A 55,464-nucleotide genomic window follows, 5' to 3' on the forward strand; every position below is an offset into this window, starting at 1 on the left:
ACACATCACAAATATTCATTAAAAGCATTATAACAGGAGAACAGATGCAGCAAACGTATAAATCTGATTTGTTTTTTTTTAACTTGTCATACGTGCTGTTTATTCCTGGAACGCCAAATGAGGTTCTAGAACAAATCCCAGCTTGCACCTGGATGAGCAAAGTGCCCCGTACGGTTAGAATAAAGGTATAAAAGGGATTATATAGAAATGTTTCAGACTTCTAAATAACACTTTGGTATTTTACCAATTTTTCAATATTCGTTCATTTGATTGAACATATCATTTTTTCAAGTTTGATGATTAACTGAAAGAAAATAAAAACAAATATAAGAAAATAAAGTGCTTTTTATATCACATATCATGTTCTTTTAGAAAAAAATTGTTTTAAATACAATGGAAAAAATGTATATTTCCTTGCAATACCTGTTTTATTATTATTTTGTTTTATTTACATTCATTTTTTTTTACTTCAGTATTTATTTAAGTTTTCCCATCATCCCTTCTTTTTTTGGATCGATGGCCCCTCACAACATTCACTGTATGTAATGTGGTCCTAAATGAAGATAAATCCCTGCCTTGGACAGTCACAGACCAAGTGGGGATGGAGGAGGATTGAAAATCTTTCTAGATGGTCCATTAAAAGAGAACTAAGTGGGGCTCCGGGCAATAGCACAGACGTCTCACCTGAACCTGGATTCCTTCTTAAAGTCTCTGCACCATGAAGCTGCAACATCTATACGAGCACATATGCACTCTGTGATAAGACACTCTGGGGTCGACCACGCAGCCCATTCCACAGGCTTAGTTGAATTCCAGCATCATTTGAGTCTCTGGGTGGAAATAACAGTTCAAAGTCATAAATATTCTTGCACAACGAAACAAGCAGCAGTTGGACAGAGATTTCTAATAAAGATTCAAGAGCACCTGGAGAGAGAACTGAGCAAAGATCATAGTTTTATGGACTGTAATTAGGTCTTAATGACATGAGGAATGATGTTCTGGCATTACTGCTTTTTAAAGTCGATACAGAGGTGCGAAGTTGTACTAGATAAGGTCAATACTCTTATAATTGTATACCACCAGTGGAGATACTCCTATAACCTATGCAAGGCATGATGAGAAGAGTTAACAGCTACTTTAAAATGCAAACACTGGTATCGAGCTCAACAGTGCTGAATGTTACATGATCTGTCCATGTGTTAACATAATTTTGCTTAATAATATCTTTTTATTTATGATATGTGGTGAGTAGAATCTCAAAACACGATGACGAAACTCTGATTTATATTTAGTTGGGGAAGACTTCTCAAAAAGAAAAATAAGATTTTTATGTGCAATAGAGGTAGGTTTGTATTTATTAAACCAGGTTTTAAAAGGTGAATAGATTTTATCATATATTTTATGCTATTGACAAGAAAAAATATATTCTCTTCTAACCCTGAAGAAAGATTCTGATCTACTTGATTTATTTTCACCGATCACATGATTAGATAAGCAGAAGAAGCTCAGCTTTAAAACCATTAAAAGTTGAGCTGAAGTTTAAAACTGTATCAACGTGACATTTGAACTGAAGCGCTTTGTTCCAGAAAAACAAACACTTGAGTCTTTGTTACATTTTTTATTTTTGAGAAATCATGAGAAATCAATGACAGATGCTGAGTTGTATTTTTTGGGGTGGAGGAGAGAAGAGATTAGTGCACTTGCATATATGTGGGTGTCCATCATTTAGAAAAGAAGGTGCCAGGAGGTAGTGATGGTCTGATGAAGCTTCATGAGGCAGTTTCATTATTTTCAGAGTCCACTAGATGGCGGTATCTGTACTGTTTTCCAACTGCTCTAATGAAACGTCACATCATTTTTAAAGTGATGGCGCCACCTACTGACATCTAAAGAACATGAAACTGTTCCATGAAGCTTCATCAGTACATCACTACCAGGAAGAAGGGATTTCGTTTGATATTCCCATTTTTGGCGCATAATTTGGGGATTTTTGCACCTTTGACTCTCAGAAAAATACATATAAATACAAAAAGAAGACAAATCTTGACCAATAGAATGTTCCAGGAAATTTATAGTGAAATTTGGACGATCTGAAATAAAGTGAGCATCCACTCTGGTTCTGAAAAGAGACTCGCTTGTTTGTATTTTCCTAAAGCGGATAATTGTCTCAAGACTAGACTCGGTCCCAGATGCACTCAACATAACATGCTGCAGGCGAAAAAAAAACGGAGAAACACATTTTCAGGTTTGTTGTTTCAGAGTTTACAAAAAGTCCCTGAGGAAAGTTTTAGAACAGACAAAACAGGCAGCAACAGGTACAGTACATGCGATGAATCCTGAAACAACACTCGGTTTATAAAACGTACTTCCTTCATTCAACTCGCATGCTTTATTTCTTTAGACGCCATCTGTCCGCAAATGTTGAAAGTCTTTCCCATGCTTTCACTCGAGAGGGGGAATGATTGACGGCTGAATCTAAAGTCCTCAAAACGTGTGAATTGACTTCTCTTGAACAGAACAGTGGAGTAACAGTCCGGCTGAAGTGTTTTGTTCCGAAACAATAGTCGGAGTTTGTGAGTGTGACTCTATGTGCCCACTGAGTTAAGAGTCATAAGTCAAATACTGGATTTTCACCATTTTTAAAAGTAATAATGTAAAAGATTAGCCCTCCACGGAGTCATCTCTTTGATAGGATGAGTTTAATTTTCTTCAAAAAGATCCATATCTTTGCACTTAATAATTCATCTCCTCACATGTACATTTATTAGGACAGTTCTTGGCTAGAAAATATTATTTTTTGAGGAATGATATTGAGAAAAAAATGCAGAAATATTTCCAATGTGTGACCCTAATGCTTTAAGACTAATACATGTTATTTTTGTTATTTTTATTTATTAATCTTGTTGAGACTGAGGGTGATGACCTGGATAGTTTAGTCACCTGATGGAATGAAGAATTATTTAAAGATAAGAATATAGATAACTGTCCAATCACGAGGTCTCACAAACTCCAGTCGCTGGGCTATATTGTTAACTCTATGATTATTAAATTACACTAGAAATAAATGCTTTAAAAGTAAACTTTCTCAACATATATGCAAAAAAAACAAAAATTATCATGTGAATTAGCTACACATCCTGGTCCAGGAGCAATAATCATATTGCTGATCATTGTTGCTCCTGAAAAGATGTGTAAGTACCACAGAATATATTTGATTAATAATACAAAATTGTTATAAACAAATCTATTGGAGGCTGGATGCAGAAAGACCTGAAGTCTCAGCTCGGCAGGCTGACGACATTTTCAAGATTGCCGCTACGTTTCAACGATCACGAACCATCTTTCGTTCTTAGTTGAACTTTATAACCAAAAGAGGATTCTGTCTCAATCCCTCCAGCAATTACACAAAAATATGTATTCTAGTAGACCCACTAAATTTATGCCAACATAAAAGATAAATCACAGAACGTAATTTACCTTTTTTTCGGACTACACAGCATACTTTAAATCCATGAATTCTCTTCAAAAAATAGAAAGTCTGACTTATTAACCTTCTGTTGAAATTCTGGTTGAACTTACTGGGCTCGAATCTCTTATTATTTTTTTGTGATACAATGCCGCCATAAATATGTCAAAATGTTGTCATAGCAATGGGAATATACTGCACCGCGAGTTACCATGGTATTACTCCTTACTGTGTAGGCTTGTGCAGACACACAACAGTTTTTAATTATGTTATTATCACTCATGGATGAACCTGTTCTTGTCCTTTCATTGTATAAGTATAATTTATAAAAGCGACTGAATCATCTGGATGGATGGATGGATAGATAGACTGTTTATCTAAACAACTACTACGACATAACAACTGTGCCACGATTAAGTCTTCGTATGGAATAAAGCTACTGAAGCGTGTGAACGGAGAGAAGCAGCTTCATCTCTGGAAATTGCCCTGATCTTCGTGTGACCTGTAACATTCACTTTTGTAATGTTTGCCTGCTGTTGCCGTAGCAACGCTCTTGTTAACCTCGTGAGGTGAAGACAAACATCATTGTGTCTGATATTGAATAGTTTGTTGATGAATCATATTCATGCTCACCAGTCATATTCATACCTGTATTAAAAACATTTCAACAAGGTTCCCAGATTTTGGAATTCACAACAGATTACTACAAACATTCTTCTCTTCCACAATCCAAATTGATATTGTTGTGAATGTCCCAGCGGTGCTTGGAATTGTTGCCGAGAGACAACAGAGGGAATGTTGTGGTGTGTGTGTGTTAGCGAGCTGCACCGGCTGACTCCAGCTCAGCTTTAACTGGCAACGTTAGGAAACAACGGGAGGTATATAAACAGATAAACTGATCCAGATTGTTTTCAGAAGTCATAAAGAACACGTGAGAACATTCTCCCACCGAAGTTAAAAAGAATATTTCGCAACTGAAATGGACGTGGATTCTCTTTTGACTTTTGCAGTAGATGTTCAGATCAATGCACGAGAGGCCAAATCTGGATTTAACTGCATTCTTTACGCTTCCTAACTCTTTTTCACAGGAAATAAAGCAAAATCAATTAAATAAAAAAGGATATAAGAGTTTGAAATGACAATTTTCTGGGTGGAAAAAACAGGAAAGCTCGTTATATTATCATTTTAAATGTTTTATATTTAAAATATGAGAAGAAATCTTCAAATAAAGAGTCAGTTATTTTATAATGACAAAACTCTTGCATATTTAAAACACGATTAAAAGGTGGAAGAAATAATTTTTAAAAAGCTATTTATATATATATATATATATATATAATGTAAGGTAAGGTAAAACTTGATCCTTGGTATTGATCCCTCAGGAGGTCTCCTTCGGGAAATTGTTTTTATATATATATATATATATATATATATATATATAGTTATTATATGAATTAAAGTATTAATAACAAATCTCATCTTTGTTATAAATAGTTTAAAAGTAGGTTGAGATATTTTCCTCATAAACGGACAGACAATGGCAAATAAAAACATAAACTCTTTGTCAGAAGTAATAAAGTTTATAACAGAAACTTGAGACAATACAGCTCCTGAGCTCTTAATACAGCCAAAAGGACTGAGGGAGAATTTAAAGTAAACTCTTGGAGGAGATCATCTATTAAGGTGAAGTCAGTGGAACATAAATTGGCTCCGTGTTGACGGCGCTCGTCCCTCCACTTCACTCAAAAACGGCCATTATCTCCGGAACATGCTGCTGCTTCATTTTCACGACGGTGCCGCGTGTCTGCCGTTTCCCTGACCTCCACCTCCAAGATTAATTTTTCATCACCACTAAATCTGTGGTGCAGATTGACTGCAGGACTGAAGAAGGTGCCCCTGCGCTGGTCTTTAATTATGAAGTTGTAATTTAAACCTTCATTAGCCCCAGGTGGTTGTTTGACCAGGCAGCAGGTTCTGACTCTTTTTCTTTCAGGAGGAGTAATATGGGGAGAAAATGACCTGAAATGTACGGCTCCAAGATCATTTTGATGACACATAATTAGTAACGTGTGAATTAAAGTCTCCGTCATATTGCCCTTGCACCACCTTGTCTTGTTGATGTGATCTTTCAGGGGGAGAAAAAAAAAAAGAGCGATTACGCTGAAATAACCAGTCGTCCGCTGAAGTGTCGGGTCAATTAAAGTGAAATAACATGAGCTGGATTAGATGTTGAGAGGATTTGAACGCGTCATTATATTGGCGGTGTGTAAGGAAGACACAGTAGTCTGTGTTTGGTGTCTGATGTATTAGTAATGACTGGTTTGTTCACCACATTGAGCAAAGGGGGGAGATGAAATTGAAGCTGCTGAGAAAGCACATTGGACAATGCACTCCCACTCAAGAGCCAGCTACTGTAAAAGGCAGGAGCGGCAAATTAATATCCTCAGGGGCCACATTATACTGTATATTGGAACTGAGGGGATGAAATGAATAAGCCCTAATGTATGGAAGAAAAAACAAGTAAATGATTAAATATCAAAGGTTGGGTCGCAGGGGTAGAGGCCGGAACAAAGAGGCCAAGACTTTTATTGCCCCAGAATCCCCTTCAGCTCCTGCATAACTCCTGAGGGAGGCAGCCTTAAACAAGTGCCTGTGTGGAGGAGCAACAGTTCTATTGTACTCCAAGTCTCTCCTGAACGACTCAGCTCTTTGTTTCTCTAAGTTAGAGTTCAGAATCAGCTGAGATCCTTAATTCTGTTCTTCGGGAAATGGCACGACGGTCGTGACCATTGCACTATTTTCCTGTGTTTTGAACAACTGTTCTAATGAAACATCAAATCATTTTTAAAACTGATGGCGCCACCTACTCACCGCTAAACAACATGGCACCGTTTCATGAAGCTTCATCAGCACATCACTACTGGTATCGTCGATAGCTCTGAAGATCCGTTTTTTACTCCAGCTTACCCTCCATGGTTTAATTCAGAAAAGGATCTGCAGAGACCTGATTCCTCAGCAGGCCCCTCAGACATCTTTAGTCATAACTCTCTTGTAATTAATCTGCCGAGTTTTACAGTAGGTGTTAGTTCATCATTTTAATGCCTTCATGTCGTAAAATATCCAATATCTATTGGCTTGTAAATAAATATTAACTATTTGCGGTGACTTTTTTTCACTATCATCTCACTATTCAGTCGTTTGTCCTCATGAAACCCCGGCGTGTTTCCATAATAATAAACAAGGAGGTTGTTTTCCGTGTTAGCATTTGTCTGGAAAATTAAATGAACACATTAAATTGAAAACATAGAGGCTAAAAGGCAAATAAAGAACAGGTGATTTACTTATGACATTTTTTGTAGCTTACCATTCAGATCCTGTTCACTCCTGCAGGACCAGGTCGAACTGATCCTACATTGTTGCGTGTTCCAGAAGGTTTGTTCCTGCCCCCCCGCCACCCCTTTGAGTTCATTTAAACTTGAACGATATATTAACTATTCAATCACTAAGTACCCTCTGAGTCACCAATTACTCACACCACAGGCTTTTAAGATTGTCGACATGATATAATCAAACTATTATTAAATTCATAATTACATTCAGGATGTGAAATATACTGCGACAATATAGTACTGACCACGAGTAAGTAAGTAAGTAATATTTATTTATATAGCGCTTTTCGAGACCAGGGTCACAAAGCGCTTAAACAATCAAAACAATACTCAAAAAAGTACAAACTTTAAAGATCAAGATAATACTGAGAACAACACAGGAGTTCGAGAAATTCAAGGAAAAGCCTGAACAAATAGAAACGTCTTAAGATGTTTCTTAAAGGAGTCAGTAGACTCCATCAAGCGCAAAGAGAGAGGAAGATCGTTCCAAAGCTTAGGAGCAACACGAGGAGGTTGTCGTCAGCACGACTTTTCATACACACGTCAGATTTTACTGTCTTTTTGCCAAGTATATCTCTTGAATAAAGCCATCACACAATTTCAATTACATTTTATTCACCTTTCAAACTTTCTCATCATGGTTTGCAGGAGAGAAACATGGTTCAAATGGATGTAGAATGTGCTCTGCTGTGTAGTTTGCTGGGCCAAGTTGGAAAACAACACAAGATTCACGCTGCTCTGGCAGGAACGATCAACAATTCCTCGCGTGTTTGCTGTCGGAGGACTACAGATTACTGCACTGTTTATCTAGCAGGCGACGATATCCCTCTTTCCACTCTGGTTGAAATCACTCCATCAAAGGCGACAAAAACAAATTCCTTCTCCCCAGACAGGACAAACACAGAGATCGTAAGCACTAAAAGGAACTCGACAGCACGGGAACCATCTCAATTCATGCCGTCCTTGGTCAAGGTCGTTCATCTCAGCCTTCATGTTCAGCTCCATGTGTTTTTCATTTCAGCCCCAGATGTCCTGCAAGTAGCGTCGCTCCTCGCGCAGCCCTGCCACCTTCTTCATGGCCTCCAGTAGATCCACCTGAAGGTGCGTTCTGATCATCTCCAGCAGGGCCTCGTTCACATCCTTCGCCATGTTCTTTGCATCTCTGGAAGGTGACATCATTCAGAACTTCTGAGGTCTGCGTCACACCGATATTTAATAAAAACTACTGTGTGCTGTGAGTCAGCAAGAACTTCCTGGAAGGAAATTGCCGGAGTCTCAATCTTGCTGTCGCAGCGTTCTAAGGCTCATTCATCAAAGTGTTAGCGAGGTGGGCTTCCCCCCCCCGAAGGACATAATGAAGTTTTGATGAAACGAAACTGTCTAATCAAAGTGTGCTTAAAGAAGACCTTAATAACCTCCACCTGCAATTATGCTTTCGCTCTACAGACCTGGGACTTGTGTGCAGCAACACAAGGACCGATCCGGTTACTCACCCACAGACGTAGAGGGATCCGTTCTGCTCAAACAGGACGTCAATGATTTGTGGACTGTGGAGAAGCATGTTGTGCTGGACGTATTTGGGATGCGCCGCTGTTCCTTTCTCCGGCTCGTCGTCTCTGGAAAAACACACTTTGAGGTGGTTCAGGGTTTCGCTGGACACAAATCCCTCCAGTTCATCTCTGGGCAAAAAAAAAGAAAAGATTTGTTTACAAAACGGTCTTAATAATAATTGCTTGTAACAAATGGAAAATAAGGTCAAGACTTCAATCAAATATATCATTAGGGCTCATTTATGAGCATCACACATTTGTACACGTTTGTCACTTGTACATTCATCACAAACAATCATGCATCAGGAGAATCCATCCCTTCATTTCAAATTAATTAGGTTCAATTACAGACATGTGGAAAGAGAATAATGTCAAATAAGAAATCACAAGTTTTTTAGTTGAAATCTGTACTACTAGAGCAGGGGTGGGCAAACTCGGTCCTCGAGGGCCGCAGGGTGTCCAGGTTTTTGTTCCAACCGAAGAGGACACATTTTGACCAATCAGGTGTCTTAGGAGTGTAATCAGTTGATTGTCAGTCAGGTGTTAATTGTTTCAGCTGAAACCTCATTGGTTAAAATGTGCATGCTCGATCGGTTGGAACAAAAACCTGCACACCCTGCGGCCCTTGAGAACCGAGTTTGCCCACCCCTGTACTAGAGGTACGCATGCATTTATTTATGCATTTAATATTATTATATATGTACTTTATTGACAAGAAGATGGATAACTTGATATCATACATTCCCATGAATGCATGTTTACATGTATAAATGTATAGTTATGTCATAATAATAATAACTTTTTTTTATGATTTTCTGTCTTTTTGCACACCAAGCACACGCTAGCCTTCATATGGGCATTCTCATAGAGAGTATAAGAATGTTTTTTTTGGTTGTAGGTAAACTTCTCCACTAGAAGAGTTTGAACAGCCGAGTTAGAGTCAGTTAGTGGTTAGTTGAGCGCTGACATGGTGAGAGATGGGAGGACAGTATAGGTATATAATATATATAATATATATATATATAATAATAGGTTTCTTTCGCTCTTATGGCAAATATGGGTGAACTCAGTATGTCAGACAGGTGATAAACCAGAACCTAGTGCTAAACACGGCCCAATATACAGCAACATAGAGCTTCTTTACACAATCGAGTACGTTTAGGCTCAACTAATACAAGTTAAAGCAGTTTTCTGGCAAATGTGACCTACATTAAGACACAAACACACGTGTGTTGTAAAATAGATTATGTTCGGTTTGACCAGCCTTATGCAAAAATGAAAGAGAATTTCACAAATAAGGTCGAGTCACAGCCAAAAGCGTGTTTTTTTTAACAATCAATCTCAGCAGTCTTGTTTGTATTAAGGAGTAACCTTCCTCGACCATCAGTGCCAAGCTTGCCAAGTACTCCCTCTTCTGCTGCTGATGTTTACAGAGCTCGGGGGCTGTTGAGCAGGAAGGAAGGAGGAAGGTGGTGAGGGACTTCACTTCGCTCTCAGAAGCTCATTTCAAGTGGAGCAGACTCACATACGACCGAATGCACACCACGCCCACTCACAACAAGCTGCAGCTCTGAGATCACCAGCGAAGGTCTTCGCCTCAGGGTTGTGTGTTTTTGCTTTAACCCAACAAAATACCATCTATAATCATAATCACGCAAACAAACGCTGTGATATGAATAAGCAGTGAAACATATGATGTCTTTGTCTTTGATTTCTTTGAGGCTCTCAGATTAAACAAGCATTATTTACTCATCATTTTTAACATAATGTATTCCGTAAAACGTTTTTATTTTCAGATTACACTTAATAAATATTTTAAATCAAAGCAGCCACCAAAATTCAGTCAGAACAAAAGATCTAAAAGCAGATAAATGTTTAACAGCTTTAATACAATATCCAGCATCTATAAAGACACTTGTACGGATGACAAACCCTAATGAAATTTAAATATATAACATCGTCATTTTAAGTTAAAGGATGCTGCTTTATTTTTTTTTTCTACACCTGCAGATATACTGTTAAATAAGCATCTTTTTCAATTTAAGGCTAAAAAAAACATGACAAAAAGACACATTTCTGCTAACTATCACGTGTGCTGATGCATGGGACCTAAAGAAATACAAGCCTGATTAATATTTTTACTTGGGGGGAAAAAAAATCGTTTGAATCATGCTATTGCTGGTTTTAATCATAATTGGACAGCCGCGCCTATAAATCTCTACAACTTTATGGCTTTTAATTTAATTCTGTAAGGGACAATCGGCCCAGTGGGATCAGGCTGAAGCAGAACCCCTGACGGAGGCTTTTTGAGCGTCCAAAATGGTGCACAGCATTTTCAAATTCCAAATAGAGCCTTTAGGAAAGACTAGACTTTTAGCATCTGTTAAAGTTACGTCTTCTTTTAAAAAAGAAAATGCATTTGCTTTTGCTTTATTCTCTGTGCGTTTTACAGATATATTATGAACGTGGAAAATGTAAAACATTCCTTCGTTTTCTTCTGCTTGTTCCCTAATAATGTTGCAGTCGGCTGGAGCCTGTCCCAGCTACTGAGGGCAAGAGGCAGGAACTACTAATACAAGTCACCAGCCTCTCACAGACACATGGTCCACACACCTAAAGACAGTTTAGAGTAAAGGTGGACATTTAAATCGACAGCAACCTTGGAGAACATACAATCATTTATTTTTAAATAGTGAATATCTTGGTCCAGCAACAACATGGCAAAAATGAAGTCCTATTACAAACATTTATCCCAAAAAAAATTCAGGAAAAATAAAGCAACCCAGGATCACTTTAGAGTTGCCTGAAGCTGGAATCGAACCTATGACCTTCTTGCTGTGAGGCTGCTCACCACTACATCATCAAGTTCTGGTGAACTTTTCAAAGTTTGTCAAACCAAGCATGAGGTCACCAAAGTAGACACTGTTGATGATCTGATAAAATACATTTTTATTTTTTTTATATAAAAGATGAAGTGCAGTTCATCCACATCCTTCTCTACACTTTACTTTAACTTTTTTTCTTTCACGGCAATCATTACTCCCTTCACTCCTCAGGTCAATTCCATCATATTGATACAATATTATGAGCATAACTTTCATTCTAAAGGACTGGTAGTGGTTTATGTCATTTTTATTGAGTGGATGCATTTACTCTCTTCGCTGCTAATGTCACCATGGACAGTGAAAAACGCAAAATACTTTGCCGCCTTTATACGTCTGTAGAGCGACTGCAGGCACATAATTATAATTTCTACTCACAGAAATGCGACCTTGTGCAACAGAAGTCTGTTTTTCCCCTTGAGATTATTATCATGCTTGAGCTGAGTTTCAATAAAAGAACAGGCTAAGCTATGAATGCAAACTCTACTGAAAATTGTTCAATAAACAAGTGAAAGCCGTGGTGTGGATGTTTAAATATTTGATTATAGTGTGCTGTGGGGGAGGAATAGACACTTACCTAAACAGGAAATCTCTGTCTTTGTGCCGACAACCAAAGAACAACCAGGTCTCTCCGAATGCTAGGTCTGGATTCTGCTGCCTCTGAGACTCTCTGAAAGTTGAAAAGCAAATACGAGTCGATGAAGAGGAACAGATGCGACCAGATGGAGCAGGATGAGTGTTAAATCTACGAGAGGTCAGAGACAAACCTAGCAGAAGCCAACCGCCACCAATAAATATTTCAGCGTAATTCAATTTAAAAGTGATATCGCTTATTTCTATGAACGCGTTAAACCCAAAACTGAATCTCCGATTGTCTCGTTGGCCGTTTGACAATGATTAAACTTGAAAAGGGGGCTCTCTTGAGGTTCGGAAGTTTGGCAGAATTCCCAGAATCCTTCACTGGCAGCGGCTCAAACTGCTGCGAGGCTGCCAGTATCTGTGACGGACACCTGCTGCAGAGGTGACGGCGCTCTACGAGATAACGACAGTTGACCCCTCAACCTTTTATGGTGCTATCAGTCAGCTGAGTCTCTAAAGTAACAGATATGATCTGTCATCTGCATCTGGTAGGTTGGAAAAAGAGCGACAACAAAGACTTGTTTCAGGGACTGACCAGGATGTGAGGCCAAGATATACATGGAAATACTTGTGTGTGTGTGCCGCACTGCTGCACCCTGAGGATAAGACTTTTTCGCTTAAACCTCATTTTTTTTCACCGTTCACAACCTCTGAATCATCCTCAAAAACTGATAGCATTGCATAATGAATATAAATGAGCCCCTAATGCTCTAAATTAGCCCAGAAACAGTAATGCTGATCTATTTTAGAACTTTAAATTTGCACTATTTTGAATGCATTTTCCATCAGTATTTTTCATTCTACAATACAATAACATCAGCAGTAAACGTTGAAGCGCTGAGATGTTTCAGAAGAATGCATTACCTTTTAAAAGGCAGCAGAGAATGAAAACAATTGATGTTTCCACAGTATTTCAATATCTAAATTTCTACTGACAGAAATGCTACTCTTGGTAATTCAGAACGCATTTATCCAAGGAAAACAACTTACATACAAGATACATTATTTTGATTGATTATTACTCTAATAGCATTTCACACCTCAAAGCAGGAGTGTAGGTAGATATCGAGGCTGGGAAAAAAATCGGTTGGAATAAAGCTCGTCAGGACAGACATAATTTATTGTCCTAAATACATATTTTAACTGAAAAAACCTACTTGCTATGCACCTGCCTCACTCGTTTACAAAATAGTTTTTGTATTCCTCTTGTTCTCTGGTGGGTTTTCCTTCGCAGGGAACAAACTTTTTAGCAGAAATAAGCAAAGGAAACTGTACTTTAGCTTTATTGCTACTGTCCCACTGAATGGATCAACGTTATGTGGAATAAAGGCTGTCAACAATCATATGGCTATTATTGTTGTTCTAGTAAAAGGATTTATTTGAAAAACAAAATTAAATTTCACAAAGAAATACCTTTTTCATGTAGAAATTAACTTGAGAATCGTTCAAGCAGCAAAGTGACACAACGACAGTCGCTCCCTTCTTCACTTTAAAAGATATGATTCCTAGGTGAAGGCAAAGTTTCTTTTAATTCAAAGTTTGAGGCGTTTGTGTTTATAGTAGTTTACTATTAAATCCTGCAACTGACTGAGTCAACGGGTAAAACAATTTGGGTCACATGGGTGTCAGGCATTTTATTGAAGTCATTTACCTGGATTTCGACAGCTCGGATCGATTGAGTGAATTTAACCCACAACAGTGAAATCTTTTTTCATGCAACTGATAATCGACAGAGAAAAACTAAAAATTGCCAAATAAAAATTCACATCAACCTTTTGGCCATGAAAAGATAAAATTTAAAAAAAAGTGGCCTGATCCTTGTTTGTTAACATTGTGAAAGAGATTCTTCTGATCTGCAGCCTCAAATAAACTCATTGATGAGTGCTCTTCGCTCGCTTGTGGTTGTCTGGTTAAACAAATCAATACCAGTATTAAAAATGTTCCATCCTCCCTGAATACAGATCCCCCCCAAACTAGCTTTACTTCGAGCACTAAGAAGAGAAATTAGGCTGGATTAGATGAAGTTTAAGTAAACATAGCAAGTGTTTTTTTCTGACTGAATAAAAGAATACATCACAGTTAACCATCTGGTAATACTGTAAATCAAAATGTACGCACACAAACTTCACATCAGATGGCTGCTAATCGCCTCTTTGCAAGCATTAAACAGAACTCTTTTTATATATAAAATCCTATTACTGCTTTTAAGGAGATTAAAAAACTGTTTTTTTCTTTTACCTCATTACAGATGAAAGTGAAACGAAGCTACAGAGACTCAAATCCTTCAAAAATATTCTTTGAAGCCAAACCAAACAATCGATACGAGACACCAGGAAGAGGCTTATTAAAATCTTTAGGTACTGTCAAGTGATGTACCGGCCTTAAGAGACTTCTCTTGCTCTTGTTACAAGCGGCACAGAGTCGTACAGAGTAGTTTAAAAACATTTATTGATTGGCCGCCGCGGGGGGATAGTGGTGGAAAGATCGAAGTGTCCCCACGTTGTTTCTTCACGCCCCGAGGCAGGTTCTGTACCCTGTTGACAAACTAGCTGCTGTTATCTCTTAACGAAGAGTGCTGTCGTTCTGTAAATGTAAGATGGAATTCTGAATCATATTTCCGTACAAGCAGATGACCAAGATTTCACAGACTCTTTAGGACATTTTAAACCCAGCATAGATGAGACACAGGGAGTCAACGGTTGTCGGTGCAAACCTGACTGATCCCATATGAACAACATAATTCTATACTTTCTATAGTTAATCAGTTTTATTTCTCTTGATTGTTACATTAAGGAAAACCACTTGATATCAAGTTGATTTTAGCAGATTTGGGTCAAAGGTTCTGGTGCTTGATATGAGTATCTTACTGGATATCAACAGAGATCTGCTCCAGTTGCTCACTAGATATTCCATAAGTTGCTCTGGGGGGAAGGAAAAAAAGGCTCAAGCCTGATTCTCAAACTATTCCTACGTGAGTGAAGGGAGTAAAAGGCTGTATTTAATGTTTTTCAAACAGCTTTTTTAAGTATACTGAGCGAATTCTAATCACCAGCATTGTTGCTGTCAACATAGATCAGAAGACATATTAATTTGCTTTAATAAATCACGTTAACATATTTTCTTCAATTGATGCTTTGAATGCAATTTATAAAAACGTTGTATTTTATTTTTTAAATGGTTTTGGTTACCATATGGCTCATGCTCAAGAAAACATATTTTATCCATCTTTGTCATCTGTTATGTTATGTTTGTTAAATTATGTTTATTCTCTAATTAACTTTTGTTGATCGGTTTTTATCATTTGAGTGATTTTAACACAACTATTCTGTCTAAAATGTGGATCAAGTGCTCTACCATGAGCATGATTAACCATCTTTGTGAGGCTAATAAGTTCAAGAAACAGTATCATCTGGAATACATTTATTATGCATTTCTCATAGAGAACGGCAGTGTGAGAGTCACGTTCTGTTTGTTTGGGCAACAGTCGTGACCCAATAAAAGGGCAGCAAAACAATACTGGAATAATAGAGAGTACCCGCAAAAAATATATTGTTATGACAGCAATGTAGCAGAAGAAACCTTAAATTCATGCAAACACTAACAAACAGATGGATACTGTTGCTAAGCATGACATTCTGACGTAGACAAAAAAAGTAATTACCCAGACAGAAGATAATTACAAAGATCTTCTTGAATAAACAGCTTTAATTTAAGCAGTAACCTTAAAAAGATGAAGTTGGCAGCATTGAAAAAGTGACTACATTTACAGATAGGCAGAAAATGGTGTGAAACACTTACCTTTGCTGTAGAAAGCCAATGAAGGGTGCGACACCTGTGCCCGGGCCCACCATGATGAAAGGCACCGAGGGATCACTGGGAGCTCGGAAGGAGCAGTTGGGTCTCAAACTCAAATAGATCTGCGGCTACAGGCGAGTACATGAGGCTGAGAGCGAAAACCTTTGTTTCGTTTGTTTTTATTAAATACCTTTTCCTGGACTGGGCTGCTCGACGTCTCATTATTACTATTGGATACCACGACAGCATTGATGAGTTCAGACAGCCAGCCCGTACACAAGCCTCGCCTCCCCACAGGCCGCCAGGGGTGAGCTGGAAATTCAACCACATTGAAGACAAAATGCAGCTTCCCTTGGTGTCGTGCTGAGGAGCTGCAGAGACAGATGTCAAGAGAAGTTAGAGAAAGAGTGTGGGCAGGGCATTAGCATTGAGAAAGTAAAGCACGAGTTTATCTCGATTCAGTAAAATGTTGATCACCAGCTATAAAGATAATGGCAGAGCACAAACAATTCACCGAACTGGTGAGAAAACACTCGTATATTATACACATGAATATACAGCATTAAGATTCAGATACCATGTTTCTTTTTCCATGTTCTTTGGGCCAGTGGAGACCTCTGTAGAACACTGCATCAATAATGTAGAATTCTAATGTGTCTGCACACTCTGATAAACTCCAACTGTCTATTTGTTCCATTGCACGAATTATACCAGCCTCTCAGTGGACCATTCATTAGGTCCAGAGAAGTTTGGACCTCCTGTCGGATAATGCTGTTCCGCTTGTTCTATAAAGCGAACTTAATGGCTGCAAGCTTTATAGGAAGCTGAATTAATAAATGAATTAGATATCCAGCCAAAGAGTATGTTTAGAAACACATTGACACTTACAGACCGAAGTGGTTTATTATAGATGAGAACATTCTTCATCTTTTGGACTCCAATGAAGGAAATGTATGGTTTAATCAATTATTTTCTTGGGAAGCTGATTCACTACTTTTTAAATGGTGAGCCCCCTGTTTTGTCCAGTTAAAGGAAATAAACCCACAAAAGAAAAATCACATAAATAATATCGTATTTGTCTTAGAGTAGCAAGATGTTAGAATGAAAGGCAAAATAAATTAAAAAAAGATCGATAGGCACCCATTTCTGGTAAGTTTTAAACCAAACCAAGGCACATATTCAGGTTATTTTGTCTGACAGCAGCGTAAAGGAAATACCTGCAGCATCTTCAGAGTCCGAGTCTCACGATAAAGGTGTGGCCAACTATAACATAAAAGTAAGATTCACCATCACGGTCCAGATGGCTGTTCTGGAAAATGCTGCACAAAGGGTTTAAGGGAGTAACGCCCCCAAAATCATGGATCTATACAGCTCCAAATGCTGAAGAAGAGCTGCCACAATTACAATTACCCATTCTGCACATTCAATCTTTTGCTTTCTTCTTTCTGGGAAGAGGCTGTGAAGCATCCAAGGAAGGATAGAAGGATCAACAGACCAAAGAAATACTTGTTACGATTAACTATAAAACTGATGAATAGTAGTCCTGCTTTGTTGGCACATTATTTATTATATGGTATTGTTTATAACACATCTTCTATTGTCTAACATTACCACGTTAGTCAATAAAAGATGCGCTACTTACTCACAGATGTCGCTTTATTCCTAGTGAATGGATTTAAATCCTTGAAAACCCTCAAGTCTGAAAGTCCGTTGTAAAATAACTTTAGAAAACATTCTTGTAACATTTTTTTTGACAAAGCAAGAAAGTGAATAAACTTTGTTATTTGTGTGATCTGTCAGAGATGATGAAGAACCACCTCTAAGTGAAATACGATGCAATTTGTACGTTACCTGGCTGCTGAATAAGGCCTCGGCTGCAGCTTCGGCAAATGCTCTGGAAAATAAACACAGCTGTCAATCTTTCCACTCAACCAACTTGGGTTTTGTGACACCCGTGACAGAGACGAGACAATATATGTGAAAGTCATCTTGGTCTGAGAGCCCTCAATCTATCCAGCGTAGCATGCACATTTTGAATTTATGAAATTACAAACTCAGGGTTATGGAGTCCCTAGTGTCCAGATGTGGAGCCAGTATGAAACTGATTGCTTATGCAAACCGGATGTCAATGTCAGACATGAAGGTGCCCTCTTTAGGAGAATGCAGAGTCCGCGATGAGGCAAAATAAAACAGCTGAATGAAAACTGATGCAGATCATTTTCCTTGTTGTAGAAACATGATGTTTGTGTATCAGTGTGTCAACCAACACCAACAAAACATGTTATTAACAGTTAAGCCACTTTTGAAGACGCCAGCTGAGACCCTGCAACTACACATGTTCTCTCTTGAGGCACAGCTGGACTAAATCTGCTCTCCCGTTTTGAAAATACCACATTTAACATTTTAGTTTATTCAGTCTAAGCCCTGGAAGTTTCATTCAAATGCAGATTTCTTTTTTTTAAGTTTAGTAATGCAAGTCTTTTTGTAAACATACTTTGAGCAGATATGTTTCAACTGCAGAAAGATTTAGAGAATAAAAATAAAATTGTACTAAATTGTCTCTGATGTCTTATGCTTGTTTCAATCCTTTAATTGTAGGAGCTCCAGGCAGTCAAAACTCAATTTCAATATATAGCTACAGAGAAGTAGGTCTGATATCCGACGAACGTTGTTCAAATCAATAGGCAGAGAGGGTTTAAACATCATATACATTTTTTGTAAAGAAAATAGAATAGTTAGAATAATGTTTAAGTCCAAACACAATGCAAATTTACAGTAGGTTTGTATCTATACATCTTGTTTAAACAGGAAAATACCATGCACATAGAACACAACTTATTTTCAGCATCAGTGTTTTCCACCATAACGGAAAAACAAAGCTGTCAAGAATAGCTATTATATTTTGAACAATGAAGTCCTTAAAAAAAAAATTCTCAGAGTAAGTTTGGGCAAAAAACAATAACAAATAAATATTGTTTTAATTTTTTATAGTCAAGAAAAATGTTTGGATACAGTTATTTCTCTACAACACACAAAGTAGCGAGAAGCAAGCCATGTTAATATTTAAAAATGTTTTATAATGAATAACAGCATCATGGGTTCCATTGGAAGCGCCTCCCCGCACTGTGATTTATACACAAAAACACCAATTCAATGAGAGACGCCACATGAAGCCAGTAGGAAATTATTAGTCAGAGTTATGGAAAGTGTCTTCTGATACAGAAAGAAAGTAATGCTGCGTACGCTACACTTTCTATGTGCAGCATCAATTGTTTATCATGTCAGCAGGGAAAGCATATTTCAACTCAATATCATTCAAGCCAACACAGAGAAAATAGAATATAAATAAACAATATATAACTTCTTTGCTTATCTCTAGAGGGGGAGAATATGATTCTCAACACGTTTGATTTTGTTCACTTTAATACAGGGACCGGAGTTGGGGGTTTTGCTGGTGCAATTCCAGTTAAACCCTGCAGTGGATTGAAAATACGACAATGTGTCCAATGGCTACAGATAATTCCTGAAGGCTGCAATATTTTCATGACGCATTATATAAATGGATCATATAAGGCCAGGGTGAGTTTATACCTATAAATATTTATAATATCTATTTACTAACGCAAGCTCCACTTTCCCAAAACATCTGGTCCCAGACACATTTCAGCCTATAATTTAAAGATATTGTAGGCAACTGCACAAACTCTCATCAGCGTCCACTGCGGTCAGAGGTAATGAACTGGAGCTGATAAGCAGAGTCCTGACTCAGGTTTGACCATTAACCTGTGATCCAAGCCAAGTCCTGTCCTTGAAAACTCACTTTGAAGAGACCGAACAACATCTGTTGACCCCAAAATGTCTCCATACAGCATATTTTTCACTGAGGCACAATCGTATCAGGACCTGTCTGCCAATTTCTGCATCGGTTTCCCACTAAGAAGATATATGGCGAGCAAGGGCCAAAAATAGCCGATGGTGAGGTTAGACAGGAGCTGTGACACAGATGCTTCAGAGGAAGATTTCAAGTGTTATTAGAAGTGAGTCTGAACCTGTTCTACCAAAGATTATTCCATAGGAACAGCAACACTGTGCTTTATATATCAGTGTGATGAAAGATTTATTATTAAGAAAAGCAGATATCATTGTTACAATCAGACAGGATTACAAAGGAAAACGAACTTTTTATTAACCAGAATAGAATTTAACTAAAATAGGACTCTCGTCAGAGAAATGGACTTAAAACTAAACAACCCATGTATGCTTAAGAAAAAAGGGTCTATAGATTGTGAAACAGCGCCCCCTTCTGATCGACAACGTTGCTTGTAAAAGCGTGTCGGGGAGCTTCTTTTTTTATTTTTATTAATGATTAAAGTAAAAAAGATTCTTGATAAAAAAAAACACAGCATCAATCATTTTGCTTCAGAAAAGTAAATAAATACTCATCTATCATGAGTAAAAACTTGACAACCTTTAATTAATGCAATCCTTCACTGCACTTTCACTTAACATTATCTTTCACAGACACTATGGCGAGTTAAATGAAGTTTATAGCCAAAATGTGTCATGCCAATTCATTTAATCACCCCTTTCGAACCAATCCATTGGTTAAACTCCACAGTTCACTGATTTCCACATTTTGAATTGTTAATTTTTGGAATTGGATTTGCATTTATTTAATCTCCGCAGTCATAAAAAATGACGTTCATTCTCAACAAACAGACAAAAAATAGCTAGCGGGACTAAGTCAACGGACACCAAAAATCACTCTTTTTAACACTAGAAATACAAGTATTTTTCAATGAACCGACCTATTATGATTATTCTGTTCTATGTTAGTCTTTGTATCCTTTGTCTTTGTTATTTTTCTTTCATCTATGTTCTTTATCTTTATCTTTAGACTTAGATTGTATCATCTTGTTCTTTCTCTTTATTTCTCTTTGTTCTTATTTTATTTTAATTTTTTTTATGAAAAATTGCTGTATTTGCTGTGGCTAATTGGAAAAAAAACAATTTCCCGAAGGAGACCTCCTGAGAGATCAATAAAGTTCTACCTAACCTAACCTAACCTATTATAGAACATCTACAACAAAAACAGTCACTAATAATAATTCATGGTTTAAAAGACAACGGGAAGAAAGAGTTTCTTACCCACAATGACACTGAGAGGAGGGGAGCATGATGGGAAGGCTGTCAGAAGTTCCAAACTGCTGAGACTAGGTTCTCTGACGTACAGGTTGTAGTCGGCTGCACCTTGTCTGCTGCACAGCTCCTGTAACCTCCTCTTTTGTGCAGCATCCGTTGTGAACTCAACCAAAGCTCGTATAAAAGCCTGTGAAAATTAAAATCCATTATGAATGACAGTTAAATAGATGAACTTGATTAATCCCTCTGGAGATCTCCTTCGGGAAATTGTTTATCCATCATGACATAGTTCACATTTTTATACAATTAGAAAAGATTCAAACGGTCAGACAATTTTAAATATTTCTTTAAAGCGGCTTGTGACACTGAATGTCGGAGAGGTGTGATAAAAATAAAATGATTATTAGTGTTAATGAGGCATATTATGACTTCTCACATCACCTTGTTTTAAGATCATACATCACCAAAGCACCAGCAGCTCACCTCGTACAAATAGTGTCTGCTGGTTGACCCTGAATGACTTGACATCTATTTTCGGGTTCTTTAATGACACAAACTCTGCTCACCCATGTGATATGAAATTAAATACTCTTCAGTTTCTTTGGGGACAAATACATGGAAGATAATATCAAGCTAATGATAGCACTCAATGTTTGTTGTCCATGGGTGTGGTCCAGCTCACCTTACGTTGATACCCATGAAGGATTTTCTAGTTCATTTTCATTCCTAGAAATGTGTCATTTAACCTGTGTTTTACATTTATAAGTCGAAGACTTTTAAAAGTTGTGATTCTTTTTAAGTCAAAAGCATATTTGTCACCTAAAAAAAAAAATTTTAAACTTGGAAAATGGTACAGAAAGGTTACTTTACGCCAGATAAAACAACCTTAACATAAAAGTATTCGTTGGTATTGTATAGGGTAAGAATAGCTTTAATTGAATTATAAGTAGATAATTAAAGATGGACAAGCAATAATTATTCTTAGAAGTTCATTCATTCACCAATTGCCACTTAATCCGTAACGGGGATTGCGGGCTTGAGCCCATCCCAGTTTCATTGGGCGAGAGGCGGGGGACACCCTAAACAGGAAGTCAGTCTTTTGGACACATAAAGACATACAACCTTTCACACACATTCATACCAAAGAACAATTTCCCCCAAGTTCCCAATCAACCTCTGTATGCCTTTGGTTTTTGAGTAAACACACGCAACACGGGGAGAACATACAAACTCCACACAGAAAGGTCACATACCTAAAAGGTGGTTAAAACTAATTTAACTTGATGCAAAAAATAAGATTTTAACGCACCTTTTTGGGAACACTTCGGATTTCCAGACACCACGTGAAGAGGAACATTAAAGAAATATTCTGAGGGACGTGCCCTGGAAGTTGAGCACCTGTAATCGTGAGGAAAATATTTACATACAAACATTTGTCACGTTGATGCATGTTCTCAACAAATATGTTTTATAAATTAAAACTAGAATTTTTAATTGTTACAGTTTGGATTAAGCATCAAAAGATTAAACTTATTATTTATTTAGATCCACCTTTTTTCTTGGTGTTGTTCTGGAGGTTAACTTGAACTTCATGGTTCTTCTGATTCTCCAAACCCAATCTTTGGATTATTGCTGCAACTTCAGACAAGTTGTTGGGACAGAAAACATCAAATGAATCTCCTGGTTGATACGTCAAGTGTGGATGATCCTGTGGAATAAAATGAAAACCTTAATACATCATTCCATGACATCAAGTGTGGAAAATGTTTAACTTACAGAAATATCTAACTCAAGCAGGAGCGCAGTTTTGACGGAATCGTCCCGGGTCAACTGGACCGCTCGTGATACTGGAACTTGAAAAAGTTTCTTACTGAGTAATGGCCCCGTCACCTGGAAGATAAGAATTGAATGAGGAAACAGACACAAAAGAGAAAACCTACACACTTTTTCCCTGTAACGTTTCTACCACATTCTATTTTACTGCAAATTCTTAATTGATCTTTCTGTTTCATTCTTTTCAAAGCCAAAAAAGTACAGAAGCTGTTTTGATGCATTTGCAGACAAAAACTAAAAACATATTTACCTAAAAAAAGATCTCACCCACCTCTTTAACTGCGTCTCCTTCCTGAAGAGACACATCAAGGTACGCAGGGGGGAGTGCAGGGACATTAAGTTGTGACTCTGACAGCGGTGGCAGAGAAGATGTCAGTGAAGATGCTACAGATAACGAATCATCCTGTGTTTTTAATTCAGCTGCAGATATACTGGCAGTATCGCATGACTGTGTCCCTGAGGAAGAAACCGGCCTGAATTCAGGAATGGCCTCTGACCCAACGGTTGCATTGGCTGACGTGTTGTTTTCATGGTCCACGATGCTTAAGAGGTTAATCTGGAGATCTGGCAGTGATATCTCTGGAGGTTCTTTTGATGCATCCATTTTCAAGGCACTGTTTTCATCCAACACTATATTCAATAGAGCTTTTTTGATTGCTTCCCACAGTCCTTCAAGCCAGGGGTCAACAACGACCTCAAGCCTAGAGAAAGGATGAAAACGTGTGAAGACCTTGGATAAATGGACAGAGGAATAGTGGGAAAATGTGGAAGGCAGACATGTTAAGTGTTTTAAACTGGCAACATGTATGTAACGTTCCACCATTTCATAATGTTAAACTGCTATATATTTCTACATTTTCAAGAATTGCTGCAAATAGAACAAAAAAAAAGCTTTCTATCACTCTTTCCCATTATAAAATAAATAAAATACACAAAAGTGACTGTAAACCATATAGAAACTTTCTTCGCTTAAACGCCTAAGTCTCTTTTTCAAACACATCAGAGGTTATAACACACACTCACTTCAAGTAATCAAGTAATCCAGCACTTACAAATCATACTGAACTCTGCAATTGTATACTTACCCTACACCATCATCTGCATATCCTGTAGCATAAAACTGTTTTGCACCCAGTTTTTGTAGCAGACCTTCAATTGTCTTTCCGCAGTTGCAGAAGTTTGCGTAGTTTGTGTCTCCTAAAGCTAAAGCAGATAAACAAAAGTAATTAGTACACAACTAATGCATACAAAACTGAGTAAAGAAACGCTGTGTACCCAAAAGAGCATAGGAAAGGTCTTTAAAGTGATCCGTGGATAGAGTCTTCTTTTTTATGCTTTTTACAAATTTGAGTGCATTGTCCGGTGGTTCTCCATCTCCTGTAGTTGAGACAACAAATACCACCGGGGATTTCTCTCGGTCCAAATCGTACTGAAACAATTATTGAAATAATTAAGATCACATTTTTCTTGCACCACAAGTACAAAATATCTTAAACGAATACTTTATTAACCTTTTGTGTATCGCTCAGGCAGCTGAGATCAGCAACAAGTCCATGCGCCTCTGCCTCTTCAGCTATGCCTTCAGCGATGGACTGAGCTTGACCCTTCTGGGACCCATACAGCACCACAAACCGAGGCTTCACCTGACAGGGCATTCTTGGGAGAGAAAAAAAAGAGAAAAACGGTTTGTAGTTTGCCAGAAAAGTATTTAACATTACACTGGAATCAAGCAGTGTCAAAAAATACTCAAGAAATGTAAGGAGATTCTATAAGGAAAATGAACTTTCTTACCTATAGACGTGAACATCTGAGAGTCCAAACAACTGCCACACAACTTTGCTTAGCTTTGACAGCGCGGCAGCTTTACACACAACTGTGAAGGAACCACGTGTTTGTGTTACATATTACCAACCAAGGCAGCATTTGGAACAACGCCTCTAATGTTTATCCTTTATATACATATGTTTGAGAACTTTTTATTTGTACAATAATAATATCACACACTCCTAGAGTATTACCGAACAGCTAGCTTCTATGTTAATATGCAAGTAATGACGACAGTATTACTAGGTTTAAACGCAAATACAAATTCCACTTGTGTATAAACTGTTTAAAATGTGTTAAATTTAAAGAGTTTTATCGTTAAAATAGATATAAACACATACTTTATACCTTCATTGCTGTGGATTCTCGTCCAGCTCGTTGCCTTTACGACAGCTCACGGATCTCGCGAGATGTATGAGTCCGAGATTGGACTAAACCACTGTAAAAATAAATGTTAAAGTTTAACTTTAATTGAATATAAATGTTTTCTGAGGCTTTAGATGATTAATACTGAAGCAATTTGACGTTTCAGGGATTTTTTAAAGTATATAAATAAGTATATAAATACATGATTACATCACTTCGATACTAATTTTTCCACTTGGTACCGTCCCACCCACCCGTGGAGTCTTCCAGAAGACGCCGGCTAACACGTCCGGCTGCAGCTCCGCTACACTCCACTCTAAGATCCTCAAACTCAATCGTTTTGCTTAAGAAAACACCTGAGAAGGTGACGGTTATCTCTGGTCAGAATGTCGTCGTTGGGCACACTAGCCTTCGACGAATATGGAAGGCCTTTTATCATCATTAAGGACCAGGATAAGAAGACACGCTTGACGGGCATTGACGCTCTCAAGGTACAATGGATGAGCTAACGTCGCTTTTTTTTTAAAATATATTTAATTCTTCTTAAACGATCGCAAAGATTCGGCGATGCCGTTTAAATGCGTTCTTTTTTTATGTATACGCATGTGATTCAAAGCTAACTGTGCTAATAATGGTGGAGCGCGTTGTAATGGTTGTTACAAAATGCTACATGCTAACAAGAGGCCCATGTGCTTCTGTGCGCGCAGCCAATGGGGTTCGGCCGACAGGGTGTGTGCCCAAAAGTACATCTCAAGCCTAAATACTGTTCCGCTTTTATAACTTTAACCGTTTAAAATGTATAATATCGTGTTTATTGTTGAATGTGGCTGATGACATCATGTTTCTGTTTTTGCAGTCTCATATTATGGCAGCAAAGGCAGTTGCGTCAACCCTAAAAACCTCTCTGGGACCAAATGGTAAGAAACAAAAGAAAATCTTATATTGATGTCAAGAATAAACGCCTCAAATGTTGGTTTCTGCGTTTCTCTATGTAAGCTTTTATCATGTGTCTTTGTTTGCTACAAGGCCCCTATATAGCTGGGTTGTAATCATAAACGTATTTAATGGGTTAATATAAATCACTACATTCTATGAGGAATACAATTGTAACAACCAAATGTTTGAATTTATAATTTCCTGGATGTTTTTTTCCCTTGATACTGACTCCTTCAAGAAACATCTAAGACGTTTTTATTTGTTCAGGCTTTACCTTTATTTTCTGGAACTCCGTTTTATCTTGCCCTTTAAAGTATATATTTTATTGAATATTGTTTTGATTGTTTAAGCACTTTGTGACCCTGGTCTGGAAAAGCGCTATACAAATAAAAATTACTTACTTACTTACTTACTGATTATTTTCCTTCTACACAAAGGTCTGGATAAGATGATGGTCGACAGAGATGGAGAAGTAACTGTCACTAATGATGGAGCCACCATTCTCAGCATGATGGATGTGGACCACCAGATTGCAAAGCTAATGGTGGAACTATCCAAATCCCAGGATGATGAGATCGGTGATGGTACTACTGGAGTAGTAGGTACGAAGACGAGCGCTGTCCAGTTCTATTCTTTTGACATTTTCTAAGCAGACAATAAGTGTTAATTCCTTTTTGTTGCTTAATTTTTTACCTCAAAACAATATTAAGTAACTCTATAATGGAGAACCTGTCAACTCAATCAACCAATTTATTTTATTTGATTAAATGAATTTACTTGTGGAAAGTAGATCTTTTTTGAGTTCTAGCATATTGACCTGCTCTGTATTTTCAGTGCTTGCCGGAGCCCTGCTTGAGCAAGCAGAGCAGCTGTTGGACCGTGGAATCCACCCTATAAGAATCTCGGATGGATACGACCAAGCTGCGCGTGTTGCCATCAACCACCTTGATAATATTGCAGAAACCTTCCCCTTCAACCCAAACGATAGAGAACCACTAATTCAAACGGCCATGACAACCCTTGGATCCAAAGTGTACGTGTTACCTCATCACCCACGGATGCGATTAATATCAACTCGATGACTTGTAATTAAACCCTTTTTTTGCTTGTGTTTTAGTATCAACCGGTGCCACAGACAAATGGCAGAGATCGCTGTGAACGCCATTCTCACTGTTGCCGACATGGAAAGGAAGGACGTCGACTTTGAGCTGATCAAGATGGAGGGCAAAACTGGAGGGAAACTTGAGGACACGCAGCTCATTAAGGGCGTCATTGTAGACAAAGAGTTCAGCCACCCCCAGATGCCCAAGGTATCCGAGAATTACCCACTTTAATGCATTAAGCAGTCGTCTTTATCAAAACGTAACATTTGAAATTTGACTTCATCGTAAGAGCTTCCTTTTTTCTCGCTGAACAGGTTTTAAAAGATGTTAAGCTTGCGATCCTCACCTGCCCGTTTGAGCCCCCTAAGCCCAAGACCAAGCATAAGTTGGATGTCACCTCAGTGGAAGACTACAAAGCTCTCCAGAAATATGAGAAGGAAAAGTTTGAGGAGATGATCCATCAGGTACAATTGTTTGTCTGTTTTTTTATTTTGGGCTTTCTTAATGTAATACATTTTTCCGCACCTTAGGTGAAAAGCAATGGCGCTAACTTGGCTATTTGCCAATGGGGCTTTGACGATGAAGCCAATCATCTTCTGCTGCAAAATGAGTTGCCAGCTATCCGCTGGGTTGGTGGACCAGAGATTGAGGTGGGTAGTGCTTTTGTCATCTTGAGTTTGATCTTTGTTACAGCTTTGGTTTAAATTGGCTTAAGTAATATTTTTATTTCAGTATTTCCATTTCAAGCTTAACTGTTGTGGTTGCTTTCCCGTACTACAGTTTTGACACATCATGTAGTTTCTGTTTGATAAATACAAAGACTTTTGTTTGGTTTTTCCCCCAAAAAACTTTAGTAGTGCTGCCTTTGTTTTTATATTTACCCTTTGAAATATGTGATTCCTTTTATTATAAAACTCTGGCGGAGGAGGTAGTTAAGCATAACTTAACAAGTCCTTTTATTTTCTATCAGAATATCTCCTTGCTACTATTACTCGTGTCAAAATTTCATACAGATTCTTTATTCAGATTCTATTTTTTTTGGTATCCAAAACGTATTTCTCAGCTTTCTCTCCATTAGCAGTTAATATAATTTCAATGATGGTTCTTTTATTTAACCATATTTTGTCTCATTCAGTTGATCGCTATAGCAACGGGAGGTCGCATCGTGCCAAGGTTCTGTGAACTGACACCAGAGAAACTTGGTTCAGCCGGTGTAGTGAAGGAGCTGACCTTTGGCACCACAAAGGATCGCATGCTGGTTATCCAGGAGTGCAAAAATTCCAGAGCAGTGACCATTTTCATCCGTGGAGGCAACAAGATGGTGAGCGGTTCACAGCCCAATAGAAAAGTCGAATGTATTCTTCACATTTAGTTTACCGGTTATACCATATATATTTTCAGATCATTGAAGAGGCCAAGCGAGCTCTTCACGATGCTCTTTGTGTAATTCGCAATCTGGTCCGAGACAACCGGGTCGTGTACGGCGGTGGAGCTTCAGAAATCGCCTGCGCTCTGGCAGTCAACGAGGCGGCAGACAAGGTGAGTGTGCGAGAACAAGTCCGGAGAAGTGTTTTGTCGATCACCTCTCAAGTTGTTCTAATCGTATTTGCAGTGCCCATCATTGGAGCAGTACGCCATGAGGTCATTTGCGGATGCCCTGGAGGTCATCCCCATGGCACTTGCTGAGAACAGTGGGCTTAACCCGATCCAGACCATGACGGAAGTCCGAGCTAAACAGGTTGGGGAGAAGAACCCCTTCCTTGGAATCGACTGTCTGCACAACGACACCAATGGTAAGTGGTTTCAAGTGTATGAACTGGTACATGTGTAAATTCTTCTAACCTCCTTTTTTGTCTCGCCTAAAGACATGAAGCAGCAGCATGTGATCGAGACCCTGATTGGCAAGAAGCAGCAGATCATGTTGGCCACTCAAGTGGTTAAGATGATCCTGAAAATTGATGACATCAGAAACCCCGGAGAGAGTGAGGACTGAACATCGAGGCCTAGACCGGGCTCTTAGAAACCTGGATTTTGGCACTTCCTGAGCAACATGTCCAAACCACAGTGCTCACTGCTATTTATCATTTGATACTTAATTGTCAAGCTGTTCCTGTATCAAGGTCGCCATTAAAGTGTTGGTCTGTTAACAAGTTTGAAATCTGAGTCGTTTTCTTCATAATCATCTGGTTTTTGAAGATCTTTCAGAACCTGAACGGGCCTCTAATGTGCGTGTGTCTTAAATAGATATTGGACTCATGTATCATCAGTATGTGTCCTGCCTACTGAGAACTTTTTCTTGATGAAATGTTTTTTACCATAGCCACACCCACTCTCGTGACATCACTCTCGTAACCCCTCTTTCGCCAAGATTTTTGATGGTTGGATAACTTTACTTTTAAAGTAAGTTCAAAACATGGTCATGATGAGGGACTTACTGCATCTTGGAGAGGAAGATTTCAACATTTGAATCATGTGATTCAGGAGAGTTGGGTTTTCACATTAGTTACTAGATCACACAAGGCTTTTGCATTTACTTCCTTCGCAGTTGAAGTTTGAATCTTACTGGAAATTAAAAAAAAAAAACGGGTGTTACTTTGAGTGAAACTTTTATTTTAATGTAGGAACCATGTTTGCTTAAATTTCCACATTCACATGTATTTCTTCAGCCAGTTCAACATGTCCGAACGCGCTTCTAGAATTTGAGGTTTGTCCGTGGGGTTCATGTCTTCATTCTTGCGGTGGACAAACCCATGATTTTGACCTGGAAAGATCTTCACCTGGTAATCCACGGTGCACTTTTCCTTCAACTTTTCCTCAAGAGTGGTTACCTGGAAAGCGGATGAGGTTCAGGGTTCCTCGCCAAAATACCTGTTCTGGTACCTACGGTATATGAGTCACACTCACCTGCTCCAATGGGATGATGTCATCATTCTCCCCAAAGATGAAAAGAGTGGGACTCTTGAGCTCATACCGATCCTCTCTTTCACGAACGATCCCTGTTTAGTTAAGTCGGTAAATACATGAGTCACCCATTCCTCAGAAAAACAACACACCATAGACGGAAACTCCAGCTTTAATTTCAGGATGTTGCAGGGCCAGGTAGTGTGTAGCGATCCCTCCCCAACAGAAGCCCACTACTCCAAAATGTTTGGCTCCACATTCCTTCAGGAATCTGAGGACAGCATCCACCTCTCTAGAAATAATGCATTTATTGTTATTGTTAGCAAATGAATTATTTTTGAGTTGCCCCTAACCTTTGACCTATTTTGGGGAGGTATGCATAAATCCACTTGTATATATAATGTATAAGGTTAAATAATTTGTTGCTGTGTGCTGACTGGAAAAACAATTTCCCGAAGGAGACCTCCAGAGAGATCAATAAAGTTTTATCTATCTAATTAAATCCAGTTTTTTGCTTAGTTGAGATTTTTCATGAAAAACAAAAGTATAATAAAATCAAGTTGCACATTATTTATAATCCCTTTTTGAAATGTACAAAATAACTGTGCCTGTGCTCTTTAAACAAACTTTTTGTGTTAACTTACTTGTTAATATGTGTGGGCTTCCTTTCTTCAAGCCATTCCTGGAATTTGGACCAGTCATGTGCTGGGCTCCATGGCTCTTTTCCAACATAAAAGTCTGGGCAAACAGCACTGTTACAAAAAGGAAACAAAGGTTAAACTTGTGACACACTGTTTGTTTTTTTATTACAAATGTGCATATAATCCATACATGTATCCATTGGCAGCCAGCAGATCTGCCATGTATCTGGTGTTGGACAGCTGCCATCCATAGATGTCTTGAATCACAATGATGGCTTTGTCAGATGCACACGGAGGCTTCACGACATAAGCTGTGGTGTGCTCGATCTGCACCTCTTGACCCTGGCCCCCATAACTCAGCTGGTCCCCTAAGTCGCAGGGACATGGTCGAGCTTCGTTGGCCATCTGCAGGTGAAACTTGTGATATATTCTGTTATCATGTAAGCGATTACACAACGCAGTGACAACGCACTGGCAAAAACTTAAATTCAAGCTGACAGATAATATAAACTTTTACAACAGGTTAATGCGATTAAATAATTTGTGATCAATGGAAATATTCTTAAAGAGGTTGTACCTGACTTTCCGAGGTGCTCCAAACTTGGAGGAACAAAGTAGAGTAATGTGTGATTTGATATTGCTCAGAGTCCCCTATATCAATCACTTCCGGTCTTGAATTTCAAAATAAGACGTGGATGTACATATTTATTATGAGTTAGTTAAAGTTATTTGCAAAGCGCCTTTCTAGATCAGGGTCACAAAAGCGCCTCAATAATCAAAAGCAATACACGGTTAAAAATACATAAAGATTTAAAAGGCCAAGACATAAGAAAAACACAGGAGTCAAAGAAGATTAGGAAAAAAATTAAGGAGCTATTTGAATTTTTAACAAATGCTTTTTTGCTTATATTGTTTATTATTGTTAAGTATTATTCAACTTTGTTATTAGGATGTCATGTCTCACAAATGCCGTTTGTCAAAAGGCACCGCTGGGATTCGAACCCAGGATCTCCTGTTTACTAGACAGGCGCTTTAACCATCTAAGCCACGGCGCCGTGCAATACCGCCTGACCGAACGTGTAAATTTCGCACGTGGATTCGGCCTCAACCTTGACAGAAATATTAGTCAATGTATAAGGTAACCATGGTTACATTCGCTGAAAAGATGTTTTAATAATGTTTTTTTTATTATTATGCAACATTTTCATTGAATTATTAGAACTGTTGTTGGTGTTAATCGCACCGTTCTGACATGTTCCTCTGAGCAAAAACATCAAATTGTTCCCAAAAAGAGGAACAACCTAACTTTGCCTGCTGGGGGCGATGTTGAGCTATACAAGCGATCCTGGATTTCCAGAAGAAGAGTATTAAAGCGGAAGTGACAGTTGTATGTGACAGTGGCTGGCTAGCAGTGACGGTAGCAGGTTTGGTAACACCTTCGTCTCCGTCGTCTAAAAAGTAATTGCATTTATTTAAAGAATGTGAAAACATAGTGGCTCGTTTGTAAGATTAGGTCGTATAGATTCACACCCGTCAAGAGGTTTTTAAGACTTTTAAAAGGGGAACCGGGGCGCTGTGTCTCCGTGTGTAGGGAAACCATTTTAAGAGTGTCAATGCATCCGAGCAATAACGGTAGCTAGACGATCGTGTCTGCCGTGGATGGATTCTTTCTACCGGGATAAACGCTGACTGGTTACCAGCAAACATGGACACTGCAGAGGAAGGTAAATGACTTTTTTTGTGGAGCTTGTTGTTTGCCTCAGAGTATTAGAGTCGTGTGTGTATAGAAGGACCAAGCCTACCTGTGAGCTGGCCTGACGGCAATGCATCACCATTGTTAGCGATGTGTTTTTATCATTTACAATATCGACTTTTATTCTTGCTTCTGATAACACGAGATTAGACACTAGTTAAAGATCATGGTACCATAGCCGGTATTTACATTGACGTCATCAATGTCGTCTGCGAAGAGAGTACAAGTGAGTGTTGTTTTTTTTATGACAAAAAAGGCTCAAGTTGTTTGTCATTGCTGTCGCTTAACGATTCGCAATATTTGTTTTGTTTTTTTGTTTGTTTTATCTGTTTCTGTTTCGTTTTTGTAAGTATTGCAAGGAAGCTAAGGAACCTTCCCAAGGAATGAATAAACCTAGATATCCTTCTATTTATCAACAGAGATTTTTGCATAAAACTGATAAATGGAATATAAAAAATACAGGTTTACTTTGCCTGGGAAAAAACAAACATGCAGAACACTATATAAGGCAAACAAAAAGAAAGTATCAATCATTATTGCAAAGTCGGTTTTCTTTATCATTAGCCTAATCATTTTCAAATTAAAGACTCATTTCCTGTTCCTGTATTTCAGCTGATATCTGCCGTGTTTGCCGCTCGGAGGGAACGCAGGACAAACCTCTCTATCATCCGTGTGTCTGCACTGGCAGTATCAAGTTCATTCACCAGGAATGGTAAGCGACTGTAATTGGTGACGAGTAAAAGAGGCTGACATGGTACATTGTGTTTTGAGGCCCTGCAGAAGGTAGTCAGCCTACAGATAAACACTATCATCTTCCCTATTCTACCCACGTGATTAATAATTTACATGATGACCACAATTTCAGCAGAACCATTGATGTTTTAAAATTCCATCTTATAATGAACTTTATTGATTTAAAAAGCAATCATTACTTAAACCACCTTACTTAACAATAGTTCCTCAAAAATGCTTTTTCACTGTCCGGGATGTTGGTGATGAATGAAATATTTTGGGGAAAATTTGTGTAGGTTAAATGAGTGCTATTACCCCAAATAATGACAAAAACAATCGGATAGAGAAATAAGGCAACCATACCTGCATAAAGACACATTTGACAAACTCATTAACACATGCATGGCTGAACAACAAGGAAACACAGAGGGGGTGGACAAACAGGAATCACCTATGAGCTGACCCAGAGGCAATGCATACACTTTCAGGATGTAAACTGGCCAACACACAAATAAAACGAATACTTTTAATTGGTTTCACATGGATGAAAACTCGAAGACTAAAGAAAGCATGAACATAACATTCAATCTTTGACTTTGTGGACTTTGAATTTGTTCTGACGAGCAGTAAGCGAACCAGTTGTTTTTTTTTGTATTCTAAAAAAAAAACACCCAAAGGATTTAATTTCCACCTTTTGTTTGAAAACTTAAGAGGGTTATGATCTGATTACCACGATTAAGGCTCAAGTGGTCTTTTCTGTAAGAACATTGGGGTTTTGATCATATTGCATTACAGTTGGACTATGAATGATCAGTTGAGTCATTTTGTTGTTTAACTTTCTATCTAAAAAATAATGGGTATCAAACTGTTGTTTTGTTCCTTTCTTGCTATTAAGCCTCTTGGCTGTCGATGGCAGATGTCTCTCCTATATCTTATTAATCTTATTGTGTCTACTGTAATCAGATTTAAAACCCACACTGACTCAGAGTTACAAGTTGTTTAGGTTAGTAACGTAGTAAAACATTTGGAATTCAAAATGCATACGTCTTTTTAACATTGTAAATGTTGCTTAAATCGATCGTTTTAATTTTTAATACATTTTATTTCGCAGTTTGGTCCAGTGGTTGAAACACAGCAGGAAGGAATACTGTGAATTATGCAAACACAGATTTGCTTTCACTCCAAGTAAGTGACTACAAATCGGATAGAATATTACTTCAATAATGTATACACATGTTTTGATCCATTTTGTGTGTTTTAGCCTTCTAGAAATGGTTCGCTTTGTAATAGATTGTTTCCTCTACAGTTTACTCTCCAGATATGCCCTCACGTCTCCCTATCCAGGACATTTGTGCTGGTTTGCTAACTAGTGTGGGTACGGCCATTCGCTACTGGTTCCATTATACACTGGTGGCCTTTGCTTGGCTTGGTGTGGTTCCTCTCACAGCATGTAAGTCAGTTGAAATCTATGTTTAAACTTTGCCTCACGTCTTTGAACATGTTCCTCACTTTCTCGGGTGACCACACTGGCTTTTGGCCACATTAGCTCATGTTTTCTGTGCTACTCGATCTGCGATATTAGCGTTTTATGCAACACCAACAGCTCATTGTGACGTGAATATCCTTAGAAGAATTCAGAGTTAATCCTGCAGTCTAGAGCTGTGTAATGTGTGTATTACAAAATCATGTGACATGCGGGTTTCACCTTTCTTTCAGGTCGAATCTACAAGTGTCTTTTTACGGGCTCTGTGAGCTCACTTTTGACACTGCCCCTCGACATGCTGTCTACGTGAGTAATTGAAACAACTCTCAGTGTGATGAAAAAATAAGTTAATTAAATATCAATTATGGTAACATTGTCTCAGCAAAATCTGCCTCTTTAGAACCTAAAAATAACACATGAGGATCATCATAATCCCTCAATATAATATCCAGAGGTTGGGGGTTAGTCTTCAAAACCTACAGCCATAACCCGATTTTCTAAAACTCCCTGTTAAGCAACTCTACATATCAGAGGCAGATTAGAAACTTATCGCCAGTGTTGTAAACACAACATAGGTTTTTAGGATTTTGTTCTCGTGGTGTCAGTACAGAATAAAATCATTTAAATAAAATCTATAGAAGGACAGAACCCAGCCCCAAGGCAGCCATTCTGCGGTACCTAATATATACAATTGTTAAAGCTTATGAAATGTGCTCAACACAGCCATTTCAATGTTGGCATGTCTTCTATTAAATGAACATGGGCGAGTTAAGTTGGCCTGTTAAATAGTTTTCTAATTCAGTGACGGAAATTGTCGTCAGTTTTAACAATAATCACGTGACTGTTGTTTTTTTGTTTGGCTTTCACAGGGAGAACCTTCTGGCAGATTGTCTGCAGGGCTGTTTTGTTGTAACCTGCACCCTGTGTGCATTCATAAGCCTCGTTTGGCTGAGGGAACAGATAGTTCATGGTGGCGCCCCCCAGTGGTTAGAGCAACACCAGCCACAGCCACCGAACGCAGCTGGACAAGCGAACGAGGTATGCAGGAATGTAGTGTTGTATCTTTGTTCTTTTGAATTGCAGTGGATTGAAGAGGATATATTATGTTTTTATTGAATGCATAGTGGCTTTATTTCTGTGTAAATTTACACATTCCATTTTTTCTACAATCTGCTGCTTCAGGCACAAGGGGCAGGTCTTGGAGCAGCCGACGAGCCTCCTGCCGCACAACAGGCCCCTCCTCATCCTCCAGCCCAAGACGAGGCAGAGGCAGAGCTTCCTGATGTTCCAGCAGACCAGGGTGACGATGCAGAGCTTGAAGAAGAGGAAGGGGCAGCTGCTGAAGAAGCAGATGGCAACAATGGAGCCCAAGGTGTTTGGAGTTTAAATCGTCGGTCATACTGATATCGATGTAGGAAGCAACAAAAAAATATTTGTAGCGTGATATTTAAATATCATCCAGTAATTGGGTATTTAAGTATATAACGTTGTTTACATAAATGCAGAGAAGGAGGTTATAGTCCTGAACTTTTCTGATCTGTACTAGTTTTCACGTGTGGCAAGTTTACACAAGCTGCTTTCTGCTAAATCTCTTATTTAACTTGACAAAGACGTCCTCTGTTGGCTGACTATGTCATCCTTGCATCCTAAGCAACACCTGCCTTTCTGTTTTTCGAATATGCTCTATAACTGGAAAAGAAAGAGGAGTCTAATGGAGTTTTTAAGCAAATTGTTGGGATTGACTATCCAAAATTTTATGAATAATGTATAAAATCTCCGCTCTGACTGACTTCCAGATGGTGTCTGAACCTGTAAAATAACGAAATCCTTTTCTCTTGTTCTCTGCAGATGACATGAATTGGAATGCTTTGGAGTGGGATAGAGCAGCAGAGGAGCTCACATGGGAAAGGGTATCTACTTGATAATAATGAAGCCGTTAATAATGCTTAAGGATATTTGAGTCGCAATAGTAAATGGAGGTCTGTGTTTACTCGACAGATGCTTGGGCTAGACGGCTCACTGGTATTTCTGGTAAGTGACCAGAATCTTTTATTGTTTTGCCCGTAGTATAATTCTCAATAAACAAGCATATTTTTTCAGCCAATATTTATATTTTATAATGGGGGTTTCATATCTTCTTTTTTTTTTGTCACACAGGAGCATGTATTCTGGGTCGTGTCACTCAACACCCTCTTCATTCTGGTGTTTGGTAAGTGGAGATTGATGTTTTCCATGTTGATCAAATCGTGTTTCTCAATATATTCTTTCCCCATTTCAGCATTTTGTCCCTACCACATTGGTCATTTCTCCGTCGTGGGCCTTGGCTTTGAGGAATATGTAAGACAAATGATTTGATTTTTTTCAAAATTTTGTTTTGTGTTGTGAATCATTTGCCTTCAATATTTAAGGTCCAGGCTTCCCACTTTGAAGGATTGATCACTACTATTGTGGGCTACATTCTGCTGGCCATGACGCTTATACTCTGCCACGTATCCTTTCATCCTCTTGTAAAAATGGGTTTAACTTTGTTCTTTTTATCATGAATTTGGACTCGACTTTTGAGCAAACAAACATGCCTGATTGTTTTTGTAGTTTATAAAACCTGGTATGCACAAATTATTAAATTTATATTATAAATAAACAGTTAAATCACCGGTGCTGTTGGTCCTTAACCATCCTGTTTTAGGGTCTAGCAGCTCTTGTCAGGTTCCAGCGCTCTCGACGTCTCCTGGGAGTCTGTTACATTGTTGTCAAGGTAATGTTTGATGATTCATGTTTGATTTGAGTTCTGTGTTCTAGGTTGTCTTTAACCCTTGTGTTAACTCTGAGTCAAGTTGACCAAAAGGCCCGAAAACAAATGTCTTTGTGGTATCAGACGCTTAACTCCTTGTGTTTTCTCAACACAAGGGTTAAGTCTCGGACGAAAATGTAATTAAAAAGGAAATTACTTGAATAGATATGATTAACATTTAGATGACAAAGGGTTATTAAAAATTAAATTTGAAAAAGAAAACGACCATAAGAAATTTTGAAGAGAAGCATTCAGGTTGATTATGGGCCTTTGCCGAAAGGAAATTCTGGAAAAATCCATTACATGGTATTTAATGCATATGGTTTGAATCTTATTAAAATATGGCATTTTATTGGTTCTCTTCTGCACCGTTTCCTTTGTCCTGATCCAAATGAACTCCCCCTAATACTCTTACTGAGCGGTCAGTAGCCTATATGCTAATTTGAAAACATACCATGGCACACTGACTGATGACTGTGGGGAAGCTTTTGATCTTGTGCACCATGTTTGTATTTTTTATATTTATTCTTCAGAGTTGATAATAGTTTATCTATGGTCTGTTATTTGCAGGTTTCCCTGCTGGTCGTCGTGGAGATCGGTGTGTTTCCATTGATCTGTGGATGGTGGCTGGACATTTGCTCATTGGTAAGATGATCAACATGACAAAAGTCAATGTTGGTTAGCTCTCTTTGTGATTCAGCTATAATTGTTGTTTTTTTCTATTGAAAATTATGATGAAGAATTTTTGCTGAATAGTTACGGAAAGAGACCTTTTGTTGATTTTTGATCAGACACAAAAGTCATTTCTACAAACTCTTCTCACCTGCAGGAAATGTTTGATGCTTCACTTAAGGACAGAGAGTTGAGCTTTAAATCAGCACCCGGTACCACCATGTTCCTGCACTGGCTAGTTGGGATGGTCTATGTCTTCTACTTTGCATCGTTTATTCTTCTCCTGAGAGAGGTACGTTCATCTCAGCCTCAAATCATCAAAGAAAAAAGCTACAGCTTTACCATAACTGTTATTTTCCATAGGTTCTGAGACCCGGGGTTCTGTGGTTTCTGAGGAATCTGAATGATCCAGATTTCAACCCAGTTCAGGAAATGATTCACCTTCCAATCTACAGACACTTGCGGCGTTTTATTCTGTCAGTGGTGGTGTTTGGTTCCATAGTGTTGCTGATGCTCTGGCTACCCATCAGGCTGATTAAACTCCTTATGCCGAGCTTCCTCCCGTACAATGTCATGCTTTACAGGTGAGTTATAAATACTATAAAATATTTAGAAACTAAATATTTATTTGCATGTTTAACTCATTCTCTTACCCCTTGTTATTGGATTTTCACTTAATGTTGTACTTTCTATTCAGTGATGCTCCAGTCAGCGAGCTGTCTTTGGAGCTTTTATTGCTTCAGGTGGTGTTGCCAGCTCTTCTGGAGCAGGGACACACCCGTCAGTGGCTGAAAGGCCTTGTGAGAGCCTGGACTGTCAGTGCTGGATATCTCCTGTAAGTCCAAAATCTGTGTCTAGTTAAGACGATGAGATGTATAGATTGTGAATGTGATTGACACGTTAAAAGTATTTCCAACTATACGCATCTAATAATGTTGAGGTTTAAGTTTGTTTTCAATTTCATGCATTGTCAAATTACAATTGGTCGTTTTATTTAGATTGATGGATGAATGGATGGAATGAGTCCCTGAGTCTATTAGTGTTGCATTTGGGGAGGAGCATTCGTGCACTCCATCTGCTTCTCTGTTCACTGATGGCCGTGAGGATGACTGACATCATCAATGATGGACAGTAGTTTGTCAAGCGACTCAGCTCGGAGTTGTAGCAGAAGTCTGAAGTGGAGATGGTGAAGAGGAGAGGGGCCAGATCTTTCCCGAGGTGCTCCTTTAGTGCACACCACAATGTCAGACGTGATGTCCTTCAGCCTGACGTACTGTGGTCGATCAGTGAGATGGTCTGAGATCCAGGAGACCAGGCCAGGGATATTAATTTACGATTTGCAAACATGCAAACTTATGCAATATTTTTTAAAGGGATTGAAAGGTAGCAGAGGACAAGTGTTATTTTCTAGCGATTTTTGAACACTTTTATCTTTATTCATATAATAATGCTTATTAACCTAGTTATATTTTTCATGTGCTTCTCATATACTGAATATATATTTCCACCTGTAAGTAGTTTTCATTCCGGAAGAAAACTCTTCAATATCAATTTTAATCTCCATTGTTCTTTAATGTTACAAATGGATAGATAAATGGACGTAAACTAATGCTAAGTTGTTAGACGATCCCTCTTGTATTCATTTCTTAATCAAATGTTGGTTAAATTGGACGTGGCAGAGTTTTCGGTAGCAGCAATCATTTTATGACTTGTGTAACTTGGAAACAATGGCATGTGAATATTATCATTATGTACATAATGAGATTGCAAACATCTTTTTTCTTGTCTCCATAGAGATCTGCATTCGTACCTACTTGGCGAACAGGAGAACAATGATGGGAACCAGCACGTGAACAACAACAACCCTCCACCTGCTCACCACCACAACAACAACAACCCAGCTCCAGCAGTCGGCGATGGACTACATGCGGCCCACCAGGCCATCTTACAGCAGGGTGGACCTGTGGGCTTCCAACCGTACCACCGGCCCCTTCGCTTCCCTCTGCGGGTGAGACAACTTTTAGAAATGTCATTGCAACATCAGTATTTTGAAAGACACTGAACGATCCTTGTCATTTAAAAGGCTAAAATAGTTTTCGCTCATTTGAAGTGTTCTGTGATTTGCCATGAACACTGAAGCCTCACTGCATCTATTCCTGTCATTAAGGACTTCTTAATTACAGTGTTCTTAGACATCAGTCATTCTGCTGCACGTTGTAATGGGGAGTCTCGATAAAAGGCTGTCATTATCTAAACATCCGTCTTCTTTTAACCAGATCGTCCTGCTCATAGCGTTCATGTGCATCACTCTGCTGGTTGCCAGTCTGGTGTGTTTAACACTGCCAGGTAAGGCCACCTAAAGTCTCAATGTGCATATTAGCTGCACATCTAGTCCATCTAGCACATTAATCTGAACATCTGTTCTTTCAGTCTTCACAGGACGCTGGTTGATGTCCTTCTGGACGGGAAACTCCAAAATACACGAGCTTTACACTGCGGCATGTGGCCTCTATGTCTGCTGGCTGTCAATCCGAGGGGTGACTGTGCTTCTGGCGTGGATGCCGCAGGGGCGCACCGTCATCCTAAATAAAGTCCAAGAATGGACAATGATGGTGGGTCTCCCTTTTTTTTTCTAACCGGTCAACTTTAGTCATAGATGGAAGGAAATAACTGTATCGATCCCTTGGGAAAATCGCGGTACTGCTCAAAATGTATCCCTCATGAACTCATGGACTTTTTCTTTTTTTTTTTAAGATCCTGAAGACGGTTGTGGTCGCCCTGCTTGTAGCCGGAGTCATTCCGCTGCTGCTGGGTCTGCTGTTCGAATTGGTCATCGTGGCTCCACTCAGGGTGCCGCTGGACCAGACTCCGCTTTTCTACCCTTGGCAGGTACAAAAGAAGTTTTCCATGAATCCTACCTTCATTCCCATCTGCTATGGTTATTTCACTGCTATCCTACTTCTAATTATAAATGGTCTCAAGTCTACAGGAGAACATAAATTGATTCTCCATTCCTCCATGTACAATTCAAACTGTCTTTGATCTGCAGGACTGGGCTCTTGGAGTTCTTCATGCTAAAATCATTGCCGCCATCACGCTAATGGGCCCACAGTGGTGGTTAAAGACAGTCATTGAGCAGGTAAATATTGATTCATGAGAACTTTTCACACCCAAGTTATTTCATGTTCAAATGTAGGGCGTCGACTTTCTTTTCTTCTAAATTAGTAAACGGTTAAATGCAGTTGTGCTATACACCTCCTAATCCCATTACAGCAAGTCCAGTGGTGTCCAGACAAAAAATATTTTTCATAAAGGGACAATTCAAATGGGAACTTAATTACAGCAGCAGATGGATAACATAACTTTATTCACTTTATTTTTGGGCTACAAGGTGCACTTAAAATAACCTTTTAACCTAAGTGCGCCTTATAAGCATTTTGCATTAATACTGGTTATATTTACTGACCTCAAACTAATGTAGAGGATTTTTTTCTTAATCTACTTGTATAAGTACAATAAACACCAGTGTATGACTAAAGTTGTTCTACTAGTGATGTTTAACAATGGTTCATAAAACCTCCTGAGTCATCGTTGTCAATAAAGTTTTGAGACTTTGTCACAGCCACATCACAAACGCATCGGATTAGTCAACAGCAGTTATAGGTCACATACAGGCATGGATATATGCACTATAGGTGATATTATAATGGATTATATATAATGGATATAATTATAATATCAATATAGATATTGGTGTGAAATATATGTGTGGATTAGAGGAAAGAAAACATATCCATCATTTTTGACATTCTGTACCTTATGTTAACAGGTTTATTAGATTAGATTGACTTTATTAATCCCTCTGGAGATCTCTTTCTGGAAATTAGGTTTATTGTCGTATGTCCACTTTGATGTCTTGCAGTCGATCTTGAACCGTATGTTTCAACAGGTCTATGCAAATGGAATACGCAACATCGACCTCCAGTTCATCATCCGTAAACTCGCCGCCCCCGTCATCACAGTGCTGCTGCTGTCGTTGTGCGTGCCGTACGTGATCGCGGCAGGTGTGGTGCCCATCGTAGGTGAGTGTTGTACAGATGACGCACACACACACACACCGACGATACGTCCTGATTATGAGTCGTGCTCTTGCTCCAGGTGTCACCCCAGAGATGGAGATCCTAATGCAACGGAGGATCTACCCGTTCCTCTTAATGGTGGTGTCTCTCATAGGCATCCTGTCCTTCCAAATCCGACAGTTTAAACGCCTTTACGAGCACATCAAGAATGACAAGTAAGGATGATTTTATTCACTGGTGTGTCAAAGTGGGTTGAGAGGCGTCTTTCCCTGCACTATCTCAGTGTCACCATGTCCCTGAACAACATTTTAAAATCTGAATGTATGTCGCACCAAATAACTGTGGGTGCTGACCTGATATTTTTGACAGCCTTGATACTGATGACCCTGACCTCTCTGACAAATGGTAGTAAAGGAATGAATAGTTAAAGGTGTGGTGGTCACTCGCAACAGTGTTTCTAACGGAGGTCATTAAAAGTTTAAAACTTTTTTAATTTGTTTTTAAAGTCAGTAACATGAACTATTTCATCCTGCAGATACCTGGTGGGTCAAAGACTTGTCAACTACGAACGGAAGGCTGGAAGAGGACCTTCAGTATCTACATCTAATCCAATCCCAGAGTAGATTTCCGTGTCTCACTGTCGACCATGTTTTCCGTCTCACAGCGTCACCGTTTTATATTTCCAACACAATGGACATTAATCTTTGAGATTGACTCGTGGATCTTGCAAGAGTTAATCGGTAACATCGGAATTCCAAGTAGGCCTTATCGAGCCTATAAAGTCAGGAAGTGGTATTATCATGCTTAGTGTTATAAGATAAATCCCTCAAACATTGGCAGAAGGTGTACAAAGACTGACTTTTGGTTTGACGCTCAACATCTGTATTGTCATCTGCACCTTGCTTTGTGAAGTGCTGCCTGATATTGTACATGTGTAAATACTTCAAAAGCAGATTTTTTTTTGTCTTTGGAAAAAAAAAGGCAACTGGGTAAACGCAACAACCATTGTACATCTTAAAAGTGTATGTATAATTTATTAAATCAATCTGACAATTTTTCGTTTTGTACCGAGTGTGTGTTGACAGATATTGTCCCTGTGTGACTTACAGGTGTTGTTGGTCAAATACAGAGTTGTACAATGATCAGAAGGAAGATTTACTTTTATTGATTATTCAATGTTGGATAATAGTTATACCGCTGAATAATCAATAAATGACAGATAGTGGAGTAACTTCCTCATCTTTGGGGATGAGTGGGGTATCCAGGACTATTCCAAACTCCTCTGCCAAAACACCTGGGATTTCACTCTCCGTCAGTTCTCTGGTGTTTTTCGTTGCTTTCTCGGTTCCTGTGGGAAACCTGGTGTCGATGAGCTTGAAACCGATGTAGGTCAGGACTCCACCAGGTCTGAACAGGCTGCAAAGAGACTTGCAGAAGAAGAGGGAGTTCTCAGAGTTCTGGTGAAACAGGCACATCTCTTGGAAATCTTCCGGTGATCTGGGTTCCAGAGTAAACTTGAAGTTGATGGCCCAGTCTCCGGTCTCCTCCCCATGCCACTCAAGAAAATGCAGATCTGAATCTTGTCGAACCCGGTAGACTCGGTGCCCCTGTTCCTGTGGTTCGTCAGTGTCCAGGGAAACCGGTTCGAAGAAACCCCAACTACCAAAACCCACATCGCACAACCAGCGCCGACCCTCCAGGGTCACCATCAGGATCATGTGGTCAAACGGGCGTCCGTAAAGTCCGGTGAAAGAACTTCGGACCTGGCCAGAGAGGATCGTCACCTCGAAGCCCATGTGGACCAGCAGCCAGGAGAAGAGGCCGTTGTTCTCGGAGCAGAATCCGCCTCGGCGTCGGTTGACGATCTTGTCGTAGAGACGCGCGGGTTCGAGCTGGACTCTCCCGCCACTGTGGGCCGTCAGGTTCTCAAACGGTACCGACAACAGATGCTGTTTGTGGACCGACCGAAGCACCTCCAGAGTGGGCTCCACGGGCCCCACGTACCCGATACGAGACAAATACTTCTCCAGATCCATTTGAACTGGAGCCGTTGTCGTTCAAGGTTCATGAGGACACCAGCTGGTGGGGACACACCCTGGTCCTTCTGCACAAGTCAAAGTCCTTTTTAGTTTATTAAATTACAACTGATCACGTGTACGATTCTTTTTTTATTCTGTTCAGTAGGATTTCTGTGCCATATTTCCTAAGAGATCTAAATATTTTAAAGCAAATCTATTTGAGGTTGAGTTGTCAATCATCCAAAACTAAGTTAATATTTACCCTCTAAAAATAAAACTTTTCAAGAGATGGAAACACAAATATATGTTTTTAAGGAAGGAACACCTGTCTTCTCTTTTGTTTAAAATACTGTGTCAGCTGTGAAGGTTTGGTCTTTAAGTTTGGAGTCTACTGACTCCTTCAAGAAACATCTTAAGACGTTTTTATTTGTTCAGGCTTTTCCTTGATTTTTCTGGAACTCCTGTTGTGTTATCAGTTTTATTTTGACCTTTAAAATATATACTTTATTGAACATTGTTTTGATTGTTTAAGCGCTTTGTAACCCTGGTCTGGAAAAGCGCTATATAAATAAAAATTACTTGCTTACTTACTTACTTTACGTTGAAATGTGACACCAAAAAAATATATTTACTGAGCTAAGCTCTCAAAAATCGAAAATCTTGCAAAAAATTACATTAAATTATAATTATAATTATTTTTAAAGATACGTTTAAATGTCATACTTATTGTAAAACGATTGTCATTTATACTGCTATATATATACTGTATAAATTATAAATATATTTATTTTGTTTTTGTTGTTGCTGATTCTGAAATGATAGGCTTTGTTTTTTTTGCTTCTAAATATTTTTATTGGATAATATGGTTTATCTCAAGAAAAAAGGCACCAAGCTGTCCTGCTTTTTTCTTTTTTTATTAAAGCAAAAAGGCGATGACGTCACACGTGGACACTCCCTTTCGCACAGTCGAGGGGGAAGATGGCGCCCACACACGTCCTGAGATGCTGTCAGCGGGGTTTAGCATGGATACCTGTGATTTTCATCGCCATGGTTGTCTGCTGGTCGTATTACGCGTATGTCTTGAAGCTTTGTATATGTGAGTAACTGCTTTTTATTTCTCTACGTCGCCTTCACTGCTTCTGTTTGGTTCATAAACACAGCAGCCGGAAGTAAGAAAAAAAAGAGCTGCATCCGAGACTCGACAATAGTGTCCTATAAATACACCTAAATATGTGTCTTTTACTCTCCTCCACAAGCATTGAAAACCTTTTATTAGTCAAAAACTCACACCTGACCCTGTATTTAACGCATCCAACTGCTTTTCAATGGCAACAAATCCTTTTTAAACCAAATATTTGCTTCAATTTAACTAAGTTATCCGTTGTTGCCATGCAAAAATGTGACACATACGAACATAAACCGCGAAGAGAACACGTCATTGTATTGTTTGATATACGTGTACTTTACACGTATAGCGTGAAGACGATGACTTCTTCTCTTTTTTTTAATTTTTAGAATTGATTTGACTATCGTGGGGAAGGAAAGGTGTACCTAAAGGAAGTATAGCTACATCGACATTCATTGGATGAGGCTGACAAATGCCTCCATTAAGCACACTATACTTAACAACCCTTAACATCCTGGTTCTATTAAGTGAAAGTGCTGTGGAAAGTAGAATTTTGAAATCTGCAATGTTTGGCAGCTTTTTTGATCGCTTCATATGCCTTTTATTTCCCATATTTGAATGGTCATCACTCAAACACAAAACCAAGAGAGAATGCACTGCAACAATCAAAGCCAGCAGATATTGTCTCTCCAGTGTGTTCAGGGATCTCTTCCCACTTCAAAATGATAGCAATACCTCAGTTAAGAAGATCTTATGCTCATGCCTTTATTTGATTAACTATCACTTGCACATCACTAATAAACAAAAACTACTATACCAAAGGAAAACAAGTTCAAACTCGGAGAACAAACTCATCGTTCCTTCTGTATCGGCTTAATCAGCGACATGAACTGTTTTTCTTCTCTGGTTTATCGAAACATCATCTTAACTTAGTTAAGGCTAACTTCACACGCCCATGATGTTAATCTGCGTAAGTATCAAGACCACTAAGTAGATTCTAGAGTCATCTGCACATGTGCCTCAGGGGATTTGGCTTTTGGGATATTGTTTTCCAAATTAAAACATCCAGACAACTAATTTGATGATTTAAATTGTAAAACTTTGATTTCTGGTGTATAAAAGAAAACACATTTTATAGATATCAACTTTCGATGTTGAGCAATACTTTTCTTTTTTTTTAAAAAAACCTGCATGTTATACAACTTTGAAAATGTCACATGATGCCTTTTTTTTTTCTTTGTCTTCCTGAGCAGCCCGCCATGTCATCTAAGTCAACAACTAGAACAGTTATGTTTGTAGGATTCTATTTGTTTTTCATCTACATCTGTAAACTGGGTTGCGGAGCAAAGGATTAGGTGATTGCTCCAAAAATGGCTAACTCGAATATTACTCTGGATTGAGAACGTATCGATCAATGGAAGAAAAGAAAATCCAGTGATATGCAAACTATGAAAAAGGCTGATATATTGTATAACCCATCTCTGTGAACAATAAGATTTCTCTCAGTCTGGAACACGCACTCCTTTTTGTTTGCTGAAGCCATTTGTCTTGAGGTAATATTGGTAACTCTGAAAGCCTGCCTTAGGCTGGTTTTACACTATATCCCTTGACTCAACCAGAACTAGAATCCCCTCAAACAACGTGTGTGCCTCCGTTTCTTAAAAGTCGGGGCTTAAAGGGTAAAACAAGTTTGTAAAAGCCCTTTTAAGATTTGATTCCCTCTCACAGACATACATTAATATTCAATATAATATCAATGTTTAATTAATAATAGATAATTTAGACCCACTTTTAGTGAAGCTTTGTTTTTCTCATGGAGTCGTATTCTCTTTTTTTTTTCTCACTGCACTTGGGGAAACAATCAAATCAGTAACATTGTTTTTTCCTCCAACAGTCACCATAACCAACATTGGGGAGAAGGGTAAGTTAAATGCTGATAAGTTTGTTCACATTAAATGTATGTGACTGAATTTTCACACCTGATGCTTTCTGTTCTCCCCAGTTACCTACCTGATCTTCTTCCACCTCTTTTTTGTGATGTTTGTGTGGTCTTACTGGAAGACCATCTTCACAAAGCCAACCAACCCTTCCAAAGAGGTATCCGCTTCAAGAACAAGCTCACGTTCAATATTGAGTGCCAGGCTTTTTTTAATGTCTAATATCTTAACAGTTTTGCCTGCCAAAATCTGAGAAGGAGTGCTACGAGAAGGAAGAGAGACCAGAATCCCAGCAGGAGATCCTGTGGCGAGCCGCCTCCAGCTTGCCACTTTACACTCGCACCGGAGCTGGCGGTCAGTCACTTACTGATTTTATAACTTTATAACTAACCCATTTAGGGTTATTAACTCATTGTTGCTACTGTGCCGTCAACGTTGCAGCCATCCGATACTGTGACCGTTGTCAAGTTATAAAGCCAGATCGGTGTCATCACTGCTCGGCATGTGACATGTAAGATAAGTTGTTAATTCTCTGCTTGATTCTGAAGCATTCTATTAATAGCGTCTCATCTATTTATTGCAGGTGTGTCCTAAAGATGGACCACCATTGTCCATGGTGAGGAAATGCTTCTTATTTATCCACAATATCAATGCTCTTGATTTGTACACAATTGAGGTCTTATGTGTATTATTTACATGTACTAGTGAGATAAAAGTAAACCAACATTTTTTCTTTTGTCTTACTGTGAGGGTAAAACCCAATGTTTATTAATCAAATATTCTGTTGTTTGAATTGAAAGCATTCCTGCTTTTTTATTTTTTACAAGTCAATCAATTGCTCATCATATATTTTCCTGCCTATTGCATCAATCTTTATCAACATTACTTTTACAAATTCACCTCTAAAACCCCTTAATATAGAGGCGGCTCTGTATTTGAGACTTTCTTTCAATTTTTAAATAATGTTCAAAATTGAGTATTATAAATTCTATGTTTTTATAGGAGATTTGTAGATTCTAAAAATCTTCAAAATATATTAAGTGTTATGCCTGCCGCTTGCATTTTTATCAACTAGCTAAGCTAGCAGGTAGACTTCAAGTGAATGTCCTTCACTTTATAATGTAGTTTACAAAGAGATAACTTTACATTTTTCCTATATTTATTTTGTATTTCAGGGCAGTAAGGTTTGTTGGATCACCTTGGCTCATGTGTGATGTCAACTGCTGTTAGGGATGTGGCATAAATACATTTTATTTTTAATAAAATGGGATATTATAAACATTTATTCCTCCCACATTGGAGGCCAGAACATGTATGTGTTACAGGCTTGTTAATCATAAAGGTAAATTAAAAGAACTAAAGGCACTGGTTTGTAGTAAAAGTTTATGCAAGACATGAAAACTAAATTTCTGACATTTTTTGTTATTTTTTTTAATATATATATATTGTGGTATACAGCCCAATAAATCAACTATTTATCCTGGTGCTTAGGAGCCCATTGTAATCAGATTTAGATGTTGAATCAAGATGAATGTCTGCCACTCTTGGATTACATTAAAATGTAACTTTTTTTCTTTCCTCAATGAGGAAGGAAATGTTGTAATGCACTGTGAAATCTTTAAAACGGTAGAAATCTGATTTTTTTTTTTTCTTCTCGCTAATGTCTTCCAGGGTGAACAACTGTGTGGGCTTCTCCAATTACAAGTTTTTCATCCTCTTCCTGGCCTATTCCCTGCTCTATTGTTTGTTCATCGCATCCACGGTGCTGCAGTATTTCATAGAATTCTGGACAGTGAGTAAATGCTGGGCGGACATGTCGGCCAGTAATCCCCTCAGGCGTGTCTGTTAAGTGATTGAGCGGTGATGATGGAACAGATTTGTGAGCTTGTCAAAGTCCACCCTGCAGAGGTGGCTGTGCATGGCACTCACTGCTCTCCTCCACTTGTACCCTTGTCTGTTGTCCTGCAGCTCTCACACTGACCCATTGTTCTCTGATGGTCCCTCTCACCCATCTGGACAACATCACACCACTAATTCACAAACCCAACAACCTTTTTTTTTTTTTTCTTCTTCCTTTCCTGTCAAAGTGCTTTTCTTTCTCAATGCATTTCCCCATCATCGATCCTTCGCCTTGGCCTGCGTCTATCTTCTTAATTCCTGAGTGCACCAACCTCTCCTGCCTGTTCTCCGATGGTGTTGCTAACAAGTCTCGTTTCTTTTTATACTAAAGCTTTGCCGGAGGAAATCAGTAGAGAACTGCCCAAAGGTAACCTCATCGTCTCGCTTGAACCTTTGGCGTCGCAGTGTCTCGTCATCATCGCCTCGTTTCTGTCGTGGTCTTCACAAAGTGTTGTCGTGCTGCTGTTGTTGTTGTTGTCGTCATTTTTGGTCTGATATTGATGGGATGTTCTCTCTCCCCCTCCACCAGAATGAGCGAGACCCTCACGCCAAATTCCATGTCTTGTTTCTCTTTTTTGTGGCGGCCATGTTCTGCATCAGTATTCTGTCCCTGTTCAGCTACCACCTGTGGCTCGTGGGCAAGAACAGATCCACCATCGGTAAACGTGCATCTTTACCTCGTGTTCTACCTTTGCATATCTAATAAAATATTAACGCAGATGTTTTGTTTTATTTATTAACGTGTCCTACTTTTTTCCTGTTTTTATCCAGAGGCGTTCAGGGCGCCGGTGTTCCGGACCGGCTCGGATAAGAACGGCTTCTCTCTGGGTTTCCAGAAGAATATCGCTCAGGTCTTTGGAGATCAGATGAGGTTCTGGCTGTTTCCGGTCTTCACAAGGTAAATTAAAATAAACTCAATCCTTTTCAAACGGTATGAATACAAAAAATTAATTAGTTTTTAGAAGATTAGGTTAGAAATGGAGCACGACTGCCTCACAGCAAGAAGGTTACAGGTTCGCTTTCTATGTGGAGTTTGTATGTGGGTTCAATCCGGGAACTTTGTGTTTTTGGACTCTGTTGAAAAAAACTAAGTTTGATTGAAACTTGGGGTAATTGTCCGTAGGTATGATTGTGTATGGTTGTGTGTCCTGCCACTGGCTTGTGTCCTGTCCAGGGTGTCCCCAGCCTCTCGCCTGGAGGCTCCGGCCCCTGTGACCCCCATAAGAGGGATAGATCTGTGTGACGTGAAGATTCATTTGTATGGCTTCTTAGCCCTGCTGCTCACAAAGATGGCTCCAAACAAACAGTAACTAGAAAGCTTGGCTTTCTGAAACACAATTAAGTTTAAATCGCTTCAATAAATCTTGTGACTTAAGTGAAGGAACATATTTTTTTCGTACACTAACTGACGTTATTAATCCGGAAAAGCTCCCACTAATGGAAAGAAGCTTTCACTGGCATGAGCTAATACAATAGTTAAATCATGGAAGTCGTCTGAAATGAGCCTCTAGGTGGCGATGTTCAGCATCTCAATGCTCTTCCAAGTGCATGTATTTTAATGCTCAACTTTTAAGAGCATCTTTAGTGACTCAAACTGTGATTTAGTGAGAATGTAAAAGCAGGCTGTGAAACGATTTTGTGAAGATATTGCTGACAGAAAACTGAAGCCAGTTTCCAAATGAATTTAAATTCCATTGGAAGACAACTGTGTAAACATACATTTTGACTTGATAATATTGATCAAATTAATTATTATTTTAATAAATTGACTACTAACAAAAGACTGCTTAATTTTTTATGACCACTCCTTTCTTATATTGTTGTATGATATGTATAACATACAATAATCAATACTAGGATCCAGTTTTTATGATCCAGTGTCATCAGACTATTGTGTTCATTGCACTTTTTCAAATTGTATTGAACCTAATTCACATTAATTGTGCATTAAAATGGTATTATTTACACCTCTGTGTGCAGTCAAGGCGACGGTCTGACGTTTCCTACTCGTCTGGTCAATGCTGATGTGGAAGCTACCGTGACTCTGCACCCTGCGCCTAATAAGAGGTAAAACTGCAGCAGATAAATGGTGACTCCCCTCGTAGATTTACCTTTGACTCGTTTCCATCAGCGCTGAAGTGACCATTAGCCCCCTCGGCGACTCACAGAACCGTCTCCTGAACAACGACCAGCATGCCAACAACTCGGTGGACCATCTTCCCAACGATGCCCAGAAATCGGGTGAGCTTGTGTTGATTCATCTCTTAAACAGTTTCATACGTTTGTCTCATTTTTCTTCTGTTTCCTCAAAAGCTGAAAGTGAAAACGTCACAATCACCGTGGAGAGCGAGTCCTAACCAGGTATGCTCATAGATTACACCGTTATATATATATGCCTGGATGTTGACTTTATTAGTGTGTGATGCAAACTTAGGAACTATAAGGTATCTTGGCTCTACTGTTTGCACACCAGTTAATTATCAACAATTATTATCAATGTGAGTTTCACTGTGAAAGTGTATGAAGGACGATAAATGACATAAGTATAAATAAATGTACAAATGCACAACTAAATGTTTAAATCAAAATAAATAAATACATAAATTACTTTTTTTGTAAAAGAATTCTGATTTTCTGTAAATGTATACATTAGCTTATTTATACATTTTGACTTTTATTTATTTTGACATTTAATTATTTATGTATTTATACATTTTGTCTTTTATTTAATTCAAAAGTTTGTTTTTGCTGTTTGTCTGGAGTGAAACCTAAAGAAAGGAACCAGCTGTGCATTTTGAGTTTTGAATTGAAGGAGAAAAAAACAAGATTTAAGTGACAATAACAATCAGTGGCAATAAGAAAACTTCCCACATCTTTAACTGAGTGTAAATTTCAATTTCAGTTTATTTAAAAGGACAATGTGCAGTTACATTAAAAGGATGGCTGCACCAGATTTAGCACAATGCTACTTTCCATCTGAAGTCCTCAACAAAGATGCAGACAGTTTACATAATAATAATAATCACATACAAATAAAGCAAAAATCATGATCCACCACTTATGTCTGAAGTGTAAAAGAGAGTAAAAGACCTCCTTAAAATCTTGATGGCACAAAAATATCAACTTGATTTGAAGTGGTTCTACTCTAGGATTACTCGGCTCCTAAACTTGTCTCTAACTGGAAAAATATTAGCTGCATTGTCTTCATCACTCAGAATTCAGAACTGGAGTTGAGAGGGAAAGTAGACATTTTGGCTCTTTCTTCTGTGTGTTTTGAAGAATTACTCACAGAAACAAACCGAACCGAGCCAGCAACATGATTATCTAACATTTTTATTTTTTTCTTCTCGCCTCAGGAAAATCTCCTCCATCATCTAATATGCCTTAAACCTCACTACAGTTTGGTCCATCACCATGGAAACCGTCTCCCAGTGGAAGCTCCTCACAACTGAACCCTTCAGTGTAACTATGGCTGTGCTTTTCTTTCAACCATCTCGACGCTCCCATGCATTTCTTGTGCATGTGGCGTTGTGTTGCTGCGTCAACCGGACCTATCACACAAGTCACCTCAGCAATGTTTACTTGAGTTCTTCAACCAAATGAACATCTAGACGTGCTGGAAAAATGGACGGACTGGGACCAAAAAAAAAAAAATGGGTGCCAAAATCTACCTGGGACGTTGATTAGTGGTGGACAGGTGTAGCAACAGTAGGTGGGGAAGTTTTTTTTTTTTTTGCATCTCTTTAACATATTTATCCTTTAAAGCTGGATCATGTAACCTCTCCAGACTTGCTTCCAACGTATGAGGCGTCTGCTGTGCTATTATCTAGCAGATTCTGAGCTGTGTGTTTTAAGTTGCCTGAACCAGAACCGAACCCTGTACGGATGTCGGAGCACAAGAGTGTTGCAATTGCACTTCAGAGATTATCGACGCTGCTTCTATTTACATGCACCCTCTGTCCAACTGATGCTGAAGTTTTCTGTGAATTATGTCTGAGAGCGATCGGAATACTTTTTATGTTTTTTGCATGTCTGTGTGGCCAATTCATTTGACTGCTTGAAGGAGAGTTCGGCCTTTGAGATTCTTTTTTTTTTTCCACACAGTGCAATATGCTGCGTTGTTTATTTTTCTGTCTGTTATTATGCCGATGATTCCAAAATCTCTTTCTCAAGACACAAACATCCATTGCCAAATAAGGGCTGACCTCCTGAGAGGTCTGACCACCAACCCTGATGGAGTATTAGCTTTATCTTAACCTCAGCGGGGGAAGGTCATCACAACCAAATGTTTGTTTTTGGTGTATTCGCATCAGTACCAGCATGTACCACATGGGGGCGACAAAGGCGTCTATTCGCTATGAAAGTGGGGACCGGGCAGGAGTTCACAAATGTTAGATTAAATCACAGACTGATACAAAAATAACGCGTATTTCATTAATCCCTCTGAAATATAGTTTTTATTAGTGTTGAAAATCTAACGTTATTTGAAGCTTTTTTTGAGCTGAATAAAAACACCTGAGATGAAGTCAAACTGAGCAGAGACCTGCCACGTCCATAATAGTTTTATTGAATTAAAGTACACGTTTTGCTCAAGTTCTGAGTGGTGATTTTAGATGAGCTTAGAATATGGTGTATGGAGTTCATGGTCTGTGTAGTTGAGGCTGCTGATATTGTCCAAAAGTCTCTGGAGTACTTTGCAAATTTGACTCCACCGCGGTCACTGTTACTGGTGTACACGTTTACAGCCGCACCATGAAGAGTGTTGTACCATGTGATTCTTGATGGTTGCTATTTTCTGCTCCAACGTTTAAGAGACACAAACCGCGAGGTTGTTTGCCAACAATGATTTCTTTTTGATTCTTGAAAAATCTGTGTCGTTTTATAGTTTCTCTCGGGGGTCTTTTGGCCTTGAGACTAAAATGTGTGTGTGTGTGTGTGTGTGTGTTTTGTAATGCTTTTGTATTATCGTTGTCTTGGCTAAAGCTAATTTTTTATAATTCTGTGTACATGAGTGAAAAGCATGGCGCCTAACTATTGTGAAATGTTTTCAATTGAGATTCAGTCGGAGGACGAGGATTTCTGTTTATCAAACGAAGCCATAAAACTCCAGGTACAATGGAGGATGTATTGATGATTTATTTTTTATTATTTTCACAGATCTCACTACTCGCATATCAAGAAATCCTTTTTTTGTTTTTCTTACAATGTCCTGTTTTACAATGTATATATCAATATTGTAAGAAAGACGACATATATTTTTCTTGTATGATTGATTTTACTGTTCTTTTGTGACTGAAATACATGCTTCTTAAACGATTAATGTAAACGTAACAATAAATGTCTTTTTATAAACTCCAGCCTCCTTGTTTTAATTGCAGTGGAGTTTCACTCTGAGAGGTGTGTATTGGCAAGAATCTGGCCATGTGATATGCATCATGGTCGCCGGCAACAATACAATATATTGCAATACTGTATGAGCAATGGTATGTTTGTAGTATTGTCGAGTACTTGACTCTGGTGTTGCAGAATTTACAGACGAGATGACTCTTGATGAAGTCGTAACTGCTTTTATTAGTTTTGAAATCAAAATATGTCCAATCATCGGCTTTAAAAGCTGCTGGAGTCACTGTATCCTCTCGTCCTCAGTCATCGCCAGGATAACAGTTTATTTGTTATTGTATCGATACTACGATGTTTATTGCAGGAATCTAGTGATGCAATACATATTACAATACAGAGTCAATGATATCATATATGGTGATACTGTAGGAACAAGGATATATTTGTAGTATTGTCCAGTACTTGACTCTGGTGTTGCAGACTTTACAGACCACATGACTCTTGACGAAGTCGTAACTGCTTTCATTAGTTTTGAAACCAAAATATTTCCAAAAATCAGCTTTAAAAGCTGCTGGAGTCGACTGTATCCTCTTGTCCTCAGTCATTAACAAAATATGTCCAAACATCAGCTTTAAAAGCTTTAATCAGCCACCTCTCTCTGTTACATCTGAACAGGTGAGGAGAGAATTAAGGCGACTGAAGATCAGGAAAGCTGCTGGACCAGATGGACTCAGCCCCAGACTGCTCAGGGACTGTGCTGATCAACTTTGTGAGTTGGTCACACACATCTTCAACCTGAGCCTCAAACTGGAGAAGGTCCCGGTCCAGTGGAAGACCTCCTGTGTGGTTCCGGTTCCCAAGGCGGTGCACGCGAAGGAGCCAAGCCACTTCAGACCAGTCGCCCTGACCTCCCATCTGATGAAGACCTTGGAGAGGCTGGTACTCCGCCATCTACGCACGACGGTGAGCTCTGCGTTGGATCCGCTGCAGTTCGCCTACAGGCCAAAGATGGGGGTGGATGACGCCGTCATCTACCTGCAGCACCGGGCACTGACTCATCTGGAAGGCGCCGGTAGCACTGTGAGAGTCATGTCTTTTGACTTCTCAAGTGCTTTCAACACCATCCAGCCGGCGCTGCTAAGGAAGAAGATGGAGGACGCAGGAGTT

At 38.8% G+C, this 55,464-nt stretch overlaps 6 protein-coding genes and 1 non-coding gene across 10 annotated transcripts; 3 read left to right on the top strand and 4 right to left on the bottom strand.

The window, feature by feature from the left end:
- Positions 1-7,450: 7,450 nt before the first annotated feature.
- On the bottom strand, positions 7,451-24,903 carry mtrr (5-methyltetrahydrofolate-homocysteine methyltransferase reductase). 2 transcript variants are annotated; one of them, XM_087789002.1, is made up of 16 exons: positions 24,869-24,903; positions 24,488-24,569; positions 24,208-24,352; positions 23,972-24,125; positions 23,782-23,899; positions 22,968-23,397; positions 22,640-22,753; positions 22,415-22,571; positions 22,173-22,261; positions 20,870-21,050; positions 17,573-17,615; positions 15,912-16,092; positions 15,725-15,849; positions 11,865-11,957; positions 8,349-8,534; positions 7,451-8,017 (listed from the first exon to the last, which is right to left on the bottom strand). In XM_087789002.1, exons 3-16 carry the CDS (start codon positions 24,349-24,351, stop codon positions 7,873-7,875), a joined length of 2,160 nt encoding a protein of 719 aa, XP_087645128.1. In that variant the 5' UTR covers position 24,352; positions 24,488-24,569; positions 24,869-24,903; the 3' UTR covers positions 7,451-7,872. The 2 variants fall into 2 exon arrangements, with proteins under 2 accessions (XP_087645128.1, XP_087645127.1); XM_087789001.1 differs by having other exon boundaries at positions 24,862-24,895.
- A 252-nt stretch (positions 24,904-25,155) lies between these two features.
- cct5 (chaperonin containing TCP1, subunit 5 (epsilon)) lies at positions 25,156-29,075 on the top strand. The gene is made up of 11 exons (XM_087789003.1): positions 25,156-25,377; positions 25,743-25,803; positions 26,260-26,424; positions 26,657-26,855; positions 26,940-27,132; positions 27,240-27,389; positions 27,456-27,575; positions 28,061-28,246; positions 28,327-28,464; positions 28,538-28,718; positions 28,791-29,075. Exons 1-11 carry the CDS (start codon positions 25,273-25,275, stop codon positions 28,916-28,918), a joined length of 1,626 nt encoding a protein of 541 aa, XP_087645129.1. The 5' UTR covers positions 25,156-25,272; the 3' UTR covers positions 28,919-29,075.
- Positions 29,076-29,514: 439 nt separating this feature from the next.
- On the bottom strand, positions 29,515-31,081 carry cmbl (carboxymethylenebutenolidase homolog (Pseudomonas)). Its single transcript, XM_087788088.1, has 6 exons — positions 31,045-31,081; positions 30,658-30,872; positions 30,471-30,578; positions 29,979-30,118; positions 29,830-29,921; positions 29,515-29,753 (listed from the first exon to the last, which is right to left on the bottom strand). Exons 2-6 carry the CDS (start codon positions 30,870-30,872, stop codon positions 29,574-29,576), a joined length of 735 nt encoding a protein of 244 aa, XP_087644214.1. The 5' UTR covers positions 31,045-31,081; the 3' UTR covers positions 29,515-29,573.
- Positions 31,082-31,448: 367 nt separating this feature from the next.
- Positions 31,449-31,522, bottom strand: trnat-agu (transfer RNA threonine (anticodon AGU)). Its single transcript has one exon. It is a non-coding gene; the product is annotated as a tRNA-Thr (tRNA).
- Positions 31,523-31,855: 333 nt separating this feature from the next.
- LOC148081943 (E3 ubiquitin-protein ligase MARCHF6-like) lies at positions 31,856-43,032 on the top strand. 2 transcript variants are annotated; one of them, XM_087789004.1, is made up of 25 exons: positions 31,856-32,191; positions 32,833-32,932; positions 34,064-34,137; positions 34,259-34,402; positions 34,669-34,741; positions 35,305-35,473; positions 35,618-35,807; positions 36,284-36,345; positions 36,434-36,466; positions 36,593-36,644; positions 36,714-36,772; positions 36,844-36,924; positions 37,122-37,190; positions 37,797-37,871; positions 38,056-38,190; positions 38,262-38,482; positions 38,596-38,733; positions 39,693-39,906; positions 40,175-40,244; positions 40,329-40,510; positions 40,653-40,787; positions 40,948-41,037; positions 41,848-41,980; positions 42,057-42,192; positions 42,513-43,032. In XM_087789004.1, the coding sequence occupies exons 1-25, from the start codon at positions 32,173-32,175 to the stop codon at positions 42,598-42,600; spliced, it is 2,742 nt and encodes a 913-aa protein (XP_087645130.1). In that variant the 5' UTR covers positions 31,856-32,172; the 3' UTR covers positions 42,601-43,032. The 2 variants fall into 2 exon arrangements, with proteins under 2 accessions (XP_087645130.1, XP_087645131.1); XM_087789005.1 differs by having other exon boundaries at positions 36,850-36,924.
- On the bottom strand, positions 42,983-44,050 carry LOC148081944 (arylamine N-acetyltransferase, pineal gland isozyme NAT-3-like). Its single transcript, XM_087789006.1, has one exon. The coding sequence runs from the start codon at positions 44,011-44,013 to the stop codon at positions 43,183-43,185; it is 831 nt and encodes a 276-aa protein (XP_087645132.1). The 5' UTR covers positions 44,014-44,050; the 3' UTR covers positions 42,983-43,182.
- Positions 44,051-44,924: 874 nt separating this feature from the next.
- LOC148081945 (palmitoyltransferase ZDHHC20-B-like) lies at positions 44,925-54,306 on the top strand. Of its 2 annotated transcripts, XM_087789007.1 has the most exons (14): positions 44,925-45,091; positions 47,016-47,042; positions 47,124-47,218; positions 47,292-47,412; positions 47,500-47,569; positions 47,642-47,674; positions 48,730-48,850; positions 49,289-49,324; positions 49,487-49,616; positions 49,729-49,855; positions 50,938-51,024; positions 51,089-51,198; positions 51,271-51,318; positions 52,314-54,306. In XM_087789007.1, the coding sequence occupies exons 1-13, from the start codon at positions 44,974-44,976 to the stop codon at positions 51,312-51,314; spliced, it is 1,119 nt and encodes a 372-aa protein (XP_087645133.1). In that variant the 5' UTR covers positions 44,925-44,973; the 3' UTR covers positions 51,315-51,318; positions 52,314-54,306. The 2 variants fall into 2 exon arrangements, with proteins under 2 accessions (XP_087645133.1, XP_087645134.1); XM_087789008.1 differs by lacking the exon at positions 49,289-49,324.
- Positions 54,307-55,464: the final 1,158 nt, after the last annotated feature.

The sequence above is a fragment of the Callionymus lyra genome, chromosome 4 (assembly GCF_982586985.1).
Source record: "Callionymus lyra chromosome 4, fCalLyr1.hap1.1, whole genome shotgun sequence".
Taxonomy (NCBI): Eukaryota; Metazoa; Chordata; class Actinopteri; order Syngnathiformes; family Callionymidae; genus Callionymus; species Callionymus lyra.

What these genes read in the sequence shown, in the direction of transcription:
- mtrr (XM_087789002.1), bottom strand. Translation starts at nt 24,351, where the DNA reads ATGCCCTGTCAGGTGAAGCCTCGGTTTGTGGTGCTGTATGGGTCCCAG. An exon ending in GCCTGAGCGATACACAAAAG is followed by an intron (nt 24,126 to 24,207) that starts GTTAATAAAGTA and finishes TAATTGTTTCAG; the next exon opens with TACGATTTGGACCGAGAGAA. An exon ending in AAGGAGACGCAGTTAAAGAG is followed by an intron (nt 22,754 to 22,967) that starts GTGGGTGAGATC and finishes CTTATCTTCCAG; the next exon opens with GTGACGGGGCCATTACTCAG.
- cct5 (XM_087789003.1), top strand. Translation starts at nt 25,273, where the DNA reads ATGTCGTCGTTGGGCACACTAGCCTTCGACGAATATGGAAGGCCTTTT. An exon ending in TGGTACTACTGGAGTAGTAG is followed by an intron (nt 26,425 to 26,656) that starts GTACGAAGACGA and finishes CTGTATTTTCAG; the next exon opens with TGCTTGCCGGAGCCCTGCTT. An exon ending in ACAACCCTTGGATCCAAAGT is followed by an intron (nt 26,856 to 26,939) that starts GTACGTGTTACC and finishes CTTGTGTTTTAG; the next exon opens with TATCAACCGGTGCCACAGAC.
- cmbl (XM_087788088.1), bottom strand. Translation starts at nt 30,872, where the DNA reads ATGGCCAACGAAGCTCGACCATGTCCCTGCGACTTAGGGGACCAGCTG. An exon ending in AGCTGGAGTTTCCGTCTATG is followed by an intron (nt 29,922 to 29,978) that starts GTGTGTTGTTTT and finishes TTAACTAAACAG; the next exon opens with GGATCGTTCGTGAAAGAGAG. An exon ending in ACATCATCCCATTGGAGCAG is followed by an intron (nt 29,754 to 29,829) that starts GTGAGTGTGACT and finishes TCCGCTTTCCAG; the next exon opens with GTAACCACTCTTGAGGAAAA.
- LOC148081943 (XM_087789004.1), top strand. An exon ending in TTATTCTTCTCCTGAGAGAG is followed by an intron (nt 38,191 to 38,261) that starts GTACGTTCATCT and finishes TATTTTCCATAG; the next exon opens with GTTCTGAGACCCGGGGTTCT. An exon ending in TCCAAGAATGGACAATGATG is followed by an intron (nt 40,511 to 40,652) that starts GTGGGTCTCCCT and finishes TTTTTTTTTAAG; the next exon opens with ATCCTGAAGACGGTTGTGGT.
- LOC148081944 (XM_087789006.1), bottom strand. Translation starts at nt 44,013, where the DNA reads ATGGATCTGGAGAAGTATTTGTCTCGTATCGGGTACGTGGGGCCCGTG.
- LOC148081945 (XM_087789007.1), top strand. Translation starts at nt 44,974, where the DNA reads ATGGCGCCCACACACGTCCTGAGATGCTGTCAGCGGGGTTTAGCATGG. An exon ending in ATGGACCACCATTGTCCATG is followed by an intron (nt 47,675 to 48,729) that starts GTGAGGAAATGC and finishes AATGTCTTCCAG; the next exon opens with GGTGAACAACTGTGTGGGCT. An exon ending in CAACGATGCCCAGAAATCGG is followed by an intron (nt 51,199 to 51,270) that starts GTGAGCTTGTGT and finishes TTTCCTCAAAAG; the next exon opens with CTGAAAGTGAAAACGTCACA.